The sequence below is a fragment of the Daktulosphaira vitifoliae genome, unplaced genomic scaffold, assembly GCF_025091365.1.
Source record: "Daktulosphaira vitifoliae isolate Bord-2020 unplaced genomic scaffold, ASM2509136v1 Scaffold_4, whole genome shotgun sequence".
Classification (NCBI taxonomy): domain Eukaryota; kingdom Metazoa; phylum Arthropoda; class Insecta; order Hemiptera; family Phylloxeridae; genus Daktulosphaira; species Daktulosphaira vitifoliae.
In genome coordinates this window covers 3,813,154-3,885,242 of record NW_026099575.1, presented here as the reverse complement: position 1 = coordinate 3,885,242, position 72,089 = coordinate 3,813,154, and the positions used below count along the sequence as shown (strand labels likewise).

At 25.7% G+C, this 72,089-nt stretch overlaps 9 protein-coding genes across 14 annotated transcripts in view; 3 read left to right on the top strand and 6 right to left on the bottom strand.

Annotated features, from left to right (window-relative positions):
• LOC126905516 (uncharacterized) overlaps nucleotides 1-5,837 on the top strand; it is a 45,682-nt gene extending 39,845 nt beyond the window's left edge. For both annotated transcript variants that reach the window (XM_050685262.1, XM_050685260.1), the window contains one exon: nucleotides 5,601-5,837. In XM_050685262.1, coding sequence (XP_050541219.1) covers nucleotides 5,601-5,612 — 12 coding nt within the window. In that variant the 3' untranslated portion in view covers nucleotides 5,613-5,837. The remainder of the gene's footprint in view (nucleotides 1-5,600) is intronic.
• The window catches only part of LOC126905508 (dynamin-1-like protein), an 8,104-nt gene extending 1,068 nt beyond the window's left edge, over nucleotides 1-7,036 (bottom strand). The window contains exons 1-2 of the mRNA XM_050685244.1: nucleotides 6,834-7,036; nucleotides 1,328-2,781 (exon numbers count right to left, since the gene is read on the bottom strand). Coding sequence (XP_050541201.1) covers nucleotides 1,328-2,752 — 1,425 coding nt within the window. The 5' untranslated portion in view covers nucleotides 2,753-2,781; nucleotides 6,834-7,036. The remainder of the gene's footprint in view (nucleotides 1-1,327; nucleotides 2,782-6,833) is intronic.
• Nucleotides 7,037-12,990: 5,954 nt separating this feature from the next.
• LOC126905515 (la protein homolog) lies at nucleotides 12,991-17,289 on the bottom strand. Of its 2 annotated transcripts, none has more exons than XM_050685253.1 (2): nucleotides 17,268-17,289; nucleotides 12,991-13,754 (listed from the first exon to the last, which is right to left on the bottom strand). In XM_050685253.1, exons 1-2 carry the CDS (start codon nucleotides 17,287-17,289, stop codon nucleotides 13,096-13,098), a joined length of 681 nt encoding a protein of 226 aa, XP_050541210.1. In that variant the 3' UTR covers nucleotides 12,991-13,095. The 2 variants fall into 2 exon arrangements, with proteins under 2 accessions (XP_050541210.1, XP_050541211.1); XM_050685254.1 differs by lacking the exon at nucleotides 17,268-17,289 and adding an exon at nucleotides 14,575-14,622.
• On the bottom strand, nucleotides 16,949-22,162 carry LOC126905511 (X-linked retinitis pigmentosa GTPase regulator-like). Its single transcript, XM_050685246.1, has 13 exons — nucleotides 22,004-22,162; nucleotides 21,494-21,619; nucleotides 20,496-20,588; nucleotides 20,370-20,432; nucleotides 19,544-19,699; nucleotides 19,287-19,445; nucleotides 18,780-18,917; nucleotides 18,552-18,704; nucleotides 18,152-18,273; nucleotides 17,866-18,084; nucleotides 17,723-17,795; nucleotides 17,485-17,627; nucleotides 16,949-17,423 (listed from the first exon to the last, which is right to left on the bottom strand). Exons 1-13 carry the CDS (start codon nucleotides 22,026-22,028, stop codon nucleotides 17,400-17,402), a joined length of 1,494 nt encoding a protein of 497 aa, XP_050541203.1. The 5' UTR covers nucleotides 22,029-22,162; the 3' UTR covers nucleotides 16,949-17,399.
• Nucleotides 22,163-23,801: 1,639 nt separating this feature from the next.
• On the bottom strand, nucleotides 23,802-36,460 carry LOC126903678 (PDZ and LIM domain protein 3). Of its 3 annotated transcripts, none has more exons than XM_050682048.1 (11): nucleotides 35,950-36,450; nucleotides 33,033-33,178; nucleotides 32,320-32,527; nucleotides 26,863-27,015; nucleotides 26,721-26,783; nucleotides 25,983-26,071; nucleotides 24,722-24,863; nucleotides 24,624-24,656; nucleotides 24,487-24,519; nucleotides 24,303-24,344; nucleotides 23,802-24,234 (listed from the first exon to the last, which is right to left on the bottom strand). In XM_050682048.1, exons 1-11 carry the CDS (start codon nucleotides 36,067-36,069, stop codon nucleotides 24,154-24,156), a joined length of 1,110 nt encoding a protein of 369 aa, XP_050538005.1. In that variant the 5' UTR covers nucleotides 36,070-36,450; the 3' UTR covers nucleotides 23,802-24,153. The 3 variants fall into 3 exon arrangements, 2 of the variants coding, with proteins under 2 accessions (XP_050538005.1, XP_050538006.1); XR_007703570.1 differs by having other exon boundaries at nucleotides 24,078-24,234; nucleotides 24,585-24,656; nucleotides 35,950-36,460; XM_050682049.1 differs by lacking the exon at nucleotides 26,721-26,783 and having other exon boundaries at nucleotides 35,950-36,460.
• Nucleotides 36,461-37,337: 877 nt separating this feature from the next.
• LOC126903679 (activating signal cointegrator 1 complex subunit 1) lies at nucleotides 37,338-40,977 on the bottom strand. Its single transcript, XM_050682051.1, has 8 exons — nucleotides 40,707-40,977; nucleotides 39,714-39,789; nucleotides 39,108-39,211; nucleotides 38,892-39,043; nucleotides 38,668-38,831; nucleotides 38,246-38,397; nucleotides 38,049-38,185; nucleotides 37,338-37,535 (listed from the first exon to the last, which is right to left on the bottom strand). The coding sequence occupies exons 1-8, from the start codon at nucleotides 40,843-40,845 to the stop codon at nucleotides 37,422-37,424; spliced, it is 1,038 nt and encodes a 345-aa protein (XP_050538008.1). The 5' UTR covers nucleotides 40,846-40,977; the 3' UTR covers nucleotides 37,338-37,421.
• Nucleotides 40,978-51,022: 10,045 nt separating this feature from the next.
• On the bottom strand, nucleotides 51,023-59,613 carry LOC126904330 (sorting nexin-4-like). The gene is made up of 10 exons (XM_050683308.1): nucleotides 59,431-59,613; nucleotides 59,197-59,306; nucleotides 58,786-59,120; nucleotides 57,106-57,215; nucleotides 56,878-57,015; nucleotides 56,391-56,476; nucleotides 53,248-53,345; nucleotides 52,741-52,855; nucleotides 52,527-52,641; nucleotides 51,023-51,256 (listed from the first exon to the last, which is right to left on the bottom strand). The coding sequence occupies exons 1-10, from the start codon at nucleotides 59,449-59,451 to the stop codon at nucleotides 51,206-51,208; spliced, it is 1,179 nt and encodes a 392-aa protein (XP_050539265.1). The 5' UTR covers nucleotides 59,452-59,613; the 3' UTR covers nucleotides 51,023-51,205.
• Nucleotides 59,614-59,689: 76 nt separating this feature from the next.
• On the top strand, nucleotides 59,690-69,151 carry LOC126904331 (valacyclovir hydrolase-like). Of its 2 annotated transcripts, none has more exons than XM_050683310.1 (5): nucleotides 59,690-60,360; nucleotides 63,077-63,173; nucleotides 63,259-63,428; nucleotides 65,023-65,432; nucleotides 68,806-69,151. In XM_050683310.1, exons 2-5 carry the CDS (start codon nucleotides 63,143-63,145, stop codon nucleotides 68,915-68,917), a joined length of 723 nt encoding a protein of 240 aa, XP_050539267.1. In that variant the 5' UTR covers nucleotides 59,690-60,360; nucleotides 63,077-63,142; the 3' UTR covers nucleotides 68,918-69,151. The 2 variants fall into 2 exon arrangements, with proteins under 2 accessions (XP_050539267.1, XP_050539266.1); XM_050683309.1 differs by lacking the exon at nucleotides 59,690-60,360 and adding an exon at nucleotides 62,568-62,790 and having other exon boundaries at nucleotides 68,806-69,071.
• Nucleotides 69,152-70,752: 1,601 nt separating this feature from the next.
• LOC126903931 (uncharacterized) overlaps nucleotides 70,753-72,089 on the top strand; it is a 1,890-nt gene continuing 553 nt past the window's right edge. Inside the window, exons 1-4 of the mRNA XM_050682508.1 lie at nucleotides 70,753-70,799; nucleotides 70,923-71,227; nucleotides 71,289-71,460; nucleotides 71,713-71,910. Coding sequence (XP_050538465.1) covers nucleotides 70,775-70,799; nucleotides 70,923-71,227; nucleotides 71,289-71,460; nucleotides 71,713-71,910 — 700 coding nt within the window. The 5' untranslated portion in view covers nucleotides 70,753-70,774. The remainder of the gene's footprint in view (nucleotides 70,800-70,922; nucleotides 71,228-71,288; nucleotides 71,461-71,712; nucleotides 71,911-72,089) is intronic.

The window sequence follows — 72,089 nt, the reverse complement described above, 5'->3', positions numbered from 1 at the left end:
TTATTTAGGTGAAGTTATCATCTAATCAATTGTTTTATTATATAGTAAAAACTTTTAAAATAAAAATAAATTTAGGATAATATGCATTTAGTATTTAAAGCAAAATTATTTTCAAAATTAAAAACTACTTAACGACAATCGCTATATCTATTTTCAATAATATCAATTACAAAAAAAAATATAATAAGTTTAAATAATAATTAATCTTCAGAAATTTGAATGTACTAATAAATGATAAAAAAAATTCTTCTGCCATAGCCCCGTCAAGCCTGGGGTGACCTCTGAAATATTTAAGTGTAATATATATATATAAGTCTTAGGGTGTGTACCTTACTTTGAAAATTTTGGAAATTCTTCGGGCTCACCCCCCAAATTTGTGTGTATACATATAAAAAGTGGTTATAAAAAATTTCAGTCCGATCAGATAAGTTTAACCCGTACCGACTTGGGGTTGATATAAGGAGTTACTTTTACGCTGTGTCCAAGAGCATAGAAAATTATATCCTAATTGCAACAAAGAAACATTAAAACATAGTTTTTAATGTATATTTTTGTTATAATTTATGAATTATTTTGAATTTAACATTTTGTATTTTATGTTGTAATTTTTTTTTTATTTATACAATAATATTGAGAAGTAAGTATAATTTATAAGAAAAACTGTAAGAATTTAATTTATACAAAACAATTAAATCTACAATTTAGTTTTAATATTTTTTTTTTTGTGAGAGCGCTAATTTACGAGTTAATTTCTAAAAACTAAAAAAGTACCCTATTTGGCCGATTTTCAACCCCAAGTCGGCACGGGTTAAACTTATCTGATCGGACTGAAATTTTTTATAACCACTTTTTATATGTATACACACAAATTTGGGGGGTGAGCCCGAAGAATTTCCAAAATTTTCAAAGTAAGGGACTCCCTAATAAGTATACTTAGATTCAAAATTGTCCAGAATATACATTTGCCTAATAAAAATTCTCAGTTATAAAGTTATCATCCATTTGACCTCAGCCATCATTCAAATCCAACATCTAAAATATGGATAAGAAATCCTGCACCCCATTCGCCCTATATAGTGACCACTACGATATATACGCGTACCCCAAAAAATTGAAATAACACCCTTATAATAAGTTATTTGTTGGTGTATTAAGAAAATATTACAGATAATTTTCTACATTTTTTTAAAATTTTCATTTGTGCATCCTTCAAACAAACAAAAAAATAAAACTACTTGGATACTACATTTTAAATCTATGCTCATTTGATTCTAATAAAAAAAATGAAATTTAATAAAAAATTTTAAAATATCAATTTCATACTCACATCTATGTAAAGTTTCGGGAATCTCTTGATTTTTTCCGTAATTTGTTCATTGATTGATTCGAATATGTTGAACACCTCACTACGTACTAAGTCCACACAATATAATGATGGTTTTATTAATAGTTTAAGCTGTCGACTAATTAATATTCTTAATGCTTTTTCACTTATAATAGAACATTTATGAGTTCCTGATGAATTTAGTAGAATATTTGCGATCTGTTGTTCATCTAAATCTTGTAAAGGATTAAACTTATCAATTTTATGTAAGTATTCTTTGTTAATAAGATCAACAATTTTCGCACCGCCTACTATTTCTTTGTCTGTTACATCTTTTCTATTTCCATTTATTGTATCTGCAAATGATTTGGTGACGTCTTTTATTAACTCAATAACAAAGCATGCTTTACTATCAGGTGATTTAATAACTTTTAATTCGTTTTCTAGCCGTAATTTAGTTACTTCCAATTTTTCTTTTAATAATGGATATGTTTTCTTAATATGCGACATTAAAACCCGCTGTAAAAGGTTAGCTAAGGCTTTATTGCCATTGAATTGGCATATTTCAGGGTAATTTTTTTTTAAAAATTTTTCTTCATCTTTAATAGCATATTTTAACGATTTATTATCATTTATATCAGCTTGGCTCCTATTAACAACTCCGATGATACCTAACTTCACAGGAATTTTTTGACCGCAAAGTAAATCCGCTGTATCTTGTAACGTACCCTTGTCAATTAAATCGAGTTTAGTTACGACAGCGATAGTCCTGTGCCCTTCTGGATCTACTTTTCTAGCGATTTTTAAACTTTCACTAGTCGATGGATCCGTGTTAGCCGTTACTACTGCCAATATAATCGTGTTTTCTTGGTTAACGTAGAAGTGCACAAGCTCTTGTATTTGTTCATCAATATCCTCGGGTTGATCACCGACTGGAACTTTGGTTAATCCTGGTAAGTCGACAAATGTTAAGTCAAACTTATTTGTGTATACTTTTAATATGATTTGTTTATGAGTTATTCCTTTAAACGAACCAGCCAATATATCTGTTCTAGTTTCGATCTCTTCTCGAACTTTATCAAAATCGTAAAATATTTCATCAGGTCTATGGCTGAATATAGCCCATTGTTTAATATTGTCGATTTCTGTTTTTTCAATCATATTTTTAAAATCTTCTTCAGAATACTTAATCATTTGCAGCACTAGTGGTGCTCGAGTAACAATTCCCGTACCGCGTGGCAAAAAAGATCTCCCTACCAAACTTTCTAGGACCGAACTTTTTCCTGAACTTTGAGTTCCAACCACAACGATTTGAGGTAAACTAATTTCATGTTTACCGATTACAGAAAATACCTCCTGTAGCTTATTAATAACCTTTATCAATGAATCCATATGTAAATATTCGTTTTCATTAATTTCGTCAACCATTTTTTCAATTATTCAACTTTACAATTTACCTAAAAATTATTTTTTTAAATTATTTTAATTAATTAATAACTTTTCCAGCTTTCCCGCGTGTCAGTTCACTACTGCTATAATTTTATATAATCTGTTCCTTATAAATGATGTAAATTTAACGAAAATCATTTAATATTTTGTCTACTGAATAAAACTTTGTGATAAAAATTAAACGAATATCCTTAATGTTTTACTATCTAAAAATATGAAGTAACTTTTTACAAAAAAATTTGAAAATGTATGGTTTTTATAATACAACTACATAATAATGCAAGTTTTAAAATACAAATAAAAAAGTAAGATTGGATGCATATTAAATGTTAAAAGGTGTTTTTACACAGACCTATTTATCTGTAAAGATGGAATACATCTTCATTGAACCGTCTAGAGTGGGATGGCCTAGGGGTGTCCTATTCCCGCACATGGCCAATAAAATAGGCCAATAAAAAAATTTCCTGGGGATTTAAAAAATATTATTTATTGCTTTATTCGAAATCAAAAATCATGTTAAGTGTTATTAGTAGAAAAAACATGAGTAAATCTGAAAATATTATAAAAAAAATGTTTATTGTTTATTGCACCTTTGTGCTCAAAGTTTACATGTGCCATTGCTTGCCACTGGTGACTAATCATCACTAAATATCTTCATTGCCTTATTCTGTTCTCATCTGCCATTACATGCCTGGATCTACACTCTGAATCGTCAAACTCAGATGTTCAAAACCATTACCACAAGATCTCATACAGTCCACTCATCACTTCAATAACTTCATCTGTTCAGCTGAGTTTTATATTATTTTTTTTTTATGTTACTGATTGTTTTTTTTAATTGAGTTTAATTATTTTGTGTTCCATGAATATAAATAATTAAATCTTATTTTGTAACTGTTTCATTGTAATTATCGTTCATTATTGTTTTAAGCATATTTTTAGTGCTTTTTAGTTCGATATACTTTAAAATCGTGTTTTTCAGTTTTTTTAAACTATATTTATTTTTATATTTTATATCCTCTGGCAACCAAACCCGAACACCGCAGACGTTTCGTCGCCGGACTCTTGATATATAAATTTATTATTAGCCCATTTTCGAAAAATTATAATTATTTTAGCCTAATTATTAATTATAATAATTATATTATTATAATAAAATTATATTATTAATTATTATATTTATTATAATAAATTATTTATTTATAAACTGTTACAAATTATTTAAATTTAATTATTATAATATATATTGTTTTTGAAGATTAAAAGAGTTAGTATTAATTTCAAATAATCCCTAAAATATTGTATTGAATAATAAATAAAATATAATTTTACTTAACTTATTTAATTGTATTCATTAAAACCCATGCATTATACAGTTGTTACAGAATATAAATATTTTAATGATGTTACCATGCACAATATAAAAAAACCCAGCACAGTGGGGTCGTGGCATAGTTGGGTCCAGTATAGATGATATCTGACAGTGATTAAAATCACTATCATAAAAAACGCTTTGATGCAAATCTGTAGATAGTGTTTAATTTAAAAAAAAAAATTTGTCAAAAAAGTAGGTCAAATGAGAGATGAGAAAATAAATGATAGCTACAAAAAAAAAACCACATAGTAAAATAATATTAATATGAATTTCTTCTCATGAGAGGAGACTACAGTAATGGAATCCTTGTTATTTATTGAAGTTATTGAATCTAAATGAGATAAAATCAAATGAGTTAAACATTTTTTTTAACTCAAAAAGAATTAAAAAAAAATTCAGTGCCACAGTCGTGAAAGACCCAAGTGTCACCGTCTCAAAAACCATACGTCTCATTCGTCACTTAATAAAAATGGAAATTTAGGTAGTTCAAATTTTAAAGTTATTTTTCTCGACTTCAAAGGAACAAAAAAATTTAAGTATGATTAATTTTTTATACTATGTCATTTAGATTGATGTAATATTTATGAATATCAGTGTAATTCGTTTATGATAAAATAAAATACAAAACCAAGAATTTTAAATCAATAATAGCATATTTTTAAATACGGTAGCTATTTTCACCATGTACTCTCCTAATAAGATATTTTAAAATAAAATAAAATACAAAACCTAGAATTTTAATAGAAAAATATCATATTTTTGAATACGGTAGCCATTTGCGCATAGAAGATAGGTCGTTGGGACAAATTTTTTTTTTTCATTTTATAGTACATAAAATAAGCTTTAATTTGATAGATGTTTAAAGGACGCAGTATTTCCGGAACATTTTCAAAAATTAAGTTGAAAAAGTTAGTTTTTGTAAAAAAGTTGCTATTTTAAGTCCCCCCCAACGAGCAGATTAAGTGTTAGATTTTCAAAAAAATTATATCAAATAAAAGTGAAATATCTAAGGTTTTAGTATAAAAAAAAAATATGTTGATTTGTTGATTTTTCAAAAAGTTATGGAAGTTTTAATTAAAAAAATTGAAAGAATTTCGAAAATTAGTGATTTTTAAATTTGTAATTTTTTTGGAGGTTTCCCCCATTTAAGAGGAACGAGGGAATTTTTTTCAATTTTTAAGGATAATGTCTTAAACTAGATACGATTTGTGATCTTTTGACCTATTTTTGAAAGAAATCGGTCCAGTGAGAGCTGAGAAAAAGTGGCAACAGACATAACAAAAAAAAAAAAAAAATCACATCATGGTAAAATTAATACCTTCTCAGCTTTGCATCGAAGCTAAAATATATATAAACAGACTCATATTTGTTTAAATTGTTTCTTTAATGCAAGAAGTTCTAATTTTATTGAAAAAATTATTCTTAATAATAATATAATTTTTTTTTTTTTAGTTGGTTTATTAAGCAAACAATGATTGGTCGAATCGAGTGTTTTATATTAAATAATCAGAAATAAATGGCTTGTTGAAACTAGAATATGATAGAAATTTCACACTTAGAGCGTTGGAGTAACAAGTGTTACCATTATAGGTGTTATTGTTGAATTCAATTTATAAATATTTCAATTTTATCAATTCATCATTTCAACTAACTTTACTCATTTTATTAAATTTGTTATTTTAAATATTTTCACCTTATACGAATGCGAATATAGTACAATATTTTGTTTCACAATTAAACAACGTGTGAAAACGATTATAATTAAGTATGAATGCAGTATAAATTATGTATAATTAACTTTATGAAAACATAATATCAGACAATAATTTTATATATTATACATGATACATATTATGTACACTACAAACATCTAATCAGTGATAAATATCATAGGGCACGTCGGTGACTTTAATAGAGTCTATTTATAATTAATTATTATCGTAGATATATCAATTTTATTGATTCATAGAATTAGTTCTAAAAAAAAAAACGTCTGATCTAATACTAATTTTCAAACCTTGAACCAGGTTGTACTAGTTATGTTTATAAGTATATTATCTAATATCACCTCCTTATTTTGATGGAACAAAAAGTTGGCCTATTGCCTATATCCATGTTCTATCATACATATCCTACCCCACCCGAAAAATATTGTTTCCTTACCTAATAATAACCATAGGTGTAGTATTTTTTATAACTAATAGTTATAAAAAATGTATAAATTATACTTTTACTAAAGTGTAATTTTATTTTTAAGAGACGCTACCACAATAAATAGTTGAGGATTTTGCCAACCTTCCTGTCAATGATATAAAAATCTTCTATTGAGGAGTTCCAGTTCAAAATAAAAAAATCGTCATGCAATAGCAAATTTAATGTAAAATATAGATATATCCTTAAAGCAGTGAAACACACTAGTCTGCCCATAACATCTGAAATACTAATTTAGTGGTTGTATTTATCATAATTATATGAGTTTTTAAATTCAATCAAGTATTTAATCATGGGGAATTTTCAAAACTATTCTTTGGTATTTCCTTTTTGGTTTTAGTGAGAACCACTGCTTTAAAAGGATACTACTAGATCCTCACTTAGAATACAAGCGCTCATTAGAAAATAATAATAATTATTATTATAAGAAAAAATTGCACAAATCATAATTTTTAATAAGTAAAGTATAATTACCGTTTTTTGTGTTATATTACTGGATAATCCACTTAACAAATCAAGAAGAATCTCTTCGTGTGTTTAACACCGACTAAAGTATATTCTCGAGAAATCTATTGAAAATAAGACACTGGTCAAAGAAAACTAATTAAGTAAAATGATAAATGTGATGTTCACGATGTATCTACCGACTGATGCAATGTGCAACCACTTCAAATATTTTGTCTAAGCGACTGTGGGTAATATGTGAAGTGAGTTGTAACATGGCGGTTTAGTGGGGTACTGACAAACTCTTCTGTCATCAGAAAATGATATCAATAACATTTATTTTACGGATAATTATAACTGTAAATTTTACTTGGAAGTTGATAAAAATAAATTATCTTGGCTATTTGTATTTTTTTGATATAGATGACATTATCAGATATAATTAAGCAAACTATATATTTTTTTATTCTATAATTTCCCTTATTTACCAAAACATTTTTCGATCTTTTAGTGACGTACTATCAAGCCATAGTTACCATCAACTATAAAAAATCCAGTTAGAAAAATAACATTCTAATTACACGGTTTAATTAATTAATGGTGTTATCGTAATCTTATTATCAGTGTTTATTGTGATTTCCTTTATCAGGTTACTATTGTCCACCCTGGAGTAGTTGTTATAATAGTTAGTTGGGGTCTAATCGTCTCCGACGACGTGTTAACGTATTTGTTTTCTAATAAAATCATATTGAACGTTTTTTACAAGTTCCAAGACTCCCAATTTAGTTATTTTCCCGTTTTGATTAAGTAGTTCTATATAATTTTCTTCTAATAATTACTATATATAGTAACAATGGTGAACATTAACAGTTAAAAAATTAATTTTCTTAAACTTTTCAACTTAGCTAGTTAATCATTTTTCTAATAAACTTTTTAACTTAACTAATTTAATTTTCCAAAGATATAACTTAGCTTTTTTCAAGTTAATTAGTTAAAATAACAGTTAAGCTAAATTCAAAATTATAAAATATGCATATTTTTACACGCTGCGTACGGGGATAATTAAAAAAAAATTTAATTTTTCCCTATCTTACTTGTTAACTTAGCTTGTAAAATTTATAACTTGGTAACTTGTAACGTACACATTATTCGTCCTTCACCAACATTAGCATTTCAATACCACACTAGTGCCTGATCAACACAAACGTCCCTACGACCTACTACAGATATGCGGCACGCGAGGGTGTAAACAAAACCGATGATATTCTTCTTCATTAAATAAATATATAACGACAGTCAGTCGACATTTTACCACGCTCGCGGGTACTCATTTTTTATTACAGATTATACTTTATTTTACTACAACCTAATTCCAACAATATTACATTTTACTATTAATTTAATTATTAGATTTATTTTATTACAATCGGATTGTGTACGCTCGCCGCTGTCGCTCACCTAACTTGGATACCACAACATCTCTAGAGATCCAGTCAAGTTATATTTAAATATACTATTAAATAGAAGTAAATGTTTGTTATCGTTGTTAGTTAAGAGTCTATATTTATTGGTCACGAAACCGATAACCGCCCTTCTAGTGGGATATAAATTATATAAGGCCAGCGATGACCCGTTAAGGTACAGCTTAGCCAACTGTTAGGATCCTATCGGGAAAGCACGTTGCAAACTTTTAACAGTTAATTTGTTGACATTGTTCATAATTAACTTAACTTATGTTGAGTTAATTATTTCTATTAACCTCCTTGGTAATTAAAACGATTACTACAGTGTGATTGCTACTTACCTGCAGCATGTCCCATGGATTCTGCACTTTCCACCGTTAAATTGGTAAAACCTTCGTAGTAAATATCATGATCATTGTAATTTGAAGACTTTGATACTGTGATAAATATAATCAACAATTTTGAATAATTTTAAATAGAATGTTTAATTTTGTCTCGGTTACCTTCACTTCGAGGACCGGAAAAGTACTATGAGTGGCTATCGGTGTTTCTATATTGGGATATCCTTTTTAAGATTAGACTGAGTGATAAATATGACGCGAATACATAAGTATATATTTAACATTTAAGAAACGATAGGTGTATCATTCGGGAAATTATATTACATAATAGAATGAGGATAAAACGATTTTTTAGGGAAACACATAACACGTTCTGATTTTAAAAAATATTTTTTTTTAACAAAAGTACTCGGCCACATCATTCCGGAAAAATGTTTACGTTTTAACATTTGAGATGTGGAATTATTACCAGAGTCGTTTAAAAATATTTATGAGATATCATAAAAAAAAATTGCAATCCGTTCATTTTTTACAGTTCTATGAGGTTTTTTTTTAGATGCTCTAAAGTACAGGCACATGTATTTAAGAATGTATCTTACTATCAGTGCGCATGTTTCAGGTATAATTTTTTATATTCCTTGAATTGATTTGTTAAGTGAATTTAAATCATTTTAATTTTGAATATACTAAATTATTTTTTTCTATACATGCTTCAACATGAATTTTTTTAATATTTAATTGTTTGTAAATTCTATTTAGTTGATATATTTTTAATCTATTTAGGAGAGACATTTAAATGAAGGATAGATTTGAATTCATTAAAATTTAATAGTTTTATTTAATAAAATTAGTTATATTAATAAATTAAGTTCATGTAAATAAACATATTAAATGTTGGACACAATATTATCAATCTTTTGCAATTTATATGGACTTAATTTATCACTACAACTAGTTTTATTAACTCAATTTAAATATATCCAAAATTCAAATATGCCCCAGTCTTCCATATTTTGAGTTATTGTTTTGTTTTCAGAATATTATTCATTTAATACACGGAAAATAAGTATTGTTGAAATAACCGTTTATATAGTTATCCCAAACCAAAAGTAAGAGAAAAACGGTCTAAAGACTATTAAACGTCTAACGAGCGATGATTATGTAAACAATGGACGAAAGAGTATTTTGAAAAATTACTGAATGAGGAGTACTTAAGAAAGACATTAGAGGATATCTCACGGAATAGACTGTTAGATTTAATTAATGAGAGAGGTATGGTAGACTGTGGCATCAATAAAAAAGAATAAAGCAATAGGACCAGATGAAGTGTCAGTAGAGGTATAGAAAATATTAGACGATGTTGGCATAGGTGGTTGAGGCATCTTTTTAATAAAATCTTATTAGAAGGGAAAATGCCAAAAGAAAGAAGGAATAATATTGCGATGGCGAAATTTTAAGGCAAAGACAATCAAGAGTGTAGAAATTATAGAGGTTATGAGTCATAGTTGGAAGATTTTCGAAAAGGTAATAGATAACAAAAGGTAATAGAATTAGAAATGAAACATCGGTATTTAAGGACCAGTTTGGATTTAGTCAATGAATGGAGCCAATATTTTTTGTGAGACAACAACTGTGTATGGTATTTATAAATTTGGAGAGAGCGTATGATCGAGTACCGAGAAAGGTTTCAAAGTGGGCAATAATGAGAAAAAGAGTCCCGATAAGGTTAAATTATTAATATAATAGAGAATTTGTATGACGGAGGTAGAAGTTAAGAGGTACCGTGGAGCATGTTGTTTGCTGACGACATAGTGTTAATAGGAGAAAATAGATAGGATATCTCGTCGATACCATAAAAATGTTTAAAATTTAAATATTATTAAATTATTGTAAAATCTCAATACATTTTATTTTTTACTCTTTTTAAATTTTAAACATTTTAATAATTAAATGTTAACTATACTTTTATTGTAGTGATTCCGAAGTAATACTTTTCCTATAAAACACTTACCGTTCACGGAATAGCCGTCTACTCCTATTGGAATCGGTGACCTACTCGTAGTATAAGCCAAAGAATAGCCGATGGACCCGGTCTGGGGCGGAGCCTAGTATTTAATATAGAGGGAATATTACAAGTGGGATTAAGATGGATATATTAAAAAAAATAATATTTTATGAATAAAGCCTTATTTAGGCACGTATATTGCGTGAAACAATAAAAAGTTTCTTAAAATCACACAGCTGCAGAAATTCGGATTGATATTGCTAAAAGGTAATTGTTTCAACATTGTTACATTATTATTTAAACACTTTATTAAGTTACCACGGACGATTTAATCACAATAAGGACTTGCTGATTTAGATACTTTTAGGCGTAATGGTTTTTTTTTATAGTTAAAAGATCAATTACTAAATTTGTTTAAGTTTAACATAGAAATTAATACTACAATGGTTCATGTCGACCTTAAATCTTAATTCCATAACTCCATAGTAGTCCAACTTTCTGGACAGGGCTGTATTCTGGTGTACGGTGGCTAATTTTGGTACCCCTAATTTTTTCCAGAATGGCCTTTTAGATAATATTAAAAGCAAAAAAAAGACATCATTTTTTTTTCATTGCCATATGGTTTCATCGATTTTACTTATAATTATAATCTTCAAATTAAAACGTAGAACATAAAATGTCATATAAATTACAATTAAATATCAGAATAAAAAAATTATTTTTGATCGACCGTATGTCGACAATATTTGTAGGTTTTGCTTTTTAATTTTGAGATTTGTCCCTAAAATTTTTTTTTGTGAGGGGGACTATTGCTCCTCCAAAACATTCTTAAATACAGCCCTGTTTCTGGAGATACCATTATCACAATCATGGTTGTTTTTTAATCGATGTATGTATGATATGTGATATATCGTTGTTATTGCTCCTACAATAATAATAACAACAAGCTAGACACTTTACACATAACTGTCGTATTATCAAGTTTACATTTTTCATAGACAGATATAAATAAATAAATCATAGTAAAGTTACTACATTCTCAGCTTTTTATGAAAGTTAAAATCAAAAATGATTATCAAAATTAGCTATATTAAAAATGTAATTCTCTATAACTAGTTAAAATATTTAAATTTTCTTACATAACTTAAGTAAAAAATACTGCCACATCAGTTTTTTAAATCAAAAATATGTTTACTTTAAAAATTAATTTGATTTTTAAAAAATATATACCAAATAATATAAAATAAAAAAATTAATTTTAATAATAAATTAATATTAATTTTATATTTTAATATAAAATACCCAATGTATCTATAAAAAAAAATTTGTTTGATCCATACATTTTTGAAATAGTTATTACAGTTTTAAGTGAAAAAGTTAAAAATTGAACTTTACTGATTTTTAAAATTGTATTTTTATGGGGATTTTCCCCATTTACGAGAACAAGAGAATTTTTTTTCAATTTTTGAGGGTAATGTCTTCGACTAGATACAATTTTGTGATCTTTTGACATATTGTTCATCAAAATCGGTCCAGTAAGATCTGAGAATAAGTGGTAACAGACACAAAAAAAAAAACTCATCATAGTAAAATTAATACCTTCTCAGTTTCGCATCCAAGCTAAAAAATATATAGAAATATTTCTATTCCCCAATCAGCTCTATTTGTGCATTACAATTACAATTTTGCACTGTCTTAAACCTAATTCATTTTATATCAAATTTAGTTTAATATTTATTTTTATTTTTTATAGTTTTGATAATTACTCTGTCCGTCATATTCTTATGTAAGGAACATTCCCAAGAATCTTTTTTTTATTATATCTTTGTATATTAGGCTCTTTATCACTAATGTCCAAGAATTGTTAAGAATAAAAAATTATTTTAATTGCGAGGAAATATTTTTCTGAATACTTAATTCTGAATTACCGTAGTATTACAATAGAACTAATTTAAAAATGATAATAATAAAAACTATACAAAAAATAAAATAGTTAGGAAAATATTATTAATGATATGAATTAGCATCACAGTTTGAATCAATAACACTAATAACTTGTAGGAGCAATGTAGTGTAGTATTATAATTTATTATTGTACAAAATATCTTCCGGTAGAAAATCACCTGTATTACAAAAATAATAAAGTCTATGATCGTATCTATTTAAGTAAAAATATCTGAAATTATCTACTAAGTACGGTTTTAATTACTATATAATTATATTAGGTATTATATATGAATAACAAATAATTATAAACCAGGTAACTTAATATGTTTTAAAAAAGTAAAATAAACTCTTCTTAAAATTTGTAAACAACTTTTAAATGTCACAAATACAACACCATCATATAATACTTATGATTAATTAAAAACGTTTTTTTAATAACTAATGATAACAATTTATGAATTATATTATTCTTTAATAAACATCTTAACATTTTTTCTTAAGAATAATCAATGTGCAAGAACTACATGTATTTTATTCTATACGTAATAGCGTTTAAATAAACCCTTATGGGTAAGTAAAGAGCATTTTTCCTCAGGAAAAATGTCTAAGATATCTTTTGCCCACTTTCTTTCCAATTTTACATCTCCATATTTAACACATTCGAGTTTTAAAAATGCTTCAGCTTGCTCTTCAGTTTCAAAAGTGAAATAAAGAATACCTCTGAACTCTTTTGTCTTTAATTTTCTAGGGGTAACTTTGGTTATGTTAAAATCATTCAAAGATGCAGCATAATTCAGTAGCTCATCTAAAGTTGCTGTTTTAGGGAAACCTGTACAGTAAATAGATCGCTTAATCATTTCATTTAGATATTCGTCATCGGTAACAGGTACAACATTTTCAGGTTTACGTCTTATCTTGTCCTTATTTTCATTTACTTCTACAATACTGTTTGTAGCTTTCTGAATTGCATGAGCAATTACCATAGGATTCTTAGAAATAGAAGCTAATCGCTTAAAAGTTAATAAAACACTGATTTCAACCCAACCATCATCTGCTTTTAATTTATTTTGTAAGAATTTATCATATTTAATGTTTATGTCACTGAAATAGTACTCTATTTGCTTGAGAATTTTTGAATCGACTTCATCATTACCATTTTCAACACTGCGGGTGCCAGTTAACTCCATATTATCAACTAAAGTAAAAATTAATTAAAATAAAGTCAAAATTAGAACTACTTGGTATTTTATAATTTACACCATTTATTATTTAACTAAATAAATTATTTTTAATTAAATAATGTATACTTTAAGCTTAAAAATAGACATTTTCTTTACATTATTATGTTATAAAACGTTTAATTTTTTAATTTTTATTTAACGATAATGTGTTTAATTAAACGTTTTCATAATAATATTTTTAAGCTTTTTAATTTTATTTTGTTATAAAATTTTTTGTTATGAGAATGATTGGTATGTTTTTTATTAATTCTTTTTTAAAAATAACTTAATGTTTATTAAGAAATCCAATGGTTTTACTTAGCCAACCTATTTAAAATTCTTAATCTCTTCACTACTCTCAATACACAATATCAACCATTTAATAATTTCTCTTAAAAGTACATTCATTAAATATAACTGTAAAATATTATTATCCCTCTGTTCAACTTTATTACTTTTATAAACACCTAAGCGCTCCAAATTTGCACGTAACTAGTGTGACAAAAATATACAGCAACTTGTAAACATTTTTTTTTTAATGTATATAGTTCAAAAATAAGCTATCTTATGAAAAAAAAAAGTAAATAAATTCAATATAAAATAATAGATACAGTGAACTATTTTAAATTAAATTTTTATCAAATAAATTTTTTATGTTTTATTATTAAGAATCATATAGCATAATATAATACAATTTATCATGTAGCAGTGAGTGTACCCCAAAGTACTAACTCAAATGTTTCTCGTGGTAATAATGACCCCCTTCATAATACAATAGTATATGACACGACTTACGTCGCAATAATGTAGTCGACACTGATTTTAAGCGTAGAAACTCGAGGGCCGTTTATTAATGAGCTACAACAGGTTATTTATAAAAAGACGAACACAGTAATAATAATCTTCGCATAATATCGCGGCACTTTCGCTGGTGTCAAAAAGTTAGCACCGTTGATGGGGACGGTGCGCGGGTGCGGATCGGTTCATCGAGTCCGGTGGCGCGGCACGTCCTGAGTCAGTGGCGTACATCTTCGACGTAGTCACTTTGGCAACGGGAAGAAGACTCAACGTATCATTTGCGACGGGTCATCGTCGGCCGTGCGGCACTTGTTGGACTTTGCACCGTATGGCACGCGGTGATGGTCAATCAAATATTCATAGTGGGGCGACGGCTGATAAAGGTGGCACGAGTCGCGGGACATAGTGTATCACAAAGCGACGCGGGACCTTGTCGCATATTATGTCGTATTTATAAAATTCAATACCAAGATTATCCATAAACTTTGGCTTAACACTAAATGATATTATTTATCAATAACAGGAGATGATGATTAATTAATTACATGCATTATGTTTTGTACGAGGCAGCTAGACCGTAGGACGGCTAGTTGTGCGCCGCACTAGAATGCCGTTTTACCTTAAGCCTGTTTAAATCAATATTATTGTTACGGGATTGGGTCACCTAGGAAATGACGACTAACAGTACATCCCAATGAGTAACGAGAATAGACAATAATTAAATAACAAATAACCACATATATTAGAAATTCTTCAGAGTCTGATCTAATTTAAATTTCAAACCTTGAACCAGGTTGTACTAGTTATTTTTATAAGTGTATTATCCCATAATTTCAAATTTATTTCATAAATTACGTCCCTGATTCCATGTTCTATCATACATATCCTACCCCACCCGAAAAATATTGTTTCTTTACCGAATAATAACCATAGGTGTAGTATTTTTTATAACTAATAGTTATAAAAAATATATATAATATAATATAATTATATGATTTTTTAAATTTAATCAAGTATTTAATCACGGGGAATTTTCAAAACTATTCTTTGGTGTTTTTTTTTGGCTCTAGTGAGAATCGCTGTTTTGAAAGGATACTACTAGATCCTCACTTAGAATAAAAGCGCTCATAAGAAAAATAAATATAGTTTAAAATAACTAAAAAAAACACGCTTTTAAAGCACATCGAACTAAAAAGTTAAAAATAATTTTTAAAATAAGCTTAAAACAATAATGAACGAAAAATACTAGTATATTATTGTGATAAAAGCGTATTAATATACGAAACATATAGCACAAAGCACCCACGCTTTTGTCACAATAATACTTGTTTTTTTTGTCCATCTTCAGAGTGAAATGACTCTGCAATGAGTCCGAAACGTCAGAAACCAACTGAAAACATGGATATATCCTCAAGCACTTTGAGCAATGATTGTAGTTACTATCAATATCATGGTTGTAACGGGTAACGGGAAATCAGGGTTCGATTCTGGGGAGGAGTCTGAGAAACGGCTACCACATCCAAGGAAAGCAGCAGACGCGTAAATTACCCACTCCCGGAACATGGAGGTAGTGACAAAAAATGACGATACGGGAATCATCCTTTGTAATCGGAATGAATAAACTCTATATATCTTAATGAGAATAAAGCGTATTAATATATATTTTTAATATAAATTGATGACATGCACGCGTGTACGGGTACGATAACCAAAAATAAAATTGTACAGATTAGTTTTGCCGGCGTGTGTTAGGCAGGGTCGGGTGAAAGCGTTACGACAGTCTAGTCTCAATGTCATAGACGACGCGACACGTGCGCTTGGAGAGTTACACACAACCCACATACATGTGAAACTAATATAAGCGTGTTAAAATAATAATTATTATTATTAGAAAAAATTGCACAAACCATAATTTTTAATAAATAAAGTCTAATTACCGAATTTTGTGTTATATTACTGGATAATCCACTTAAGAAATCAAGAAGAATCTCTTCGTGTGTTTAACACCGACTAACGTATATTCTCGAGAAACCGATTGAAAATAAGACACTGGCCAAAGAAAACTAATTAAGTAAAATGATAAATGTGAAGTTCACGATGTAACGACCAACTGATACATTGGTCGGCTGTATGAATTCTAATTGTTATATTTCTAGGAAAACGTAATTAGCCGACCCTGAATTAATCATTTTTTTTTTCTTGGAGTTGTGTTTATGTTTATTATTTACTTTGCTCGCCTGGATTTCACTATCTTTATAGTTTATGTTATTTTGTAACTGTTTGTGCCTTTAAATTCAATGCACTGACTAAAGTCTCAATTTGTGCACCACCCCACTTGATTATATTATAATATATTATAAGCTATTTAAAATAAAAATCATCGAACATTCTTTAAGCATTATTTATTAATTTTATTTACTGTAATAATTCTGTCTGTACTGGTTCCCACTTTTTGTATCGATTGTATTGGTGTTTTTTTAATTAAAACACATAAAACAATAAATTATTCAAATATATCTTATTTTTTTTATAAAAAATAGCACATTTATTTATTTGTAGATATCTTATAAAAATAATTATTCATTTAACTTAATTAGCGAAAATCATAGTGTAATTTTCTTCTACATAACGTGTTTTAAAATTAATACTTAATACTTAAAAATTAATACTTAAAAGAGAACATAAGTTACACCGTATAAATGTTGTAAACATGTGATACTGTAATAATTGTTTACAAAAATTATAGCTAGTCCTTTTGTCATGATAAAAACTCGTTCCGATATTTATGTGAACTGACTATTAGTTGTTGACAAAATCATCAATTACAAGATAGCACATAATCGTGACTGTAAAATACCAAACGATATTTACTAGTTAACGATAAATTTATTTGAAAATCACAACTACCTTTACACGAGCGTTTTTAGGGTACTTGAATTTGTTTATATTTTTTACTTCTAATTGTTCGTCATTGGTGTTCATTGACTGGTTATTATCTATTCTTTGTGTAACTGTAGACTTTTCATTAACATATTTGTTGATAGTTTCATCTGTCAAGATGCACAAGCAAATATTATAATAATCATGTCTTTGATTAGCAAGTTCTAAAATTGAATTAAATAGTGGAGAAAAGTGTATAATTTACTTGCTGCATTGTGGTGATCATTAATTTTATCTTTTGAAGAATTTAATTGATTTGTAGTTGGCACAATTATTTCCTATATTTTAGTAGATAACACATAGTTACTATAATGTATGATAAGCAAACGACTGTTATTAGTTTTTTACTTTGTAACTGTCTTTGACAACATAATTTTTTTCTTCATTTTCGTTTAGCAAAGGTTGAGAAACGTTTATTTGTTCTTTGCACTTTTCTGGCGTTTTTTTCTGAATTTTTAAAGGCGGGAGCGATTCATGAAGCGTGTTTTTTATTTGAAAATTGTCAGCCTGTGGATCGTCTTCAGCAGGTTCAGCATGAACCAGAGTATGATTAGCCCCACAACTGACCTAAAATACACGAGAACTTATCAAGTTAACACATTTCTATAATTATATTTATAAAGGCATTATTTACCATTTGAACTTTTAATTGTCTGTTAACAAAATCAGTGACTAATACAGGTATCGAAGCTTTGTCAACCTCTACACAGAGTTTACCATATTTTCCATCACCACATGTAAATAATTTGCCGGAAGCTACAAAAGTTAATTTTATCTAAAATTTTTGAAAATACTGAATTTATTATAATTATCTTCACTATCAATGATTATAATGCGTTATTTTCAATAATACAAATCTCAAGCATAGTGAGTTTCCATTCATGGTTTTTATTTCAAAGAACAAGAAATTGTTGAATTCTTTATTTCATAAAAAAAAAATATGTTTTATCTTAATTTTTTTTAAAATTTTACTACAATGATATTTTTTTTAATTCTTAAAATAATTTGTAGTTACACAAGTAAGTAACACAAACCCGTTATGAAAGCCGAATGATTGTCTCCACATTTTATGCTGACTATTCTTTCGTTGGTTATTGAACAAGGGTAGAGATGTCCTTGAGACGTGACTCCTTTTAAACCTATCTGACCACAGTCATTGATACCACAAACAAACACTTTTCCTGAATCTATACAACAAAAATACATCATGTGAAACATATTTTATTTTAAATACTTAAAAAAATATTTGTTAGAATTATAACCATTTAAAGCGATTGTATGGTTTGCCCCACAAGACACTTGAATAATTCTTTCTGTAAAATCCACTTTATGAAGAGATAAAAAATCATGACCCAATTTACCATACTCTCGATTTCCACATGTATGTAAATCTCCAGTTTCTAAAAAACGTTAAAAAATATTTTTAATTTTAGACTTATTTAAAGAAGTATTTAAACTCAATCTACGAATAACAGAAAGGCAGTTAATCATTGAGATATTAAAGGTTCCCATTTTTATTGTTTTGGTATTTTTATATTAAAAATACGAAAATACAAATTTGAATAAAAGGCTAGAAAAGTTAATTATATTAAAACGTCTGTGGAGTATAGAAATTGTAGTTTGACATTCCCTCTAAAAACACAGTTTTTATTTAATAATAATATATTAATTATAAGTAACCATTAAAACAAAATTAAATGTCTGATGTACATATTCTTCTTTAAAATATTAAAGGAACTACCTCAGTTCATTATTAATATTAGTATTACTTGTGACGAATGCTGAATGGTTGGACCCACAAGATATGTATACAACTGGCTGGAAAATCGACACTATAGTTGGAGTCCGCACAGAAAATGATCCATTTGAACATTCGACACCCAATTGTTTTTCACTGTTTGATCCCCAAACATAAACATCTCCATTTTCTGTATCAATGTACAGAATTAAAAAAAATTGTATAACATATATTACACGCTTTCAACACAATAATACATTGAATATTTTGAGCTAGACAAATGCAGACCTATCAGAGCCGCAGTGTGATGTGATCCAGCCGCTAATTGAATGATATTATCGTCAAATTTTGTTATTTGAATGGGTATGCTACTACCATCAGTAGAAACTGGCTGTCCAAGTTGTCCATTACTGTTGTCACCAAATCCATAAATAACTCCGTTTTCTAGTTCAAATAAAAAAAATTGGTACCTCAAAATCAAAAAATATACTTCTTGCACTTTTTTTTAAACTATAGATGTTTTAAAATGCAGAAAATTCTTTTAAAAATTATTAACAGTAGCAAAATTTTGAAATTTTGAATTTTGTGGGATTTTTCAGATTTTAGTCTTTATAAGTTCAACTACTACATATATGGACAGACGTAAAAAAATAAACACGTGGTAAAATCAATACTTTCTCAGCTTCGCTTTGATGCCAAAAAGGGACGTATGTATTCAATTAAAATTTATAAATATGGATAATTGTTTGAATCAAAAACTGTTTTATTTTTAAAACATGAATTTATGTGTATTATTAATTTTTTTTAACACTTTATATATTCCTGCTTGGAATTGATTTACATTAAGGGGAGCTATAACCTGTGAAACCCCAAAATTGGCAAATATCTAAGGACTCTCATTAATTGCAGGCCGACACTGTATGTATAACTTGTATTTTTTATCATATCATTTAGATAACCTGTTATTAAAATGATATTGAAATCCTAAAAAAAATTTATAAACTTTAATAACTTGATTTAAATTCATATTTCTAATATATATGCTTAAGTAATTGAATTAAATTTTTCATAATACTTTCATTGTATCACTAAAATCGGTTTTCATATTGCATACCTGTTGAAACAATAGTATGTGACCGACCGCATGCTACATGCTTTATTTTTTCTGGCTTTAAACCTAAAATTAATTTAATAAACTTTTTTTAATTTCAAAAGTCAACAAATAACTTTCTAATCTTACTTTTCACACAATTGGGTTTATAAACGTTTTCTTTATGTCCTAATCCAAGCTGTCCAAAAGTATTTCTCCCAAAACAAAACACACGTCCATTTCCTAAAGAACAATTTTGAATAATAATACTATTTATGTATTGTAACATGTTAATAGAACATTAGGTTTTACTATTTTTTATGTTTATACAGGTATTTTATATTTATTTATGTATATAAAAGTGTCTTATGTACACGCCATGTGATTGATACGCTATATAATATTTTTAGGTGTATAAATCAAAATTCTGTCTGTTTTACTTAATATTATCAGTAATTTCAAAAAATAGACTGATCACTATTGTTTACAAGAAAATTGTTAAAAAAGGATTTTGAATTTTTTGTCAATAGAATTAAATTGTATTACATTTTTGTTGCCATTTACAATAAAAATCAAGAAATTAATTGATGCGTATTTTAACTGTTATCATATTTAATACAATAAATCAAACAAATATTATTTTGGTTTTTTTTTTTTATTACATATTTGAACTTTATACTACAATTTTTTTTATTAATCTTTATTGTACAGATTGTATATAAAACAAAAAAAATAAAATAATAGTAAAAATATTAGGATTATTTAATTTTTTTTTCTTCTTTATTAATATATACATATTTTGTTCCAAATAGATACAATATGAGTATTAGCTAAAATAAAAATGCGACATGAATACTTGACAAATAAAGCCACAAATTTAAGTGATTATTAGGATTATTTATTAAAAATAATATACTAGATTACTGTGTTTCATTTTTAATATCAGTCATTATTACATCAAGCTGATATTTAAGCTTTAAAATTATACAGAATGTTTTACTCCTAATTCAATATAAATATAAGAAATCAATGGATAGTAAACTTTGATGTATTAAGTTTTACACCTTGTAATTAGATTACTAAAACTTAGTGTTTTAAATAATGATATTAGCATTCATATAGTTTACTTTTTTATAAATTATACTTACGACAAACAATACCCGAATGTTCATCTCCACAACTTATCTCCACTACAGGATCGTTTCGGATAAAGAAGTGACTAGGAATATTATCGGCAAATTCACTTTTCCCATAAGTGAATACAGCGCCAGTTTCTAAAAAATTAATTAATTTTAACAATTTTTAATGTTTATTGTTGTGTTTAATAAAAACGACGAAGAAATAACTATTTATACATATATTTATGTAACAATATATTCATTTTTTTTTCCAAAGAAATGTTGCATTAGTAGAGCTATACTTTTCTTAACGACTCCAATGTAAAGTACCCGCCAAAATTTTTAGGCTGTTTGTCGGTAAAATCCAAGTCTAAAGCTAGTGCTGCCTATGTAACTGTTCTGATCCTAATTTCTCAATTAACATGATTTAAAAAAATCAAATTTCTAAGATACGCAGATTTCGAAGTATGTTATATTTTATGATTTGTAGTTATCATGGATATACAAACGCTTCACGCAGAAAATGTATTATACTCATACCTGGAATTAAATCTTCTTCGGTCATTTTGATTGTGGTGTATCGTATGACTGTCTAAATCTTGCTTACTAAATCTAAAGAATATTATACATTGGACTAGATAAACGATAGTGAATCGTTATAGATGCCAATACGACACACCAACTAGTGGTAATAGCCAGAGAAGTTTGGACAATACCGCACATAGTGTTTACGGTAGTTACACATGGTTGCCTAGCGAATGTCCGCTGAGGCCCAAAACATTTATTATCATTGGTAACTATAGATCGTCAGTACTTGACGTTCATTAAGCGAAAACTTACAAGTTTTATAAAAAAATACTATTTTTAATCATTATGGAATTTTAAGCTATAATAATAGGAGAGAAACTGTAACACCTCAAATAGTTACTGGTTATAAATCATACATACAATACCACAAATAAATTGTCACATTATTTAAAATTAAATTTTCATGTTTGAAAACTTGATTACTATATTTTCATAATCAAATATCAAATATTAATACTAAAAAATTACAGTAATAATTTTAAAGTTTTTCAATTATTGGGTTCTGATGAGGTTTGTTAAATCAATTGAACCAAGTGTGTATTTTATTTTAATTGTTATACAAAACGTATTTTTTGTTTCCATTACAAAATTTTAGGATTCAACTTATAAAAATAAATTTTTTGATAGTGTTATCATGTTAAAATATATTTAATCTATTTCAATAACTATACTACTCTTCATCATTATTTTAGTTCTTAACTTTATTTATGTCGATGTGATTAATCACAGCAAATAATTTTCAAAATAAATAAATTTTTTTATAATTTTAAGTATAGTGATTAAATAAAACATACATAAATAAATAATTATTGACTAGAAAAAAAGTTTGTACGAAACAATAATATTCTAAAATGTTAAAACTAGCATTCTATAAAAATGTTCAGATCAATATTCAGATTAGTAATTTAACTCAAATTTTGTGAAAATAAAAATATACTATTATTAGGTATATTAATTGTAATACATGAAGGTTTGCAAAAACAGTTAAATGTCTTGTCGTAATATACCCAATGCTTTGCATTACGCATCTTACATTTACCAATGAAAAATGTATAATCTGTATTTTTAATTACTTGTAAACAAACAAATAACTTATCTGTCATAACATGTACACTGTTCAACACAATTTCTTATTATTTATATAGATTTTAATTTATCAATTGTTAAATATGCTATCTTAATATAATAATCATGTAATGTATAATTAAATACAATACACTAAAAAGATCACTAAAAGCGCTGACAACAATATCCCTGGATTGGGGGTACTATCATTCACTATAAAAAGCACTGAAATCCTTTCAGATCAGAGTTCGCTTTCACCGAATTCAAATAAGAAACAATTATTAGTCACAACCCCGTGTTGTTGTCGGCTATCTTTTTTTGCGTTTTGATTGCATTTATTAAATTAATATCTTAAAGTGTTAATTTTGACTGGTTGGTTAAAATATTATACATAATCACGTTATATGGTATTCGTGGACTCGCTTTGCCGTCTCGTTGCTTCTTAGATATTAAAAACCAGACAAAACTCTATTATACTTCAATTAGAGGTACTGCGTTTATTATTTTTATGTCTACTTGTCTTTGTCGTTCTAAACCCTCTCGAATCACACGACCCGATAGAACCACAACATCAGGTTCTCACCATATACAGCCCAATCCCAAATTCTTTATTTTTATTTTATTAATTTTGGTTATTTAATTTATAACTGGCTTTTTTTTTAATTAAAACTATCTATTTTTGAAATAAATAAATAACGGGACTTTATTTAATAAATAACATTATTATCTATAGTAAAAGTATATAACATAATTATTATAACTGTTTATGATTTGTTAGTCTTACGTTTTTACAAATAAGTGACTAGATATTACACTCATTTTTCAATAGATGCAAATAACGTTACAATATTATATTAGTCACAGTAAAAAATAATCTTATTAATGCCAGCGACAATAATATGTTGCTAATATTTACAGATAAATATGATGATATAAAAAGAGAAAAATGTTAAACAATACGGTTATAAATGAACAATTATATTGACACATTATCATTAAAAAATAATAATCAGAATCTTTATTGATTGGTCTTTATTTTAATTTTCGGTCATGACCATGTTCATCAAACGCTTGAAACTTCCGCTTTGGTGGATTTCGTCAGTAGAAACATAATCATGCTGCAAACGTTAAAAAAAACTTTATTATTATATTTAAATAAAAATTTTAAAAATATATGGAAACTTACGTTTGGATGTGGTGCAGTAGGGTGAGGTTGTGGAGAAGAGCGCTGAAATAAAAATATATAAATAATATAGTACAATACACACTTAATAACTAAGAGTGTTGATTATTTTTATTATAAATTTAATTTGTAACAAATGGTAATGGTAAGTACAATCTATTACGTTATGAGTTCAAATTTAACTTACTCCTGGATTTGGATGATGTGGCGCAGACAATCGCTGAAATAAAAAACCGAAACACACGAATGAAAAAAACTATTATCATACGAAAATTGCAAACATACGTTTTGTTACATCTTATAAACGCGATTTGAATTACTCACGTTATGACTGTAGTTGCTGTTAACAGTTGCTTTCTGTAAAATGTTCATTATGTATACCTTTTTTATTTTCATTCTTAGAACAATAGTATTTTACATACCTTGACAGATCCCTGGACAGGAGAGTATGCTTTCTGAATAGGAATAATGACTTCACGGTGATCGTGACTGCCATGTTCCGTTTCTTGAATTGCCCTGTATGTTTCGGACTTGGCCGGGTCGAACTGCACTGTCTTCTTGTACCTAAAGGTCCGGGTCAGAAAAGGGGAAAGTTCAGAAAGGGAAGGTGTTAGTAAAGAGATGTATGATAAAGAATATAATTAAGTTTAATTAGAAAGAAAAAAGAAAAACTGAAGAAGTGTTAGATTTGCTTTTTTTTATATTACAGTATGGTTAGTAAGTTTTTGTACATAGGATTGGTGCTGGATTAATAACGGAAATTACTGGGAATGGTTTGGATGTTTCAGTTTGGTTTTGTGTTCCAGGAAGGAAAGGTCAAAGAAAATACTAAGATTAGATATGCAGTACGAGTTCTTTGGTAATAAATTAAGCAAGAATAATATGTCGATGTCTAAATGTGTATTGTTATTGAGTGACGTGTACGACCTATTTACTTTTGTATTCAATTGTGATTAATGCATTTTTAATTTAATGAAATATTTCTAAGTTAAAAATATTTAAAAAAAGATCATGAATCATGCCGCCAGTGCTCTTACTCAAAATAAAAATGCATTTAATATGTTTTCTTACTATTTGTTGCGCATGCTCATGCTAATAATTTACCTAAAGCGACCATATTTATCTTCTTCGTCTTTCCTAAACATATATGACATTATAACAAAATGATTGCGTTGTGTCTATATATATGTATGTGTGTGTGTAATATATGTTGATAATATCTAATGAATATCTACAGTTCACTATTTAATTTTTTTCTATTACTGCAATCCTCGTATCATGTAAAAAAAACTACTTAACCGTCAAATAGTTAGTAGGCGTCCGACGTTCATTTAGGTCAAACAATATAAAAATAGAGGTACTGAGAGCATAGAGAGCGTGATTCATTGGGTCAGATCTCTCTACAGTCTCAGAGTATTTATAGACTAGCAATCCCTCCGTAATGTGTAAACATAACCCTTGAATACATTATTTTTTCGAAATTAACGATCTTGTTTTTTTGATTGTCTAAGGTTACTGTAAATCAAGGTCAAAGTTTTTTAGTGACTAGGTCGTACCAGCCTAACAAATAAACTGTGTGTAAAGTTGTATTGACAAATGTGAAAAAATCATTTATATCTAACTCAACTGTGACTATTTTTTATTTATTAAAACTTTTTTAAGATATAATGATATTTGACTTACGGAGTGTATCCGGTTTGCGTTTTGATTGAGTTGGCGATATTTTCATCAGAGTATAAACCAATTGGAGTGTTGAATTGCGAGTGTACAAACTGTAATTAATAAAAGAAACAATTATAATACAAACGGCTAGTTAAATAAATTATAAAAACATTCGTTTTTTATTTAAAATGAAATACAGAAAACACATTTGCATCAAAAAAAGTATTAAGCTGACATTTTTATTTTCACAGGAGCATTAACTATCCTGGCGTATAATTAAAAAAATTAATCAATTAATTAAGAAACTAATAAATTTCCAAAGAGGATATGAATTTCTATCAACTTAACATTGTGTTGAAGTTTCTTGGCATCATGTTTTATTATCAGTAATTTGATCTTCCTTAAAATAAGCGCGACTTTTTATTTATTATTACCAATAATAGTTCACATGGTTAACGTAAACATCCACAATATGCACAAAAAATTGTTATAATCAAATATTTCAAGTATAAAATAGTTAAAAAAATTGTTTGAAATTTTCAAAAAAAAAAAACTAATGAATAATTCTGCACTTTTTGTATGAAAGTATCTGATGAATATTTAGTAATTAATAAATTGGAATAATTTTTTTTGACCGAATATTTGCGATATTTTGTCAATTTTCAAAGCATAATTACAGTTATAGTTAATTTTCTGATGACTTAATAAAAAGGACGTCACAAAAAAATACAAATCAATTTATCGTAAATGAGTTTTAACCTGTCTACCAGGTCTTGACTTGGATTCCTCATTGTTTATCCGATGCAACACATTATCCGTAGCCTGACAAATAAAATCTTGTTATTGACACATAATTTTTCTAGACGCGCTAAATGTTTTATTACTTAAATATCAACTATACCTTTTGTTTTCTCAGCGTATCCATTGGTTGTTCGTGCCACGACGGATGTCCTCTCATCATAGGGTTTGGGTGATGACGCAAATACGATTCAGCCTTTGGCTGATCTCTTTTGGCCTTGGCCCCCGGCAACACTAATGGATTTGTCCTGTACGGCTGTAAAAAAACAACAGATTATTCTAACTATATTGAGTAGATAATAATATTCTACGTGTTCGTTGTGTTGAATATTTCTACACCAGTCTATTGTACCAAACAAAACACTTATAAAATTTTGTAAATAATACCTCTTAATGAAACATTTTTATCCTATTTCACCATTTAACTTACCCATAACAACGCGTTTTCAGGCTCATATACATTAGGTTCTGGTTCAGTGTGTGATAGCATCATCTTGATAGGTTTTTGTGTGTTGAACGATTTAACGCGATAAAAAATCTCTCACTTGAGACGGTTGCCGGGTAGCTTTCGGTTTCTACAGTTGCCCTATGACTGCGAGCTTTTGCCCAGTCGGCGCGCGTTGTTAAAACGGTTTGTGCACAAGGATTCGCCCACGCTCTTTGGCAGACTCCGGGATACACTTATACGTGAGGGTCTTCTAAATTTAACAATACAACCCAAACATTTTTCCATGGACCAATAGCACTACGTATACACTATATGTTTTGCGAACTTTGTTTAATATGATACCACTCTTATTTTTGCAATATTTCTGTTGTTTTTACTTATTGTCATTATATAATCAAACGGCGGTGGGCGTTAATGAAAAAAAATGTGTTATTACAATTTTATCTAAACAAAATTATTTTCTAATAATAAAATAACCCTTGACACGTATTTTCACGATTGGTAGAAATATAAATCAAAACCAATGTTTTTTTGTTGTTAAAATTTGAATAAACATTATTAATTGACAATAACATAGTTGTCTTAATATAACCTAGTATCAAAATTTAAAAGGCCAATAAACGATTATGTCATTATACAGAACGTATGAATAAAATTTAAAAGTTCCAACATCAATATTTATTTAACAATTATTTATATTATTATACTTAATTTTAATACATCTTTTGATTGGGAACATCAGAACACTAAGTTGCCAGTTGCATTTTTTATCACTTTCTATTTCACAAACACTTTCATATATATATATATATATATATATATATGGCAAAATTTGAAGAAAAATAATAGTGTTACTAACGATAAATATTTATAAAAATTGAATTCGCTAATTAGCTAGTTTAAATAATTTAATGCATTAATATTTAGCAAGCATTTTGCAAAAACATATTAAAATAGTATAAACATTTTAGAAATATTATGACACATTAACCATTTTTATTTTACATATTTCTGATTTTATTATTAATATATATTTTATAGTTTTATCTTAAGATTATTTTTAAATAATTAAATGATATTTAAAAAGTGACAGATCTCTAAAAGCCGATTGAGTATTTTTTCGTTATGTAATCGTTTATATACTTAGGTAGGGTTCCTGGAAAAGCATAACAACATTATATATCGACATTTATTCATTAAAATACTTGGCTAAAGAACTCTTCAAATCATTTTGATAACCGAAAAATAGTTTTTTTTTATTACAAATAAATAATTAAGGTCATATAAATTTTTGTTAAGCCTCAAGATATTCAACATTGGCACTGTTCATAGAATTGGAAAGCCTGACCTTCAAATAACTTTTTGTAATGAAATTATTTTTAATGTTTGTATTTTTATTTTTTATTTTTGAGTATAAGTATGTGTTATTAAGCTATGTCAGAAAATTACATTTTAATTTTAAAAATCTAATAGGAAGCACAATACTATTATTACAGACATTTTTTTCTGATATAAAGTAGACGTAAACTAGAAAATATTTTTTATTAATTTAATTGTATACATACAAATATTATCAGGGTTTATCGGGCGGAGTATATTTTATTAAGTGAAATTACACTAATCACAAATGACCAAAAGTGTACAAGTCAATGTCATTATTAATTTCACAGTCTTAATTTTTATCACGTTGAAAGAAATCAACCGAAAATTAACAGCAAAAGTTTAGTCTTGTACCAGTGTTTTATAAATATCACAAGAGCGTGCTTTTGGTTAACATCCAATATTGTGAAATAATATATATTTCGCGATTATTTTTGAGTTTTAAAGTTCTTCCGCGCCTAAAATATTACACATTGTGATATTTCATTGAATTATTTAGCCCAAGGCTTATAATTAGTGATGAAATATACAAAACTGCTGGATCACTAAGATACTTATTTTCATAACTAATGCAACACTTTTCAAGAATATCAGACAAAAAAGAAATATCACAAAAATAAAGTTTAGTGTTTTTATCTTCACTAAATTGTGTCCGTAAAACATTTTTACGGATCTGCATTTTTATGTCATAAAAAAAATATCTATTGAAAATTAAGGTAAGTGCTTCTGATATATTCTGATATATAAAACTATTTTTCACATTAGTTTCATTATTTTTTAAATTTACAATTATTATTTTTCATAGTTTAATTGTTACGAATTTAAATATAAAGATAATTTCATTCGTTAAAATTAACTTTTTATATTTTTATTAAAAAGTTTTAATTTCATTTTTTAATACATTGGCCAATTTTAAGCAAACATAAATAATATCATATGAGCTGTTATATAAAAAATATTTATCGATTTCGTTATAGTTTAAAATTAACACAATGGTCTTATTGGTCATTCAATTTGATTGATTAAATTTACAAAATTATAAAGTTATTTATAAATAATACGATTTGAATAAAAATCATTTTATAAAAATGGATGAAATATTAGTTAAAATAAGATATTGAATTTGGAAACAATTCAATTCAAAATACATTTTTTTAACTATTTTAGTATGAAGAAAGGTACAAGTCCATTATTAACAATTATTTTATTTTATTTACTTTATTTTTATTTTATTTTATAAACAATATATTTTAAAATAACATTTACTTTTATGTATATAACAAAAACCTTCTTTTTCCTTACATTTTTTTTCTCGATATTTGGGGTTGGTAATAATATATAATATATTGCAATTGACTTAATAACAATTAAAATAATTAATAACAATAAAATGATTCTTTCAATTTTTATTGACATCAATAGTATTTTTTTATAATTTCAATGAAACACTGTGGACCAGCATAGAAGCAATTAGAAAGAGTCTAACTGAAAAGGTCTAGTTTTCCTCATGTTTAGACCTAATTGTTTGATCATACATGTACTTAACCAATAATTATATGAAGAAAAAAAAAACAAAACATTAAGAAAAACTTTAAAGTTGTATAATCACTTCAATTTGGATCATACCTTATAAATGAGACTTACATTAGTTTCTAATGTAATTTACCAATATCTCTAAAGTATCACTACACAATTAAAATGAAAAAAAGTTATAAGGTTCATAACATAATTTTATGTAAGAAATCATTACAAACTTGTTTTCAGTATTTTTTACAATAACTTCTCTTCCGGTTAATTTGTCAATTTTGTATATAAGAATATACTATTCTAATAATAGACTTCTACCTTTACTCATCACTAAAATTTATTTACAAATTACCAACGTAATTTCGATTTATGTATGTTCATTATTTTATTTTTACAGGAGCGTGACAGATGTTAACTTAAGTAAACAAACATATTTAGTATGTTAATGTTTAGTCGACATTCATTTTTAAAAATTGCCAAGAGTATTTATGCAAAAAGTTGAAGTTTATTTTTAAATCAGCATACCTTCAGGGGCTAAATACATTATTTGGCTAATATTATATTTTTGCTAAATTTTATTTACAACATAAATGAAAATACTATGAAATATGGTACACAAATCACAGACTTAATTTAAAAAATTTATACCACATAAAAGATAAGTAATAGAAATTTGTAATTGTTTTAAACTACTTCGGGTGTTTAGAACTTCGAAATATCCATCTACAAGGTGATTCTTTTAACGCTAACCATTCGATTTCTCTTAAAATAATAATTTTTTTTTTGGATTTTGTAAGCTTTACATTTATACCCGTGAATATGTTATAAAATAATTTTGAGATCCATCTCTTATAATTTATAGGGGTGTCAACTTTATTATTTTAATGGCAACATACATATTAAACTAGCTTATCAAACAAAAAATTACATAAAGAAGAAAATAACTGGCCAATAACAACTTTTGGACAACTACCTTGGAAGTATTTAGCATGAAAATATAGACTGGAGGTGCAGCGCGCATGTTGTTATTTTTATCACTAGTCATTTCCCAGCCGTACTCTTCATGTTGTCTAGATATAAAAATGAGAATAACTTCCGAAGTACCAAAAGTTGTTTTTGACCAGTCATTTTCATAATTAAACTATTTTCTATTTTACAACATAGTTAAATATATATGTTGCTATTTAAAAAAATTAAGTTGACACCCATATAATATATAAGAGATAAACATACAAAATATTTTATAAAAGATAAATGAATATTTATGTATGAAACTAATAAAATCCAAAAAAATGTTTTCCAAAAATGTAATATTTTTTAAAGAAAATGAGTAGCTAGCGTTAAAAGAAACACCTTGTAGATGTAAAGCAAAAAAATAATATAATTTTTTTATTATGATAAATTAAAAAAAAGTTTAACAATAACTTGCGTTAACACTACTAGTACGTAGAACAATAGGTGAAACTTAAGGAATCAGAATCATAATCAAATACAAAAAATAAACAATTTATTTATACATTAATAAAGTAAATATTAAATACTACGTCACCAAATTTCCGTAAAACTATTTTTTATGCCAATTTTCTACTAGACGTTCATATATGCAATAGGAATACTTTATTTTAGAAAACCATTAACTGCATAATACAATTGGACGATCGACAAAAAAAAGAATTTTGATAAATGGAAAACCGATACAATATTTAATTTTGTGATACATGTCATTCAGAGTTTATTTTTGAACAACATCCTTAGTTTTTCTAAAATTAAAGGGAATTTATATTTTACCTTGGACCTTGTTGCTAAAAATAGTTTACACGTCAACTTAAAAATAAACTTATAAACACCATTTTTAATGTTTATTCACCTTCATAACAATAAAAGTCTCAGTTCCAGTTTATGAAAAGGTGGTGTCATAAGACGCGTATATGATTGACAGGTGATAATACAGATTGAAATATATCATTGTTTTTTAATTGAAATTTCAAATCTTAATTTTTAGTATTAATATATAAAAGGAGATAAAACAAGATTTTTTGTTGCCATTTTTATTTAAGTAATAAAAATAAACAAGTATTTTAGGCGTCCTCGGCGCCTTTTTAATGCCGCAAAATATAGTCAATAGTAAATTATTTTGAACTAAAAAAATTCCCGGTATTTACACAGATATTAAGTTTATTTTTCTAATTAAAACTACCAACTTACTTGTTCCTCAATAGTAGGGTCATTGGATTCTTCATTACCACTGTAATCGATTAATGCTGGCGGAAAACGACAAAAATTGTTAACTTGTGATTGTGCAGTTCGTTCATAACCATAATTTCCATTTATTGGTGTGCATATTGGCGACGGAGTAAAACGTTTTATTTCTGGTATCAAAGGGTTGGGGCTAGGTACAAAATTTGGAGCTTCCCTACAAAAGAAAATTCAATTAATTCAAAAACTAGTATTTAGAGTAGAGTTTAATTTATACTTTGTTAATTTTTTACTAACACAGCAATTCCAAAAAAATATAATTACTTTTTACTTAAAACATTGTGAAAATATTATTTATTACTAAAATATGATTTTTTTTTTACAGTTCTATGTAGTTTAAAGTTCCACTTCAAAATTCATTAATTTTCAATTTATTTTATAATAACTGTAGATTATATTATAATAATTACTTAAAAATTTATTTTAATTATGAACATTAAAAACTTTTCAATTAAAATATAACATAATCATGTATAAACTAGACGTAATAAACAGTATTATTATTGTTAAGCAAACATAAAACCAAAACATTGTCCAGATAATTTTAATTAAAAAATACTACATTAAATAGATAACAGATTCTTTAAATATAAATGTAAAAACTTTGACATAACAAATTGTAAATAATTTATCAAATATTTATTTAAATGATAAGTTTTAACCTTTGGATGACAAGGGTAATTTTTTCTGCATTGCCAAATAAGTTTTGGGCATCTATATGTCTTAAATCTCTTGCATCATAGTCTTCAACTTTTTTAATAATGTCTCCAACTCTAAGCTTTTGGTCACATACTGTTCCAGCGTACACCTGAAACAATAAAGACATTAAACTTTAAATTATAGACAATAGATATTTTTAGGGTAAATAGTTGTGTGTTCTCGATATATGTTATCACTAGGTTAGAAATGTTGTTTTCAACAAAATTGTACAGAATAAAGCGAAATAACATTTATTGTACTATAAACTTCAAAATTATTTATTAATATTGTTTAAATAAAACTGATATTTGATTCATATAATCTAAAGTTTTTTTTTAATCATTTTTAAAGAAATACTAATGTGTTAGTCTGAAATATTATTTCCATGAAAATTAATTACATTAACAATCCCATTATATTAATATTTAATAAATTATGATAAATATAAATGATTTAAATTTTGGGTACTTATCAAATTTTAGCTTAGAAGATATTAGTATTACTATGTGTATTTTTTTTGTGTTTGTTGCCACTTTTTCTCAGCTCTCACCGAACCGATTTCTTTCAACGATACGTCAAAAGATCACAAATCGTATCTAGTCAAAGACATTACCCTAAAAAATTGAAAAAATTTCCCTCGTTCTCCCTAAACAGGTGAAATCTCTAAAAAAATTAACAAATTTAAAAATCGCTAATTTTTGACATTTTTTCAATTTTTTTTACTTAAAACTGCCATAATATTTTTAAAAATAACCAAATCAATATAATTTTTTTTCTTTATAGATGCATGATGTCTTTACCTTTTATTTGGTATATTTTTTTTTATAAACTGACCCTTTACCTGCCCACAGGGGGAGATTTAAAATAACAACTTTTTCAACTTAACTTTTGAAAGTGTTCCGGAAAATCTGACACTTTTATATATATCTTAAATTAAAGCTAATGTACTATACTTTATAAAATTTCGGAGTTTATTTTGTCTTCATGGTGAAAATGGCTACCGAATGCTATAACTTATTGAAAAGTGTACGGATTAACACATTTTTTTTATGAGAAATAATATTTATATCCCTTTTTCATTCGACTTACTTTATCTTAATCGGGATATTAATAAGGAAATAGCAGATCATGTAGCTTTTGGAATAATCCACCAATTTTAAAATAATCCACCATTTTAAAATTAAACACTATCTAAAGATATGCATGAAGGCGTTTTTTTTTATAGTGATTTTAATCACTGTCAGATATCATTATACTTGACCCAGTATGCCACGTCACCATTTTGTTGCGACTCCCTGTGCGTGGTTTTTTATATTGGAGTCTTTTTGTAAAAATATTTTCTATACCTAACTTTTTAAAAGCTAATGATTCTATATTCCTACAAATCTGACATTTTTGGTTTTGTATTATATACAGTGTTCAGTAAGTAAGGAAACAGGTAAATTGTTACAAATAATGAAAACAATAGAAATTCCTTTCCTTACTTACTGAACCCCCTATATAATCTTGCAGTAGTATAGTCAGAATTTTTGCTTGGGAAACTAAAGATATTTTTTTTTTGTTTGACATATAGTCTCATTAACGCTAAAGCTATACATTATTAATAGTAATAATTGTCCAATGGGGAGCTATAGTACCTTTAGCCTCCCCTTAGCTATACCACTAGATAAGTTATAGTAGGGTAATATTTTTAAAGGATAGAGTTAAATAATATATATATATAACAATTAAGTTTCAATAATAGTTGAGAATATCATACGATTATAAGAAACTAGCTTGGTGTTTTAAATCTTTCATTGTTGCACTACATTCTAAGGCATTTAAAATTTAGTGGGTAAAATTTGTTAAAGGTATGTGCCCTTGAACGAAATGTAATCTTGTGGATGTTTCTTAGTACATAACAATTGTTATAACGTGCCTTAATAAATAAGAAAAAAAAATGTTTTCAATGAAAAACATTATAAGTAAAATAGTTTTTCTCTGAAATAATTAAAAATGTTTTTCATTTGTATTATTCAATATAAAATGTAGATAAACTAAATTTATCATAATACTAAGCATGGAAAAATGTTTGGGCTACCAATACCGTGAAATGTTTGCATTAATTGGCCTAACTTGATAAATAATAAAACCACAAAAAATTCATCATTAAATAGCAAAAAGAAGTCTATATTATAAAGTTTATTCATAAAACTTTAACATAACAATTAGTACTTAAATAAATTAGATACAATATGAAACAAAATAAATTATTAAAACAGTTGGACTCATGTCATATAGTTAACATTATGTACTATGATATTTTTAATTGTTTAGTTTTTGGCAGTAGTACGTTTTAAAATGATATATCTTCAAGAAATATTGACATTTAAATTATTAAACATTTTGTAACATATATACAGATCTTTGACGGCCCTATTGAAAAGAAGTTTCTTTAAAAGAAAGCATTTGTATCAAATTTTAATATTATTATTTTTTAAATATTAAAATAAAAAGATTGATTAATTTAGTTTAATAAATATATTAACTGAATCGTTAAATATTTATCAATTTAAAGTTAATTATTATTATGAGTAGATTATATTTTAAAGATAGCCCAAACAATATGTTACTTCATTTTCTTATATTTTGGGTTTACAATATTAACTTAAAAAAAAAAAAATTGCTATAAGTGGTACTTATTCGTCACAAAAGGCAACTATATATTATTTGTTTATTTTCAAATTTTTTTTAAATTGTTTTTTTAGTTTTACGAGTTAATTTTTTTTAAACTCATAATTTTTATCAAATTCGAGTGTTATACTTGAATTTCAACTTTTTATTTAATATGTAAACAATTCAAATCCAACAAAAAAATGCTCTTATAATTATTATTATTACCTTTGTGATGACTAATGGTGTATTGAGATCAGCACCTCCTGCTAAACGGATTCCCCATGGCTGGGTTGTGCTGTTTCTGGACAACGACACTGTCCATGTACTTGGTTTTTTAGAACTCATTGTTCTACGCGTGCGGCTAATGGCTTACACGTCACCAAGACGTTAAAACATAAATTTAACCGATGACAAAAGCGCGACAAAACACTAGAAATTTAGTACTGTTTTTAAATTTAAAAGAAAATGTTACAAGACAATAACAATTTTAACGATTAGTGTGCGTGGATTAGTGATAGACCGCGACAGGTTGCAAATAGCAGCTGTGCCACTGTATATTATACACAAAGCTCACAGTCACCAGATGCTAGGAGGACACTTGTCGAACGATAACCGACGAGTTCAGTATTTTATATACCTATATGAAATATAGGTTTGTGTGTATACAACAGAGAAGAAAGTCTATGAAAAAAAGTTCATCAAAACAAATACACCGTCGGAGCTCGCACTAAACAATTTACTGTAATATACAACGTATGGCTGATGTGAGCTTGCAAACTATTAGGTCGTACAACATGTATATTAGGTGGGATCTGAGCCAAAACAGTGCGCATCTACTGTGTAATTAAAAAGAATACAATCGAACTACAACGATCATGTAAACTAATATTAATTACAAAAATCATACTGTTATTGGTATTATATACTTTTATCGTTAATTATAAAATTATTGTGCAAATATAAATTTTAGACTTTTTAATCGCAATGAAAAGAGAAAAGAGTCTCCCAAATTTTTGGCGATCACCATAGCAGATTTTTTATTTGGCTGATCCATTTTGGATTTTCGCCATAAAATCTGCATTATTTCATAATTAATAGTTACGCTCCATAAAATTCATAGCTAAATGCCTAATGCTGACTGCTTTACCGATTTATCCATGTCTTCAGTTTTATGCTGAAGTTTCGAACTCGTTGCCAAGTTCATTTTTGGAATGATAGTTTTAGGTAGATCTATCAATATAAATTGACATAATATAGATTGTTGGTGAGTCAGTAATTTCGGTTGGGTGACTCATCCCCCACGGATGAAATTTATTTCGAAATCGTATTTTAAATATTTCTGTAATAGATGTATAATAGAAACGTTTAAAAATATTTTAGAAATTTAAAAAATTTAAGGCACCCTAAATTAATTTTTATGTGCAGTCAGATCGTAATCAAAGAAAATTAAAAAAAATAATATAATAATTGATGTAACTAAGATTAATAGAATTTATTCCTTATATACATCTAATATGTGTAGCTTTAATTTTATTACTTATCAAGTATTGCCAAGGAAATCTAATTATTGGTTTTATATTTGTAGTTATTTTTTAAATAATATTACTCACAAGTGAACGATAATTTTACTATGCAATATATATTTTTAGGATTTATTTATTTTGTATTATACAAATTTTTTAAATTATTAGCACATTTTAAAGAGTTGCAATATAAGAAAACTTGTAGTATCCATTTGAATCTGTTGTATATCTCTGTGATAGATGAAGTTGTTTAAGATGTACAGTTCCAAAATTAAAGTCACCAAATATCTGTAAAAGTTACAAACTATTAAAATAATATTATCGATTACATTAATAATAATTGTTGTATCATTTTAGATATTTATAATATATCATAATAATAAATTTAAAAAATGAATGATTGAAAATCGGAAGTTTTTCTAATAGCTTTGTTGTATATACATTTTGTAATATCAAAAAAATAACTGATCTAAGTACAAAGGGGATTATAAATTTTTATGAATATTGTAAACCAATAAGTATGATTATAAGTTATATAGTGTATAATATTACCAATATGATCTTATATTATTGTAATAAAAAAAGGTGTGAAATATAATATAAGCTAAAATATAAATTGAGATAAATACTCTTCAAATAACTAATAAAAAGATAGTAGTTGTTCTTTAATATTGTGCATTTTCGAACATTTTAAATGTTCTCTTAAAGAGAAGTTGAAGTAGAATTGAAACTTTTTTACTTTAAATTAAAAATATATTTTAGTGGGTATTATTAAACTTGATAGTATTTGGTGAAATTTACTTGAACAATTTGTGTTGCATCAAAAGTAGACCTTGTTTTATTTTTGTAATTGTTTTTTGAGGTATTTTCATCAAAATTGGTCTTCATTAAGGTAACATGAAGTTTTACATTATCATTCCTGGGTTTTTGAGCTAAATCTAATGAAAAAAATATTGTATATAGAGTAAACAAACTTGTTATCATAAAAAAAAATGTACCAGATTTTGAAAAGAATGATTGTATTTCATTAGCTAAAGATTGTAACTCAGGATTATGAACTTTTGCATACAAGATGTTGACATCAGATGGATCATCATTCATGTAATCAAGTCCTTGAATTGAAATATCTAAAGTGTTTAGGTTCTTGGGTCTAAAATTAAAAACAAAGTTATAATATCAAATATTAAAACTGTTCTTTCTAAAATTTACATTTATAATTCTTATTTCAAAAATTTTAGTTATTTTAGAACAACTTAAATTAATACAAATAAGACGGAATTAGATTTTTTTGAGATAGGCTAATAAACCGATTAATTATAGTAGAATGCATGCTGATTATGCTTAGCTACAATTTTAATTATTTTTACATAATTTCTTTTCTCTAAATATAAAGATTATATAAATCTTAAATCATACATACCTTAGAATAGATTTCTCCAACTCCTTTGTTAGTAAAACAGTTTTATTTATTTCTGAACGATTACAAAGAATAAAACAAGTAATTGTTAAATGAAGCTTTAATTCTTCATTAAACAATGACTCTGATACTCCACGACAATTTTGACAATTTTCAAGAACTTTTTCCTTTAAAAACAGCTTTATAATATAAATTTCAAAAATATTTATACTATGTATAATGCATACCTTAAATGTTAAATAATTTTTAACAACAGCTTCATTCAGCATAGGAAATGATATGAAATGAGTTATACTTTGTCTAGATCTTCCTCTTTTTACAATAGATTCAATTCTAGATTTAGCAGCTATAACATGAGATCTTTCTTTCCCTTGTATTACTATATAAAAAATATTATTCATTAGTTTTGTTTTATAAATAATAATATGAATATAATAACTTACTAATAATTTCATTTTGTTTTGGAATTTTAATTCTTGCACATGTTTGACTCTCAATACTTTTAAGAGTTTCTCTATTTTTGCCAATAATCAATCCATAAAATGTACTAAAAATAAAAACAATATAATAGTATGTTATGATTTACTAATTGTGAAAAAATTTTATTGTTGATTAAACAAATTTTAATAATTCTATTTTTATTAAATATTTTAAGTGGTAAAAATTTGTTTTAAACAATATTTTAACAAAATAGATCTTGCAAATATTAAAAATTATTTCTGTTCATTATATAGATGAATATTAAATTTGAGTAGGTATTCATTTAAAGAATTTTGACTAAGGGCTTAAATTCTAGATTCACATAACAAAGGAAATTTTTATCATTTAACTTTAAGTAATTTTATTAAACTTAAAATTTGAATATTATACTAAATGCAGCAAAATTTAACAGCTAAACCTTAAAAAAAAATAATGACTTGATTATATTATATATTTTAGTTTTTTGTATAATGAATATAAAATCAATTTCTAATTAAGAACCTAGAAGAAGGTAATTTTTATAATATATGTGCCAAGTTAGATAAAAAATAAAGAAGAGAAATAATAACTTAGGAATTTCTAATTTTGATATATAATTATCGCCATCGTTGTATATATTGGCATCATCATTATCTTCATCATAATCTAAAAAAAAATACAAAAATTTAGTACTTATTCTAATGATTTATAATCTATATATTTTTATTTATCAAAATTTAAACTATTTATTTAATAGTATTTGAAATTTAGATTTTTATGACAAATTAAATTTAAGAAAATTAATATTAATTAATTATATTGAATTGGAAATGCAAATTAATGAAAAATTTTCTTAGTAAAGTAACATTTAAATTTTTTAGAACATTTATCTACCATAGATTTAACAAACTTGTACTGAAATATTTTTTTAATAAAATTTGATTAATTATAACTATTATCAGAGTTTTGAGGTTTTTTTTTTAATCAAATCAATTTAATATTATGGTAACTAAATTTAAAACATTATTTTATTTAATAAAAAATGTGTAAGGCTCAAAAACCTCTAATTTGATACATTACTGTTTTAATTGCAACATACATATCTTAGAAGACATTATTATTATTTCTTAATTCTCTTTCTATACATATTTTTACTTAACACGTAAAGTTTTTCTGGAAATTTGAAGGAGCTAAACCCCTCTAAGCTCCTGTAAAGCTCAATATCTATTTTATAAAAAGAATTTCATGAATTTCATCATCAGTGTATTATTTTTAGTAATTATTAATGTGAATGAATTTTTTTTTAATAAAAAAATTCATTCTGAATGCGAAAACAATTGGTTTTTCAGTTCATTTTCTAAACATTGTATAAATAAAATTATAAATTTGATTTCATAAAATGTTTTTTTTTATTATTTTAGTTTTGTTATTCATTTTAAAAGTAAAGCCCAGGAATAAAAAGTGTAACTTTGAACATGAATTAATTTGTATTTGATTAAGGAATTTAAACTAATTCACTTTTAAGAAGAACTTTTCCATCACTGTTGATAACTCATAAGCTTTTTGTATTCATTTATTCATACCATCTGCTTCTATGTAAGGTGACAGATCACGATGATAATTGTTCTGGGTTTCAACTAATTCAGATGAAACAATATCTGCTGTATTGAGTCTATATTGACGTCCGTCTATTGTTAAAATATTTGTACGTAAAACATCCATTTCAGTGATTCATAGTTTTAACAGAACAAATATATTATAAGAATATCACAAGCATGTATTGCTTAAATTTGAGAATACGGAAAACGATATAAACTACATAAACTTTACTAAATAATGTGTTTTTTAAGCCAAAATACAGTACGACAAAGATAATGTTTTTTTAAATATTGAGTGATAACTAATTGTTATCAATGGTGTTTATCATTAAAGCTACAATTATTGCAGCTTTAATTATTAATGATTGTAGATGTACCTATATTTCCGTTAATTTTTTTTTCTATAACATCCCTAAATTGATAATGATTAGCAACGTTTGAATTTTTTAGTTAAACCTAATTTTTAGTTTATTTAAGTTTTCTTAAATAGCAATTCTGAATAAATAATTTTTAGTGAACCTCGTCTCGAAACATTGTCAAAAATTCAAATTACTATTGCCGGGTAGGTGCGTTTAAGTGCTACCAAACGTAATTTCCTCCGTTTTAATTTGCAAAATTAAGTTAATCTGACGGATTTCACCACATAGTTTTTAATATTAATTACAGTAAATTTTATAAGATTACTGAATATTTCTATACATATTCAGAAAACTTATGAAATTTATTATTTTTTTGAAATTATAATATTTTTTTTAAAATTAAATTTAGATTTTAAATTTAAATTTAGGCTGTATTGTATTGTTCTAGTGTCAACGGGTTCCGGAGATTGCCACGAACTGATGATGCCCCGACATTCATTTACTCAGACACTGTAAAAAAATCCTCCGAATACATTTACTCCGACAACAATTACTACGAATACCTGGTTACAAAAATTTGGATGTTACTACGACGACGAATACTCCGAATAGGACTATTAATTGATTGCTCCGAATGAAATTAGCTCCGAATATCGATTATTCGCGAAATCGATTAAAAAATTATCAAATTTCGGAGTAGATGAATATCGTAGCAATATATTATCTGATGGAAAAATATAACCCTTATCACTAATTAATAAATATTAATTAATATAATAAAATAGCGTTATAATTGATTACTGTCTATTAACGAATAATTATTACAATAAAGATCCCCGAAATGTATCCGACTTTTGATAAAATAGGTACATAAAGGTAACATAACTGGTGTGAGCCCTTAAATTTTTTTTTGGAGGGGAAAGAAGAGCGATTCCAATTTTCAGACGTAAAATCTTTTTTACCTCTCCTTATTAGTGCTTATTATAACATTGTAAGCACATTAATATTATAACATTCAATTAGTTTAGTTAAAAAATATAGAGGTACGTTTTTATGATGATAGTATTCGTTATTAAACAGATGCGTTTATAAAGATATTCGGTATCCCATTCTCTAAAACTGTCATTACAATTAGTTTCATATGAAATCAAACAAAAATATGATTTAATATCATTTCATTGTTCAAAGGTGGGTAACGAAATTAATTCAGTCCAGTTTGGATTTGACCGCAATCTGGAGAGACTTGAGGGGGCTTTGTCTCCTAAAATTCTGCCATAGACTATACCGAAAATGAATTAATTTGTATTTCTTGTTGTATAGAAATATTTTTTTAGATTAGGTAAAAAATTATGTAATTAGAGTTCCCAAATATTTTGTTGCAATACTCCTACGCTCTAGTCAAATTAAGTAAACACAAGGCAGTTATAAGTTAACAGTGGACAATAGTTTATGATTTATCATAAACTTACAAAAATCTGCTAAGTAAATTGGTTTTAAACTTAACTAACTCGATTAAAAATATGCAGTCAATTCATTAAATAATGGTTCATTTTTTTTTTATTTGCATTATGATTATTTGAAGTTTTGTCAAATATACGTATAGAGTTAAATATTTTAATTTATAATCATGATTGATAATCAAACAATTATTCATTTTTTCTCATTAAATGGAAATCAAATATAATAATGTAATATTGAAACTGTACAACTTTTTTTATAGGACATATATATATATATAATTACATTTTTACAAAACATAATACATTACATTACGTGATTTTATTTTGAAAATTAATTTTTATTTTTTTTGGAATATGCTTTCATATTCTAAAAAGTACATATAAAATTAATTCAAATTTTTAAAAAAACTTCATTTTGTATTTATAAAACAATACATTTGTATTTGCAGGATACGCGTTAAGCTAACGAGATGAAAACTTTGGCAAAATAATCATCTTTTCGCAGGTCGGCCTGGCTCAGAAGGCCCTCATTAAATTTAAGATTTTTTTTCTCACTGGACCACTGAGAAAATTGTCCAACAAATTTAATTATTATTAAAAAAAGGAAAGGCTATTCAGATATTTTTTTCAAGGAAATATTAAACTGATTTCAATAAATGTATATTAGATTTTAAACAAAAAAAACTTTAAATAAATAATTTTTTACTCCTTAATATTTTTAACTTTTTTTTGAGCACCACTGGAGATTATAATGGTTTTACTTATAATTTAACATTGATTATAAAACTCATGTCACAAAATTAAATTTTTTTAACGATGAGTTAATATATTTTTAATTTTAGATGACACACAGAATTTTTAAATAAGAAAAAATTAATTCTACTTATATATAACCAAAACTTACTAATTCTTAGCATAACTCATATTAGACTTGTAGCAAAACTTACACAGTTTAATACTATTTTAATTTTTTTTAATATAAGTTAAAAATAATTTTAGTAATTAATTTTCAATTAAAATTGCTGAAAGAAAAATTAATCATACTCTTCTGAGTCTATAAAAACCTATTGGAAGAAACTTCCAGAAAGTAATAAGACTAAAAAAAATGTGTTCAACAATTATTGCATTGAAGTTGGATATACTGTGTTATTTTATACTTAGATGTCCTAATGCAGCACAGGAAAAAATCCAGACATCCCCAAGAATGATTTTATATTGTACAAACAATTTTATGTGTTATATTAGTTATTATTTTTTAATATTACACACTTAGGAATTAATCACTAATAAAATTGCACAAGACAATTTTTACAGCACATATTTGTTATAGAAAAATTAGTTTTCAAATGGATCTTATAGATGTTAAAAAATAAGTTACTGTTAGATAAAATTTTGTGGATCGACTGAAAAAACAGTTAACTAACAGTTTTTTGATTTGATGAAAATATTTTGTAATTATTGGATAATTAAAAAATAAAATTCTCAAAGATAAATATATATTCTAACAATAGAGAAAACTTTTTCAAAAATGTACATTTGTATTAAACACTATTAATTTTATGTTACTTAATGAATGACTATTATCATTCGAGTATTAATAACATATGTCAAATGTGAGAAATTGTACCAGAAAATAATAAGCAAAATGTATATTATTGTATAATAACTATAGTAGCAGATAAATGCTAATTGAATAGAACATTTTAATTTAAATTTTACAATATTATTAATAATAATATAATTAATTTAATAATGTAGTGTTTCTGTAGCCACGTGACCCTGACGTTGCAACATATACGATCAATGCGCCCTATTACTAACAATGCAATCGAAATATAATATAACTTTCGATGCATAATCAAACTATCGATAATGTCGGAGTTTTTACTATCTCATTTTTTAAATTTAATGTCGGAGTAAAATCCGTCATAATTTTGGTAACCTATGAATCAGATGGTCGGAGTACCAGATGTTCGTAACAATTACTACTTNTGATAGATGGTCGGAGTACCAGATGTTCGTAATAATTACTACTTTGTCAAATGTCGAAGTATGTAAATGTCGGAGCACCATCAGTTCGTGGCAAAGGTGCTCTCCCAGTGTCAACTAGAAGCATAGAGTATTGCCTTATGACTTGAAATAGCATTTATGTAGTGCGATATTATTTTTACATGTCAATATCGGTTAAGTTGTTAACGAGAAGTATTCCTACATTGATCTACACTAATTAATTTTTTTAGTCATTATTTCGATTTGTTAACATTTTTTCTTGCGCTTTTATTTGTTCACTGCGTCTTGTAAACTTTTATTGGTTTCCTATTTTGTTCAATTATACAGTATAAGTTAAAATATGCCGCTGTAAGCAGTTATCTATATTTATCGCATATAAATACGCCGCTGCCCATGTTTTCTTTTATTAATTCCATTTGTAAACGTTTTTTGGAGTTTTTTTCAACTATTACCATTTTTAATGTGTAATGATTTTGTCGTTTTATATTTTTTGAAACTGTAATATCATTGTTAAAAAATACGAGACTAACAAGCCTGTTACTTAATTACCATAAATGACCCGAAAATGCTTACATCGCTAATAATATTATTGATTCATTAGACTCCTTTAATTGAGATTCAAATCGTTCTGAGGTGTTTTATTTAGACAAGAGGTGTGAATCAAAATTGAATATGAATTTTTAAAATTAATTGGATTGTCGAATTTATTAATTATTATTGAGTCAAAGGGGCTAAATTCGTTATTCATTTATTATTGATAATTTTATATTTAGTTTTAAAAATGTGTATTAAAAGATAATAGCACAAAAAAAATGAAAAAAATCTGTTTAAAAAAATAGTGGTTTTGATAAAAATAGGTTACGGACCATAAATAGGAAAATAGGTGACACTAACCTAAAAAAATCTTGCGTAGACTGTACCTAAAAACTTTAATATGTACAATTATCATTACATTACTTTTGACAGTAATTTAAATTGTCACCTTATATAAATAAAGAAAATATCAAGTACATATTTTAATTATAAAGTTATTTATCATGAAATAGTACCTCGACAGAGAGTAAACAAAAAAAAATCTGCTTATAATTTGTAAGTTTGTAATTAGTTAAAAAACTTGAAAAAGAAACAAATTATTATTTATTCATTTATTATCTCAGATTAATATTTTATAAAATAAAACTTTATATATAGATTCTTATTCATATTTACCCCGAGTTCGATGGATTGTACAAACTTCGGGGAAATTTAATATTAACTTATACTTATATTTTTGTATACAAATATTAATTTTTTTTTTTTTTTAGTGTGTATTTTTTTCAAATCCCTTTGAAAAATTAACGGAAACATTGGTTTAAAAGTTATAGTATGTTAAAGTTGCCAAGTCGACAAATAAAAAATATCATAAAATTATTAAATATTACAGATTTCCGCAAAATAAAAAACAGAAATAATACAGAACGGTCTTTTTTTATTATAACTTAATAAAAAAAAACAACTGCAAAAAAAAAGTTATTGGTAAAAAAAGTATCAGTTATGCCTACCGGATCCGGTGACCGGTTTAAGCCCTACAGAACTCTCATAGGATGAGACTCACGCCCTCAAAACCCTAAAGAAAAGAAGGTTTAACCAAATTACAATATATATAAAACCCTCTGGACTGGAAAGTACAGTGACCCAATAAATCCAAACAGTCACAGGAAACGGCTTAAAATTTTTAAGACTTTTAACAGAAATTATTAATAAAAATAAACTAAAAGAACTTTTTTAACATTTTTGGCTTATTATAAGTCTTTATTTGACAGTCAATATCAATATACCCCATAATTTTCAAAAGCTGTAACTTTTGAAACATTTGCTTTCGCTCAAATATTTTTACATATTTTTTGTCTGCAATAAGAAACTAATTAAAAAAAAAGTTTAATTTAATCATTCTAAAAAACTGAAAAATTATTATATTCTTTCTTTTCTTTTTCCTCGCCTTAATTCCAACTACTTGGTGTCGGCCACTTTATCCTAAGCTTCCACTTGATACGATAACCCATATCATCTACGCTCACATTAGGCCTCTATCTTGTTTGGACATCCTCTACCTCTTCTTCCTTGAACATTCATTTCCATAACTTTTCTATCAGCTTCTGATTAATACGAATAAGAAATTTCTTCCTACAAGGGGCGAATAAAGTGATGGGATCTTTGATCTTTATTGAAGTTATTGAATCTAAATGAGATAAAAATCAAATGAGTTAAAAATTTATACTAACTTAAAAAAAATTAAGAAAAAATACAAAAAATTCATTGTCATACGCGGTCTAGTACCTCTTACCCCAATCGTGTAAAGTATAAGTTTTGACAACTCTGCAACCGTACGTCGCTAACAATCTATGAAAAAGTTGGCTATTTAAGCTAGTTCAAATTTCAAAATTATTTTTCTCGACTTAAAAGAAGCAAACAAATTTAAATAAGTATAACTTTCTATTCTATATTAATTTTTCATTTATATAATATTTATGAAAATCTGTACTCCCCTTGTCAGGTATTTTAAAATAAAATAAAATACAAAACCCAGAATTTTAACACAAAAATAGCATATTTTTGAATACGGAAGTCATTTTTACCATGAAGACAAATCCAGATTTACAAAAAAACCGTGCCAGATGAAAGGGGTGTATAAATATTTATTATAAAAAAGTAATAATATTGATCCATAAATTTTTCCAAAAGTTATATAAAATATAAATTAAATAATATAAAATATAAAATCGAGAATTTTTTCACGGAAATCGTACGTTCTTCTTTAACTTTGATGTCCGTTTTCACCACGAAGACAAGTCCATAGGTCAAATTTTTTTTTTTCAAATTAAAGTATATTACATTAGTTTTAATTTAAAATATATATAAAAGTGTCAGTCTTTCCGGAACATTTTCAAAAGTTAAGTTGAAAAAGTTGTCTTTTTAAATCCCTCTCTGTGTGCAGATAAAGGGTCAAATGTTCACAAAAATATATAAAATGATAGGTAAATATCTAAGGTATTTATAAAAAAAAAAGTTATATTGATTCGATCATTTTTAAAAAAGTTATGGCAATTTTAAGTAAAAAAAATTGAAAAAATATCGAAAATTAGCGATTTTTAAANGTTTTACTTGACAATCGTATAATATCAATTCCAAACAGTAACTTTATTATACATATATATATTTATAAACTAATAAATATTCAATATATCAATATATTAACATTAGAATAATAATAGTAGAAAAAAAAACAAACAAAACGAAACATCACCCAGCCATCAGCCATCCATAGTGCAATTAACGCTGAATCGACTGCCAAAACGCTTTTGCGTATGGAATGTTAACCTCCGCTGCTCTATTTCCGTTGAGCACTCGAGTAATAGCACGTAACTGGTAATATAAAGTGTTGGTTGTCACCTAAACAGGCCAATACCAACCAAAAAACAATGAAACAAATTAAAGCACGCCAGCTCACTGGCCACGAGTCATCAGACTCAAGAGATGCGGTACGACTTCAATCGCGTACACCGACGTAGTGCTCGCAAGGTGCCGGTAGGTGCCGGACACGATTGTTGTCATTACATTGAGAGGGGTAATGCCAACTCGAGCTATGTGTAACTTTACCGGCTACACACATAACTTTTGAACATCCTCCCCCTTGGAAGACGACCACGTCTTACAATTAAAGCTGAGATAGTGGATCCATGGAAGGTACAGAGCACTACAGAGATTGCTGGCATGGGTGGACAACTCATAACAGATAATAACAACAATATAAAGTATAAAAGAATCTGTATAACAAACACAATGAATACTAATCACAAATGTATAAAACGGTGACAATGGTATAAATATAAAAAATAAATAAATAAATACATGGCAATATACATAACCACCAATAAACTTTGTTCATATTAGATCAATAACATAAATACAACAAAAAAAATGTAAACAAACCCATATTTTAAGATAAAACAGTTTTTTTTTTTAATTTAATTAAATTTAATTAAAAGTTAATTATAATTGTCTATTTATTCATTAATAAAACACATAAAGTATCACTTAGTACATATTAATTTAACACACTTAATTCAATAAATAATAGACAGATACACGGATAATTCTAACAGACTTAAATTGATTAAATAAAAATACACAGAATAGATATTCAACTGTAGTCATACACTATTCTAATTAGACTTACTTAGCCCCTCCTCTGATGGAGCGCTAGACCACACCACCCCACTAGTACAGCATACAAATTACTAGATCAGTAATATTTTTAACTAACTAATCTTAAATATAATTTATTTTATTGTAACTTATATTCTTGGATATAATTTATATTTTTTAATTTACTGCAGTGACATAAAATTAATCAGCATTTGGGGCATTTGCTCACGATTTCCATAAATGATATTTTTTCTCTTACCGACCTAAGTGCAGGACGTTCCAGAACTAAACTTAGACCTTAGGGGGATTCCAAAGTCTATCACTGCTGGATTTGCTTTGTACCGAAGGAGAGTATACATAGTTGGTATGACTCTCCCACTACATGATAGAAGATTGTGGTGGTTAATTGAATTTTCAAATTTAATTGAATTTGTATATTTATTAATTATTAAATAATAAAATATATTCATTCTATAATAAAAAAAACCCAGCACAGGGGGTCGCGGCACAGTGGTGCCGTGCTATAGTTGGATCAAGTATAATGATATCTGAGAGTGATTAAAATCACTATCAAAAATAAACGCTTCGATGCAAACCTTTAGATAGTGTTTAATTTTAAAAACTTGGTGGATTATTCCAAAAGCTACATAATCTGCTAGTTCCTTAGTAATATCCTGATTAAGATAAAGTATGCCGAATGAAAAAGGGTTTATTAAAAAATATTATTTCTCATAAAAAAATTGTGTGGATCAATACACTTTTCAATAAGTTATAGCGTTATAAAGTTAAATATAATATTAAAAATAAAATCGAGAATTTTCAAAAGTAGGTCTAGTGAGGGTTGGCAAAATAAATCGTAGCCACAAAAAGAACCACATAGTAAAATAATATTAACATAAATAAGTCATTTTTTCTCACAAGGGGAGACAAAAGTGATGGGATCTGTAATATTTAATGAAGTTATTGAAACTAAATGAGATAAATATTAAATGATTTGAAAATTTTATTCTAACTCAAAAAAAAATGCAAAATGTTTATTTCTACAGTCGGATTTGAACCTCATAACCTATGCGTGAAAAACAACAAGTGTTACCGATTCGGCAACTGTTCGTTATCTTCGTCGCTTGATAAAATTGGGTATTTAAGCTAACTCAAATTTAAAAATTACTTTTTGGACTTAAAAAAAGTAAAAAAATTTAATAAGTTTAATTTCTTATATCTTATGAATTTTATTCTATGTTAATTAAATTATTTAATATTCATGAAAGTCTATGTATTCCCCTAATAAGATATTTTAAAATAAAATAAAATACAAAACCCAAATTTTAATACAAAAATAGCATATTTTTGAATACAATAGCCATTTGTACATAGAAGATAGGTCGTCGGGATAAATTTTTTTTTTTAATTTTATAGGACATGACATAAGCTTTAATTTGACATATGTTAAAAGGATGCAGTATTTCCGGAACATTTTCAAAAATTAAGTTGAAAAAGTTAGTTTTTGTAAAAAAGTTGCAATTTTAAATTCCCCCCATGAGCAGGTTAAGTGTTAAATTTTCAAAAAAATTATATCAAATAAAAGGAAAATATCTAAGGTTTTAGTTAAAAAAAAAATTATGTTGATTTTNTGATATCAAATGAAAGGGAAATATCTAAGGTTTTAGTTAAAAAAAAAATTATGTTGATTTTTGAAAAAGTTATGGAAGTTTTAAGAAACAAAAAGTGAAAAAAATGACAAAATTTACCGATTTTTAAATTTGTAATTTTTTTGGATATTTCCCCCATTTGCGGGGAACGAGGGAAAATTTTTAAATTTTTAAGGGTAATGTCTTCAACTAGATACAATTTGTGATCTTTTGACGTATTGTTAAAAGAAATCGGTCCAGTGAGAGCTGAGAAAAAGTAGTGACAGACACAAAAAAAAAAAAAAATAAACACATCATGGTAAAATTAATACCTTCTCAGCTTCGCATCGAAGCTAAAATATACATAGCAGGCGGAAAGGCACAGTTATCAATGTACTTCCATAGTACTTTACATTTTAAATTTAATCAAATCTTTAATAAGTAGATTAAATTCTAAAACTTTTATTATTTTCTCTTTTTTTGTAATCTTGTACATTTATTCTATGTAAAAAATCACTCATGTGAACTAGTACTCTAAAATAAAAATATATTATCTATAACAAGTGAAAACATCACAAGCATATTCTAGGAAAAAGATACTTATTGTTAAAAATTATAAATGCTGACAAATTTTAACAAATATTTTATTTTATTAAAATTTATAAGTTTTATTGCAATAAATAAATAACAGTTTAATATTTTTGGTAGTACTAAAAAATCCATCAAAGTGATGTACATAAATTTGACTTCTAAAAGCGGTTTGATGATATATTAAGTTACATAATATCAAAAAGGAAATATATAAAACAAAATTCAATTGACTTGAATGTAGGAAAACAATTTTATTCAATACTTTGAATACTCTGCAATATGTTTTTCCAAGTTTGTAAGCCCTGAAACAATAATCTCATATTTATAAGATATTTTTATTTTGTTAGATGTTTATAAATTTATAGGAAAAAAAAAAGCACATAGTAAAACCAATACCTTTTCAGCTTCGCATTAAAGCTAAAAATTGTATCATAAATAATTTTTAATTCATAGAATAATTTCTTAAGCAAAATAATTTTTATAACAAATTGAATTAGAAAAAAAATTAATTATAACAGCATAGATACTGGACTTCCAATGGAGGTTAAAAATTAAACAAAACATACACTCCTAGCTACCAATCTATTAATATGTATTTCAGATTTTGTCAATGTAAATAGACTCTGTAGCAACTGTTATTAACAAAATTCTAAAAATCAGAATTATTATTTGTGTGCTTATTGTACGCTTATTCTAAATAGTCCATAATATTAATAGTTCATTTATTAATGTTCTAGTAAGAGAGGTGTTATGTTACAAGTATATTAATTAATACTAAACCCGTAATTACGAGTATTATGGTATTAATAAAATTTTACAAAAAAAAAACGAATATGTACTATACAAGTAAAATTAAAACTATATTAAAAATATTATTAATTTAAAAAAACTAAAAAATATTAAAAATATTAAACTCAAAAGCCACAAAAAAATTAATGAAAAGTCGCGGATACGTATTTCGGAAACAATGTTACCATTATCAACGCTAAACACATACTAGTTATATAGAGTATGTGTTTAGCGTTGATAATGGTAACATTGTTTCCGAAATACGTATCCGCGACTTTTCATTAATTTTTTTGTGGCTTTTGAGTTTAATATTTTTAATATTTTTTAGTTTTTTTAAATTAATAATATTTTTAATATAGTTTTAATTTTACTTAATTAACTAGCCACAAGTGATCAATTTTTATTATATGTACTATACATATTCTCTTTGATAAAGTTTTTTTTTTATTGTTCATAATCTTTCTAAATATTCTATTTCCAGTAAAAAAATTAAGTTGTTGCATGAATTTAGGGGGCGAGAGGGACGGGATTTAGCATTTTAAGCTGAAGGATATTGCTTCTAAGCCAAACTGTTATCAATAAATTTTGAAAAGAAATTTGCGAATTATGTTGTTTTAGGCATAGATATTTCCCTTTATATACAAAATATGTGCTTAATAGGAAAAAATTATTAATTTGCAACAATAAAATTCTTTAGCAATATTAAAATATACTTTTTCTTATAGCAACTTAATATCTTTCTACTGATTCACATTAAATAATTCAATAAATATAATAACATACCTTTTGAGCATATTTGGTTTGAAATGTCACATAGTCTTTAAGGATTTTCATAAGGTCTTTATCTTTTTGATTTTCAAACATTTTATAGTTTTCCAATGATTTATCAACAAAATCTCTAAATATTATAGAATATTAAGCTATTATACTTATATTAATATAACACTCAGCCTAGAAATTATCATTCAAATATTTTTTAAATAAATATATAACTAACACATAGTCACTTTTTGCTTCAATGCGTCTATTTTCTAATGCTTCAATTGCAGCAGCATCACGCCCAGCAGCTGAAGAAGTATAACCAAAAAGTCTTGACATAATACCACTTGTTTCTAAATATAAATGAAAAATATGCATAGAAAATACTCATTTATTATGAAAATTCTTCTTTACAAAACGACAAAAAATTTGCATCAATAAGTAATGCATGACAATTAAAGAAAATAATTAATTTTATAAAATTATTTGTTTTAAAAACTTTTAATTATTTATTTATTAAAGTATTTTACAAATATTTTTTAAAAAGTGTGTTAGGAAGTAAAGAAACATGTTAGATGTTACAAATAATGAGAGCAATAGAACCTATTTCCTTACTTAATGAAATCCCTATGTATAATATAATTAAATGATACTTTTTTTTTGTGCTTGAAACTATATACTTTAAATTATTTAATATTTAACATTATAATTTTTAGATAAAAATAAATTACACTTTACAAATTACCTTTATTGTTTGACATATTATTCAAATTATCCAAATTATAATGCATTAAATCATGATTTCTTGTTAATGTGTGTAAAGAGTTGGTAAAAGCAAGATACCTAAAGAACAAATATAATAAGTTTAAATTAGTAAAAGATAATATTATATTAAAAAGTTGTTTATTAGATGTGTTATTAATACTCGAACATTGTTATTTTTAATTAACTATACATATACAAAATGATTCTTTTAACATTAGCCATCCAACTTTTCAAAAAATAATATTTTTTATTTGGCTTTTGTTAGTTAAATATGTATTTCCCATTATGTGTAATAAAATATTTGTTATTTATTTATTTATTAAATTTTAAACGGGCCAGGCCCAATAACAACGTTCTATAATACAATCCTTTGTAGAAAATGATAAATTTACAAAAATTAAATGAAAATAATATACAATATAATAATACTTATAGATATGCGTTACAAAGAATAGAACTACAATAAATTTAAAATAAGTTAAAGTTTGGTGATATAAACAGATCAATTTTTAATTCATTTATAGTTTTCATTATTCTGTAAGAGGGGTGTTGCTTGCATAATTAGTTACTTCTGTGTTTAAATAAAATGTATTTTTAGACCCGGTATTACAAGTAGGGGTGTGGAAAGAGAAACAACTTAAAAAAATAGGACAGTCAAAATTGCCTGCGAATAGCTTAAACGCAAAGTATACATCTAAACGTAAACGACGCTTTTCAAGAGTTTCGAGGGATAGAAACGTTAGAAGTCGGAGGTAAGAGGAATGAGGTTCCCTAGGCATGGAACATTTAAGTGAGAGGATTTAATGTTACACCATTTATATTATAATCAAAAGACGAAACTACTCTAGCTCTCGAGAAAGTCATTATCTGACATTTATTAATATTGAGAGTAAATTTATTATTTCTGCACCATTCATAGAGTGTATTTAAATCAGATTGTAGTAAATCTACTTCAACTTGATTGATAACTGTTCGGAATAATTTGAGATCATCAGCAAACATTAATTTAGCGCAGTTGTTAAGATGAATGTCATTAATGAATATAAGAAATAACATTGCTGCTAAATGGGAACCTTGAGGAACTCTTGATGTGACACGTATTGGAATGGACCAAATGTTTTTATAAGCTACAATTTGATGACGATCCTCAATAAAAGATATAATCCAAGATAAAAAAGAACCACATATACCAATCTGGTTTAATTTTGTAAATAATATTTGATAATTAATTTTATCAAAAGCCTTGGTGAAATCAGTATATATAATATCCACGTTTGAACCCTGAGATAGGACATTAGATACAAAATGTTGAAAGTTAATTAGATTAGTAATCGTATTTTTATTTTGTCGAAAACCATTGATCATCGATGATTACATTATTTAAATCTGATATAACTTTATTTGTAACTATCGATTTAAATATTTTAGGTATCAAAGAAAGCTAGGTAATTGGCCGGTAATTTGAAATATTGGATAGATCAGAAGCAGACTTAGGAATTGGCCAAATAAAATTAGTTTTCCAAGTATTAGGGAAAATACTAGTAGAAAGTGACAAATTAAATAGGTATAATAAAGGCGAGGAAATAACAAATTTACAGTTTTTTAGGAATATGTTAGGTATTAAGTCAGGACCTGGACTGAATTTAGAACTTAAGGAACTTCAAATACCTCAATTAAGTCAATGGTAATAGAGAGGAGCGGAGAAAGAAGAATTTTGGGCGAAGTTTGTGGTTCAAAATTTATATTGCCATAATAATAATCATAATTTTCATAAACACTAGAGAAGTAACTGGCAAAACCATTAACAATATCATTAGGAGTATTAAATTGAGCAGTATTTAAATGCATATAATTTGATAAAAAATCGTTTTAGCGTTTATTATTAATGAATTTCCAAAATTGATCCGGTTTTGTCTTTAAATTTTTTTGAATATTATTTATGCAAGTTTGATAATCTTTTTTTGAGAGAAATTTTCATTTTGCACAGAGATTTGAAAAAATATTACAATCACTCACCAAACCAGAGCTTTTATATAATTTATGAGCAATTTTCTTTTTAAAAATCTATTCTTTTAGATTTATACTATACCACAAAGGATAATTAGACTGACGTTTAATTATTTTAGGCACAAATATATCGATGATTTCATAAATGACACTGTAAAATAGATCGACACCTTCATTTATACTAAAACCTTTAAATAGTTTATTCCAATCTATCGATGCTAAACTAAAATTTATAACTGCGTAATTACAATCAAAAAAATTATACATACATAAATTGTATTCAATCGGTTCAACTATACTTATAGGGAAATTAATAAGTAGGCCCGGATGATAACTATCACATGGGACGAGAGGATCCATAGATTTATTTACAAATAAATTATTTATGTCAGTGAGAACTAAATCCAGTATTGAACCCGTACAATTTACAACATTATTAAATTGAAAGAAATTTAAAAAAGATAGTTTTTATAAGAATTCCGATTCAATATTATTTAAATTTAATAAGTTTGGAAATAAACCAAAAAAGCTGGGACGCCACTGATCTCAGGGTTCAAACGTGGATATTATATATACTGATTTCACCAAGACTTTTGATAAAATTAAATTTTATATAACTTATGTTCATCCTTTATAACTATAAGGGTTTATTATTTCAAATATACATAATTAATTAGCTTATAAAGTAGAACATGATCTAATTAAGAAAATAACGGGTCTATAACAACTTTAGGATTAGTACTTCAGAAGTCATTAATATCTTTATACTCAGACAGGAGATAAAGTGAGGCAGAGATATCTAGTCTTGAAAATAAACACACGTGACTTACCTAGAGTTAACATTTCAAATGGTTAATATCATCTGAAGTACGGGTCCAAATGTTGTTAAAAACTTGTCGTTTTCTTATATAAATCATTTTCTATTTTATAAGCTAGCTAATTGTTTTCATTAAAGAAAAAAAGGGGAAAAATATATGAATAAAATAAAAAAGTAATGAATAATTGATAAATTAAGAAATATATTTAAAACTATAAAATATCAAAAATAATTTTTATAATAATATATATATTATGTTTATTAAATCTACAATGTTATAATAAATTTAGCATACTTACTCTTTCAATTGATCCATTATAAATTCTTCATCTTCTAATGCTGGAGTTATAGCTGATGCAATAGAATCCATGTAATGACCAGTTTTCTTGTTTAAATATAAAAACTCATTTAAATAAAACATTTAAAAGAGATAAGGAAAAAACAGTAATAGATTTTTTTTTCAATTTTAATTTAAAGTCCATAAGCAAAAGTATCAAGTATAGAAATTCAGTGAAAAATGTTTTAATTTTTATAATATTTAAGTGTCTATTTTTGTTTTATTATTTAAAAGATGGAAATTTATAACTTTATTTTTGTTTTCCTGATAAATTTACAGAAATGAATTATTATTGCTTTAACTCTGTACCTTTCAATTATTATATAGCATAGAAAATAATCATATAAAATCTTATAACTATTTGTAATGAATTTAGGATGTTTATATAAAATAAGTGAAGACTTTAAAATTTATTTAAAACACATCCTTAAAATTTTAAGTAGCATTACCTGAACAGCATCACCAACATCATTATCAACAGCACTTAGTTCACTAAAAATTTTTCCATAGTGGGAGTGTAACATATCTACATTGTATAGATTTTCAGCACGCTTAGCACGACATGATAATACTTTATTAATAGAACCCTGTAATAAGAGTAAACATAAATTTGAATTTCAAGGACATCAAAAATTTAGCATAACATATATTTTCTTATATATTATAATTTTACAAACCTGTAATTTATTGCTGTAAGATTTAATAGCTTCAAAACGGCCATCAGATGTTTTATTGCGTATTGATAAATTAAAATTTTTAATTGAATGTTCAGTGTCCTTTATAATACCTGAAGTAAAAATAAATTTTATCATACATTTGTTCAATGGCTACTTTTTATTGTTTAAATAAATAGTAATAATATTATGTGTTACCAACTACTGCACACTTTTATGTTAGTAAATTGTACAGTGATTAGAATAATTTTTTGTATAAAAAAAGATAAATAAAAAAACGATAGTAATATAAATAATTAACAATAGTTAAGAGATTTATTATTTAATTGTATATTAATTTTTTAATAATTGTTGGTTACAAGTTGATATTTATTTTTTTTTTGACAATTTTTAAGAATTTCTATATCTAATAAGATATAGAAACTATGATAATGTATAAAATTATGTATTAATTTTATATTTGTTAAGAAAACAAAATTTCTTTATAACTTTTTAATTGTATTATATTAATTACAGATTCAAAAATCAAGATTTGTAACATCATTATTGAAAAGAAATATCTGTTGTATTACAAATGCAGTAAAGATATATTTAGTAAATATGAAGATTATAGATAGAATTTGTCTATGATTGTGGTAAACACACACACACACACACACACATATATATATATATATATATATAGAGTGATTTTGTTATCACAACCCACTAAATTACTTACAGAATGAAAATAATTTTTTTTCTAGTTACCTTTAATTAAATAATATTTTTGAATTATTAGCTATGTAATACTTTTTATGTTCATCTCTTATGTCTTGTAAGGGTGTAAACTTTGTTTTTACAAGTGGAAAGACACATTTTGAATTTAATAAAATGTTTGAGGTTTTATTTTAAAAGTAAATGGCATTTGAATTTTTAATATAACTTTATTCATATATTAGATATACAACTTTACAATTGAATAAATTAACATTATATTTTTTAGTTACCTTTAGTTGTATATTTTTCTTAAATAATTAGCTATATAATACTTTTTTAGTTCATCTCTAATGCCTTATAAAGGTGTATTGTTAGTTGATGTATTTATAAACTCAGAACAATGTTCCTTACTACCATACTTAAAGCATATCTGTTGATAAAGTCATAATTGACAATAAATGCTGCATATCTACGAATAGTGACATAGTCATAAAAAACCAATTAGTTACCTGTATTTGTAATCCCTCATGTATTATACATGTATATTAACTCCAAAATTTGAAAATTTAATGTTTTATATCTAATAAATAAATAAAGTTATGTTAAAAATTCAAATACCATTGACAATTAAACTAAAACCTAAAACATTTGATTAAATTCTTAAATGAACTCTAGAATAATATTTAATTAAAGGTAATTAAAAATAAAAGTTTTAATTATTTTTATTCTATAAGTAAATAAGTGGGTTATAATAAAAAAATCACTCTGTGTACATATTAAGTATTTAAAAGTTGTCATCAATTTTAAATTGATAATTTATTCTTAATTTTATAAGCATCAATTATATAAACTGAAACTTCAAAATAAACAATTTTATATACTTTAATAGTTGAAGTATCAATAGCTTACTATTTTTAAGATACAACAGATAACTCCTTTTCTATTTGACTCTTTAGTACCAATAATATTAACATAAAATCTAACCATAACTCGTAGCATTATCATCCACCCAGTTTTCTTTTTCCCCTAAAAATCTTATAAAAGTTTCATCAAATCCTAATTCAATATGACTAGCTATTCTTTTCAAGAAACTTTCTAAGGCAGCTCTTCTACGGTCAATAAAATCTGGATCCATTGTATCAGAAACAGCATCACGGTTCCACATGAAAGACTGCTTTTTTTCTGGAAGTGGAGGAACAATTGTCCATGGATATTTTTGCTCTAAATGACTGTGTAAAATGGTAAAATCTGTATATCTTCTAGTAGCAAATGATAATTTTTGAATACCTTTACTTACTGCCCACTCGGCACTATCAACTCTACAATCAAAATAAAAATGCTTTAATTTACATAGATTAAATACAGACATTCACTAGTCATCTAAAAATATCATACTTTGTTTCTATAATGTAAACCGTATAATATTCTTTTAAACTTAAAGCTGAATTCATCCGTTTTTCTGCTTCTGTAATAACTATAATTGCATGATTTGCTAATGTGTCATCCTATGTAAAATAATTGTTATGTTTAAAGAAATGAGCAAATATATGTTTCAAAAAATTTTTGGTAAAAATATCAACAAAAATTATAATAATTTTTCATTAAAATTGAACATATTCTGTAACCAACCTTTTTACTTATATTTGCCATTGAATAAAACTGAACCAATATCTTGAAACTTCAAATTATAATTTTTTTTTTTTAATTAATTAAACTTTTTAATATTTAATACTCAATTACTTCATACTTTTTATAATTAACATATAAATTACTTTAATAGCTTCCTAACATACTATTTGAAAAACTAAAAAAAAATAATTTGATAAAAAATTAATACACCCAATTTCTTATCACTATTTTATCATGAGTTTAGAAACACCAGTTAACAATGACTGATTGGACGGCACTGTCGTAAGAAGTAAATACTACTTTAAAAATACTTTTTAAGTGACATAAAAGCAACTTTGTGTTTACACTCTTCAGTCTAAAATGGATTCAAAATCATTATAGTCGTTTCATAAGATAATAGAACGAAATTGATCGTTGAGCATAATAATAATCAGATATATTTCCAAAAACATACTAACTTTGAAATCATAAGAAATATATATCTGGTATTAAAACAACTTAGTGATTTTCAATTTGATTGCTTATCGACAGATGAAAAATCTTATTCTTACGTCGTCAATTTACAAAGGGAAATTTTACAAAATACTAAATTAAGTTTTGGACAAATAACTTCAGAGGTATCCTATTCATCACACACGATTCTATATGAAGATCAACGTAGTTTATTAAATAAAAATTCGTTTAAATATTGCAAAACTATAGTTAAAGAAAAATATGAACGATTTAAATTCTATAAAATAAGAACTATGCAACTATGAAATTAACAGCAAAACTGATAACATCCATCAAAATATGAAGGATAATGAAAATAAATATCTAAAAAATTAGAAACTTTAAAAATGCTCAGATAACGAAATTTGATTAGAAGACAATTACTATTGATCTATGGTCGTAGAATTTTAGAAATGGAAACAGAAGCTTTAAAACTAGGTATTTTGTTTTAAGAAAGAGTTTTAAATCATTTTTACAATTAAATTTTGATTACATACACATAAAACAAATGAAAATTCAACAATTAAAGTAACTCATTATTTATAATTCAAATCAACCACGAAGTACATTTTTAATGTTTTAACACATTAATGGAAGATTAAAATAACTCAATATTTTATTATCGTTTAATCCATATTACTTTTCTAAAAATATTGCCTGAGGATTTTAAGAACATTTTTACTATAATTTAAACTTTTAGTCATAAATGTTGACTATTTTCAAATACGAATCGAAATGTTTAATTATAAACTATTACAAATATTAAAATATAAATAAATTTATATGATATAAACTTAATTTATTTTTTAACAATAAAATATATTTTTAATTTAGTATAATTAAACCAAAACCATGTAATAAATTAAAATGGATATTTTTACTATCATTATTCAGGTAATTTTTTTTATCATAACCCACTTAATTACTTACAGAGTAATAATAATTTTAACACTTTTTTTTTTGTTTTCTTTAGTTACACATTATTCTTGAATTATTAACTATTTAAAACTTTTTATGTTCATCCCTTATGCCTTGTATGGGTGTCAACTTTGTTTTTTTTAATTGGGAACACATATTTTTAATTTAATAAAATGTTTGGATTTTTAATTCATTAGTAAAAGACATTTGAATTTTTAGTATAACTTTTTTTAGTTTATTAGACATAAACATTTAAAGTTTCAATTTTTTGAGTTAATATACATGTATAATACACAAGGGATTATAAATACAGATAGCTAATTAGATTTTTATGACATTGCTGTCACAGTCACGGATTGTTTATTATAAATTATGACTATCAATAGATATACTTTCTGTATTGTCAGTAAATGTATTTATAAACTCACAACAATGTGCCTTACTACCATTGATACTAACAATGCTGTGTACCTGCTAATATCGATGTCATAAAAAACCAATTAGCTACCTGTATTTGTAAACCCTTGTGTATTATATGGTAGTAAGGCCACCTTTACAAGGCATAAGGGATGAACATAAAAAGTTTTAAATAGTTAATATTTCAAGAATAATGTGTAACTAAAGAAAACAAAAAAAAAAAAATGTTTAAATTATTATTACTCTGTAAGTAATTGAGTGGGTTATGATAAAAAAATCACCCTGCATATCGATACAATGTATGTAATATTATAACAATAACACAGTCAATAAGTAAACAGATTAAGTTTTAAATGTTTTTAAGTAGTGATAGGCATTTTCGAATATTTTAAACTATCGAATAACAATTCCAATTGTTTTTATTTTAGTTTTATTTTGTAGTTTATTTTTAGCATAAACTATCGAATAGTTTTAAAAACTATTTGATTAGTTTTACCTAAAATTTTTATTCAATACACTTAATTATTACAAGAAGATAATTAACGTATGCTTAAAATAAATTATTATACAATTAATAATAGTAAAAATTAGTGATGGACATTTTCAAATATTTTAAACTATCGATTAACTATTCGAAATCTGTTTATACAACCGAATAGTTTATTTTTAGCATAGACTATCGAATAGTTTTTAAAACTGTTCGAATATATTGTGTAACTATCGAATATTTTTACTATTCGAATAGTTATTGAAAGACTATCGAATACTTCGATAGTTACTATTTGATATTTCCCATCACTAGTTTTTAGTCTAAAAGGTTTAACTAGAAATTTAATTCAATCATCTAAATTAATTAAACTAATTTTTATTTAACCAAACTTGTAATGTGTTACTTTTATTATGATTGAATAGGAGATAAAAATATATAATTGATGTTTAACAAAAATTCTAACAACTAACTATAATTTGATTATTCCACTACAACAAAATTAATTATAACTCATAAATTATGAATTTCAAAATAAAAAAAGAGGGTCATTTTAATATATTTACCTATAAATTATTTTGAAACTCTAAATTTTAGAAAAATTTATTTGATTACAAACTCAAACTATCTATTATATTTTTATTTATTACTTCGAACGGAATCTTGATCGGCGTGACCTTTGTAGTTCACTACTGTGATTATAAATCACTGTAGTGATTATTGGTATATAGTAATGATTAATGATAATCACTGATTACCATTAATCATTCTTAAAATTTATGGTTCAACCTTTGTTATCTTGGTGGCTTATTTATAACAGATAAATTGTAATTCGAACCAGAGTTTAATAATGAAAAAGTTTAGGATGAAATGTCTATTCTTTATTCCCATTATTAGTATTTAAAGGGTTCAAAATTAGTCAGTTTTACGACCAAGTTTCTTTTTTTATTTGTGCAAGTACAATTTATCTCAAATATCTAGTTTTATAAAAATTTACGTTAAAACATTCAAAATACGAAATGAACCAACAATCAGTTTCATATGAGGTATACATAATACTATAATGTATTATTATAAATTATTATTATTAAATATATATTATGAAAAAAAATTTTGTCTCATTTTATATCTTATAAATTATTAAATTAAATTAACTTTATGTGGCCTAATTAGGGGATAACATAGTTTAACTGTCATTTTCCATTTTGCTTAATATCTTAAGCCAATAAAAAAATAATAATGACAATTATGAATTAAAGAACTTTACTTTTGTATTAAAAAATGAAACAGATAAAATGATAAAAAATTTGACTTAATTTTTATTTTTCATAGAATTATTGTCAAAAAGTTAAGGTTAATGATATAGAAATCAACTATCTAAAAGTAGGCATTGGACCGATGACTTTACTTGTTTTACCAGGAATACTCGGTAAATATTCTAAGTAATGTTATAACAGTAAAAGAAATAAATTAATGTTAACATACCTAACTAAAGAAAAAAAATTTTCTCCAAGGTTCTGTGTCTAAGGGTACTTTGAAAACAATAATATGGAATCTGGATCATAAAAAATATACTATTATAGTATGGGATGCACCAGGTTTTGGCTTAAGTCGACCTCCAGACAGAAATTACGCTCCAGGATTCTTTTACAGAGATGCTGATTATGCCATTTCCTTAATGAAAGTATGAATAAATACTTAAATAGTTATACATTAGTTTAACCCCGTAATATAATAAAAAACATACAATCAGTAAAAAATAAATACTGTAGGTTATCAATAGTTATCTATATATTCCTTTTTTAAAAATATATTTTCTGAGCTATATTCTAGATAAAAGTTGCTATCAGACTATAGTTATCAAATCTCAATAGTTAGTTATTTATTTGAATGTTTAACCACTAACGGTTACTTTAAAGTTCATATTATTTATGAATTTATGAAAATAAACAAGTTGAATTGATTATTATATATTAACTATGAATAATAGTATCTAAACATTTTAAAACGGTTAAAAAAAAACTTATTAATTAGTAATTCAGCATTAGTTAAAAAATTTAATCATACTAAATAACTTCAAAATTATTATATTCTTCCTTTTCTTTTTCCTTGCTTGAATTCCATCTACTTGGGGTTGGTCATTCTTATTTTGACTTCCACTTGACACGTTCTACCACATCAACAACGCTCTTATCAATCGTCTTCATATTGAATTCAATAACATCCCTCTATCTTTTCTTTTTTGGTCATCCTCTACCTCTTCTTCCTTGAACATTCATTTCCATAACTTTTTTATCAGCTTCTGATTCCTCTCTCCTCATAACATGGCCAAACCATCTAAGTCTATTTTCTCTCATCTTATCTACGATCTACACTACACTTATACTCCCTTTTATATTATTTCTTTTTATCCCATCTTCCCTATTCTCATCCATCTAAGCATTCTCATCTCTGTTACACTCATTCTCTGCTCTATTCTCTTGCCAACCGCCCAACACTTTAAACCATACATCATAGTTTATTATAGTCTTATGAAAATTACTATATTATTATTTTAAACATCTTTTTATTATAATTTAATGATATTGAAAACAATTTGTGGAAAATTTGGGGCTTATCTATAATGTTTAACCAATTTATTGGTCTTTAGATTTGAGTTTGATAGGTATTTTTCAGAAAAAAACTGAACTTTACACTATAAATATTTTTAGGATAATCTTACCAACAAAAAATTATTATCAATAGATAGTTATAAAATAATTTTACAAAAAATTAAAAAATGTTAATTTTTGTTTCAATTCTGTCACAATTACAAAGGTAAGAGACCCTCTCCTTGAACTACCACCTACTAAAAAATCGATATTTTATCATTTAAAATTTTTTAAGTGTTAGAATTAGCAAAAATTGTTTTGGACGTCTAAGAATATTTGCACGCCCCTAAAGTAATTTCTCAATTCATCCCTAGGTAAAACACAATTATGAGAAAAAGTATATATAATGTTAAAAATTCGAAAAAATTGCAATCAATTTTTTAAAGTCAATTTTTTGTACAGTTGAATTCTTTTTTTCTTAATCACAAAAAACTGTACTAAAAAAAATACTCATAAAAATATAATTAAAATCTTTCCGAATTTTTTACTTAATGTTTATAATTTTTCATAACTGCTTCTTGGTCAGTTATTTACTATGTAAAAAACAAAAAAATTATGTTACAAAATTATCTATATATTTGTTGCAATTTTATAATTCTAAGGTAACAAATTGTTTGTTTATTACAGATATTAAATATTAATAAATATTCAGTACTTGGTTGGTGTTTTGGCGGCGTTACAGCAATGATTGTTGCATCTAAAGCAATTGATAATGTTGAAAAACTTATTCAATGGGGTGCCATATCATTTGTTACTGAAAATGATTTAAAATATTATCGAAGTATGCGTAGTAATGATGCTTGGCCCCCAATTGTTATACAAAAATTTTTCGATATTTACGGAGAAGAGTATTTTACAAAAACGTGGCAAGGTCTTGTAGATACTGTTGAAAATATCGCAGCTAATTTAAATGGAGACATTTGCCAAGAAGCTCTTTCTAAAATTATGGCACCAACTCTTGTTATACATGGTACTAAAGATGAAGCGGTTGACATGAAACATCCACTTTACATTCAGAATAATATTAAAAAATCTTCGTAAGTTCCTTTTATATTATGTTTTTACATATAATTTTGTTTTTACATTTTTATAATTGTTGCAAAACCAATTAGTTTCTCTACAATTATTAAAAATAATATTCAAATAACCTGCCTATAGGATTCTGAATAAATTTTAAGATATTTTATTTAAAAAATTAAAAAATATTTTTTTATATTCTAAATCATTATTATTGAAATTGTTTGCGATTTCTAACTTATAAGGAAGATTTATATTGAAATTCTTACCTTATCTTTTTTAAATGAAAATTGAATATTAGTTCAATTATTATGAAGATATAATATCCAGGTATGATTCTAGAGATAATTTTTAAGGGGTGTGGAATGAATTTTGGCATCCAAAACACCTTAAAGATTAAATATATTCTCAATAGCTTCAAAAATGCTGACTACTAACAACTTAATATACGTTTAGGGGTACGTGATATCCTGCCACACTATATGAAGGTATTACCCCTACTGATAACAATAACTCCTCCATATCTTAATATTATAGTAGTGTAATATATGTAATGCTTATTAAAAAACCTAAAAAGTAATTAGTAGCTAATAAATCAAGAATCATATGTAACTAAAAAAACTAAACACTTTATTTTCAATATTGTATTTATTTTAAAGTGATATTTATTTACCACTTATATATTATAATAAGTATAGGTGGATTATGATAAACCGACCAATCAATATATAAATAATTTATCATAAAGTCGATTGTTATTAATTACTTAAGAAACTAGGAAGTTGTAAATTAGGTATGGGACCTATGTAGCTTAGTGGAAAAGCTGTTATCCGGATAACGATAGACCTAAGTTTGATTCTCAGTTCGGTGGCATAATTATTCATCTAGTTTTCCCAGTCGATCATTCTGTATTATTACATTATAGTTTACGGATAAACTTGCAATTTGTTGTAGTTTGCGCCTAAAGTTATATCATATCCTTATTCCAGGATTCTGGATAAAACGGTTGGAGATCCCAGCAGTCCTGTCAATTATAGGGTTCTGGAAATTCTTTACTTGATAGGAAATAACAGACAGACGCTTTCGTCGACCGTGATCAGTCCATACTTGCTTGGCTAACACTGGTAAATAGAGAATTTAAAAGCCCATGTTTGCTTGTCAGATTAATGGTGTCGGACTTTGTAGGGCTTGGATTTAAGCTTGGCGAACAAAGTGGGCTTGAGCTTTTCCGATGAGCGTATGACTCTAAATGGTCAGAGGATCGCACTCTAGCCCCGACTTGATACTTCTTTCTTGGTCACTTCGTTACAATTAAGTCCCAGGTATGTCCCAGGTAGATGATATGTCGTATACCTTGACCTACGTCTAGAATGGAATAGTAGTGGTGTCTGTGAACCCTTCTAGAGAAGTTCTCCACTATATTGAGTAAGAAAGAACTACAGCGCCACTTAGTTTACAATCACTCCAAGCGGTCTTCTTTCTTATTGTGATAAGTAAATAGCCAACAGTGCAGTCACCAGATATTGGTGGTCACTAGGCTTTTTGGCGGCAAAGGGGCCAAATTAAGCACCTTCGGATCCTCCAGACGACAAAGAGTAAATATGACTCTTTTAAAGTATGATGACTTATACTTGAGTAAAGCACTTAATTTTAATAAATATTTTATCAATACTCTATAGAGATATCTGCATTGATGATATATAAATACACTAGAGTCGATTTTACATTATACAGTTTTATCTTAAAAAAACAGCACAATTGTGTCGTGACACGGTGGGGATATGGTATAGTTGGTTCAAATATAGATGATATCTGGTAGTGATTAAAATCTTAAAATACTTATCATAGTAATTAATTTTAGAATGAAATTGATATTTAATTATCTAGTATTATAATAATCTGACAATACGGTCAGTATGTGATTAGCGTTGATAATGGTAACATTGTTTCCGAAATACGTATCCGCAACTATTCATTAATTTTTTGTAGCTTTGAGTTTAATATTTTTTAGTTTTTTAAATTAATAATATTTTTAATATAGTTTTAATTTTACTTAATTAATTAGCCACAAGTGATCAATTTTTATTATATAGTATTATAATATTTATGGAGAAGTTATAAGTTATTGTATGCAGAGTGATTTCTTTAATATCACCCACTCGATTTCTCTTAAAATAATAATTATAATAAGAAAATTCTTTATAGTATTTTTTAATTTTAAAAATTTGACAATTTATTAATTGTTAAGGTATTTTTAAATTCATCCCTCATCTAATGAAGAAAATGACTGGTCAACAATGTTATTTTAAATAAAAACTTTTTTTTAGTATTTGAGAAGTTATTAATATTTTCAAATATATAGAGAAAAAGACCACAATGTGTAATGATAAAAATAACATTATCCATTTTCAAAACTAAATTTGAAAAAGTTAAATTGTTGTGAAAAAAATTGCTATTTTGAATGTTTTCAATGAGAGGGTGAAGGGTCAGATTTTCAAACAATTTATGCTATATGAAAAGAAAATACCTAAATAAAAAAAAAATAATAATAAAAATCATCTTGATTCGTTCAGTTTTCAAAAAGTTAAAACAGTTAAAAAAAATTTTTTTTTTTAAATATTCAAATTTATTAATTTAAAAAATCGTAATATTTTTGGAAATCTCCACTATTTACGGAGAATGAAGGAATTTTTTTCAATTTTTGACGCTAATGTCTTAAAATAGATACTTGGTTGTTAAAAAAAATCTATTGTTAAATTTAGGTGAAACCAAATATCATTTTTTAGAAATGATTTATATAATAATAAATTAAAAAATAAAAATAATTTAAATATTATAAATTGATAATAGACCATAGTAAAATAAATAAATTAATAACAAAGTAAAATAATTTACTTTTGTTGTTGAAACATATTATCATATCAAATCTAGTTGAACAATAAATACTTTGAAAACATTAGAAACAAATTATTTTAATTGTCTATATAGAGAATGTAGGCCAAGTAACTTTTTAATTGATGAAGTGAACATTTTTTTCAATTTTTGAAAGTGATATCTTCAACTAGATATAATTTGTAATCTTTTGAGGTATTGCCGAGAAAAATTGGTTCAGAGAGAGCTGAAAAAAAGTAATATCAAACAGAAAAAAAATAAACACATAATAAAATTATTACCTTCTCAGTTTCCCAACTAAACTAATATTTGAAAAATATATAAATTTGACTACTAACTTATATTTTATGTCCACTTTCTATTTAAAGTGTAAAGATTTGTATTGATACAAAAAATATATTTGAATTTTTTACATCTCTAACGTATAAATAATTTCAGACATGCTTAAAATAATAAATATATTTTATTTTGTTAAATTTTTTCTTTATTTGTTTGTTTCAGATTAGAATTAATTCAAGATGGAACACATCATATGCATATTTCTCATTACAATCAATTAAACTCTTTAATTGATAATTTTTTATCTGGAAATTATTTACCTCACTTTAATTAAAATGATTCTAATATGTGAAATTTAATTTTTATATTTTTAAAAATTCTAATAATTTCCAAGTAAAAAATTTTATGCTTGACTTGTATCAATTAAAATATTTATTTTTAAATAATATAATGAAAAAGGCTATTTATTAAAAAAAATTAATATTGTATAATACGTTTAGTATTTCTCGTACATATCACACTATATAAGTCTATATTTAACAAAAGTTTGGTTAATAAATAAGAAAACAAGTAAATTTTTATGAACAATGAAATTAAAAAAAAATTTTCCATATTTTTTGGTATAATTGTAAACTCTCCCAGTTGAATTTTACTTTATATATTAGAAAAAATATATTTTCTGATGTTATAATTTTAATAAAATATTTTCTTAATTTAGATTATAGTTAAATTTTTAATTTGATAAGGTTAAATTTGAAATTTAATTTTATTATTTATAAGATTAATGTTATTCTCATATTATTTTTAACCAAAATAAATTTATTTTTAAATAGTTATTTTCATTATTGTAATTAACCAAATATCTATCATAAAAAGTGTTTTTATAAAATAATTTGTTTATATTAAGAAACAAATTATTATTTTTTTTTTTGTAGTTAATACATTTTTCTATATGATCTTAATATTTTAATAAATAATTGTGAGTTTATTCTATTTTTTTTTTATTCTTGGTAGTACACTAAAGAAATAATGCACAAACATATTAAACATAACATCCATTAAATTTTAAACGCAATCATTTGATGTTAATTTCCAATGGAGGCAGTATAATACATTAAAGAATTTTTATGATACACAATTATTAATTTTTTTATTTAAATATGATAGATGTATATTGAAACATTGAATGTGATTAGTAGGACGTCAGCTATTTTACAAAATTTTTATCCTTTCAAGGACTTACATTTTTTTACTAATATAAAAATATTAAATTGATAATATTAAACGTATTAATTTAAGCTCAAAGTTTGAATTATATTGTTTTTTTAGAAAATTAATAATTTAAATTTTTACATTCCAATTTTAACATAAATACACATTTTGTATAATTTATAATTACTTAATATTCAGGATATAAAAATATTCCTCAGTAATAACTGTTATCATTAATTTCATTTTGCCTATTTATTTATAGAGTTTTGTAGGATAATATACAAAGACAAACTAGAATATATATACAAAGTGAATCTTAGGCTTAATGTTGAGCTGTTTTTTCATAAAAAAATTAATTTTTTGTTACTATCATCTATATCTTAAACTTGCAATAACTTTTGATTTTAAAATGGCCGACCCAATTTTTTTATACCATTAAACAAAAAAAAAAAAAAATGTTTAACACATTTAACAAGCTAAGGAAACAATATTTATAATAATTTAATTTATCATAATGTGATTTTTATGATTAAAAATCTTTATTCTATAAAGAAATCTTATAGTTTTATAATATGATAATCATTTGTTGTGTATTTGATCATTCAATACAATAGTTTTTTTATGTGTTTTAGATAAAAATTGTAAAACAAGTTTAAAATGAGAGCATAAAACAATTTTATAATTTATTTTCTATGATTATTATGTATTATTGCTTACGCTACAATAACTTCAAAAAATTTTGAATTAATCTTTTGCAGTTAACATTTTTTATAATTTGTTTAGCAATCAAATGAATATAACAATTGGCTATAAAAATCTGATTACTTCTTTTATCACCACGTAAACCACTAGCAATCAATAAGTACACAAAATCTATTATTTTTATGATTTTCGTCACAACATTTTTGTTAACGTTCACGATAGCAAGTTAATTTATTTTGTTTTACTAAAACTGTACAAAGTGAAAATTACATTAGAAATGGACACTTACAGAAAATTAAAAAGTAATAATTTTTGATGTAAATTAACAATTTTACAATTCTTCTTTCTTCTTATTAATTGATCGTAACATTTTCCCGTGTAAAATATTATGTCATCATATAAAATCGCTATCTTGTCTTTTCTAGAATTAATATTGAAAGGCATCAGGAATGAGTATAATGAAAACGGATTTGGTAACTGTGTTCTTGTTGCAGATGAGAAATTTATATCAGTTGAAGCCTCAACTGAGAAACATCAGAATTCGAAGTCTAAAAGTTACGGTCAAAAATTTGTTTTACGTACTTTTGGAGCTTTAGTCGGTTATAAACGTAAAAATTTATCTAATAATGATAAACATGAGACTTTAATTGCATTGAGTTCCGGAGACCTGTCATATAAAAAAGACAAAGTTTTGGATTTAAAAGATTACAAAAAAGATTCAATCAAATCTGTGGGTGAAATTTAAAAAAAGTTGTACGGAATTTCATAGAAAAATTTTGATTGATTTTTAGATTATGAAGTTGAATCCATCCTGTTTTTTGAAAATTCCTACCTTGCTATTAAGTGGTGGCAATAACTTGGCTTTTAATTTAGCGTCTTTTAGCTCTTATAGCCCAAAAGAAGAATGCTATCAAGAGAAAGTACCATCAAAAGTGTTTGAAGAGTTAATTTCTCCAAGACTCGGTGAGAAATATTTTTATGTTTAAAACATACTATAATAATATATATATAAATATAAATTTATTTTTTACGGATAGTTAAAAAATATCTTTAAAGTATTTATTATTTAAGAAAAATTATGTAATCTTTTTTCTAAAACTTTTTTTTTTCAAAACTAGTATTAATAAATAAATCATATAAATTTTTCAAGCTTAAACTCGATTGAAAATATTTATGTTAAATTGAAAATAAATAAATAAAAATTTATTTCCATAGTGCTAAAACTTTTAAAAAACGGAAAAGATATTACTTTAAAACGTGAAATCAGTAATTCGTTATTAAAAGCTCAGCATAGATATTCATGTGATGTAATGGTTTCGGAAAAGAGATCTAGTCCTTACAATATATACAAAAAATTTCCTTTAAAGGATATATCTCCTACTGTGTTTAAAAGAACACCCTCTCCAAGACTAGGTATGTAAAAAATCTATTTGTTAGTTGTGACACTGAAAATTTCCATCTGTTATTTTCTTTAATTTTTACATTATTTCGATAAGATTGGATAGGACACATAATTATTTATGTCATTTCATTATGTTTATGTGGACGTCAGACTATTTAATTGAATTATGTTAAAAAACACACGTTTCGTT

Coding starts and splice junctions, on each gene's coding strand:
- LOC126905515 (XM_050685253.1), bottom strand. CDS start 17,289: ATGTTTACAACATTTATACGGT. Junction 13,755..17,267: donor GTTTACAACATTTATACGGT/GTAACTTATGTT, acceptor TTTTTACTTTAG/TTGATAATATGGAGTTAACT.
- LOC126903679 (XM_050682051.1), bottom strand. CDS start 40,845: ATGGATGTTTTACGTACAAATATTTTAACAATAGACGGACGTCAATAT. Junction 39,790..40,706: donor ACCTTACATAGAAGCAGATG/GTATGAATAAAT, acceptor ATTTTTTTTTAG/ATTATGATGAAGATAATGAT. Junction 39,044..39,107: donor AAAACAAAATGAAATTATTA/GTAAGTTATTAT, acceptor TTTTTTATATAG/TAATACAAGGGAAAGAAAGA.
- LOC126903678 (XM_050682048.1), bottom strand. CDS start 36,069: ATGAGTTCTAAAAAACCAAGTACATGGACAGTGTCGTTGTCCAGAAAC. Junction 26,784..26,862: donor ATACGCTGAGAAAACAAAAG/GTATAGTTGATA, acceptor TTTATTTGTCAG/GCTACGGATAATGTGTTGCA. Junction 24,520..24,623: donor ACAGCAACTACAGTCATAAC/GTGAGTAATTCA, acceptor TTTTTATTTCAG/CGATTGTCTGCGCCACATCA.
- LOC126904331 (XM_050683309.1), top strand. CDS start 62,764: ATGAACCAACAATCAGTTTCATATGAG. Junction 63,174..63,258: donor TGTTTTACCAGGAATACTCG/GTAAATATTCTA, acceptor ATTTTCTCCAAG/GTTCTGTGTCTAAGGGTACT. Junction 65,433..68,805: donor AATAATATTAAAAAATCTTC/GTAAGTTCCTTT, acceptor TGTTTGTTTCAG/ATTAGAATTAATTCAAGATG.
- LOC126905511 (XM_050685246.1), bottom strand. CDS start 22,028: ATGACCGAAGAAGATTTAATTCCAG. Junction 20,589..21,493: donor ACATTCGGGTATTGTTTGTC/GTAAGTATAATT, acceptor ATTGTTCTTTAG/GAAATGGACGTGTGTTTTGT. Junction 19,446..19,543: donor TCACACTGCGGCTCTGATAG/GTCTGCATTTGT, acceptor ACATTGATACAG/AAAATGGAGATGTTTATGTT.
- LOC126904330 (XM_050683308.1), bottom strand. CDS start 59,451: ATGGCAAATATAAGTAAAAAG. Junction 57,216..58,785: donor TGATAATGCTACGAGTTATG/GTTAGATTTTAT, acceptor TTTTTACTTCAG/GTATTATAAAGGACACTGAA. Junction 52,856..53,247: donor TAATATGTCAAACAATAAAG/GTAATTTGTAAA, acceptor ATTTATATTTAG/AAACAAGTGGTATTATGTCA.